The sequence below is a fragment of the Diadema antillarum genome, unplaced genomic scaffold (assembly GCF_040938485.1).
Source record: "Diadema antillarum isolate AM-2024a unplaced genomic scaffold, OU_Dant_1.0 scf00000066, whole genome shotgun sequence".
In the NCBI taxonomy this organism is placed as follows: Eukaryota; Metazoa; Echinodermata; class Echinoidea; order Diadematoida; family Diadematidae; genus Diadema; species Diadema antillarum.
In genome coordinates, this window is record NW_027270955.1 from 1,621,546 (window position 1) to 1,693,634 (window position 72,089).

At 38.7% G+C, this 72,089-nt stretch overlaps 3 protein-coding genes across 3 annotated transcripts in view; 2 read left to right on the top strand and 1 right to left on the bottom strand.

Moving 5' to 3' along the window:
- Positions 1-9,326, top strand: part of LOC139716545 (ubiquitin carboxyl-terminal hydrolase 25-like) — a 49,851-nt gene extending 40,525 nt beyond the window's left edge. The window contains exons 17-23 of the mRNA XM_071628082.1: positions 57-237; positions 1,637-1,746; positions 2,740-2,921; positions 3,634-3,795; positions 4,941-5,064; positions 6,466-6,655; positions 7,943-9,326. Coding sequence (XP_071484183.1) covers positions 57-237; positions 1,637-1,746; positions 2,740-2,921; positions 3,634-3,795; positions 4,941-5,064; positions 6,466-6,655; positions 7,943-8,133 — 1,140 coding nt within the window. The 3' untranslated portion in view covers positions 8,134-9,326. The remainder of the gene's footprint in view (positions 1-56; positions 238-1,636; positions 1,747-2,739; positions 2,922-3,633; positions 3,796-4,940; positions 5,065-6,465; positions 6,656-7,942) is intronic.
- Positions 9,327-21,358: 12,032 nt separating this feature from the next.
- Positions 21,359-37,324, bottom strand: LOC139716563 (coatomer subunit delta-like). Its single transcript, XM_071628097.1, has 10 exons — positions 37,098-37,324; positions 33,262-33,525; positions 31,977-32,156; positions 31,018-31,223; positions 30,203-30,370; positions 25,677-25,842; positions 24,898-25,045; positions 24,261-24,372; positions 23,113-23,317; positions 21,359-21,973 (listed from the first exon to the last, which is right to left on the bottom strand). The coding sequence occupies exons 1-10, from the start codon at positions 37,098-37,100 to the stop codon at positions 21,884-21,886; spliced, it is 1,542 nt and encodes a 513-aa protein (XP_071484198.1). The 5' UTR covers positions 37,101-37,324; the 3' UTR covers positions 21,359-21,883.
- A 145-nt stretch (positions 37,325-37,469) lies between these two features.
- On the top strand, positions 37,470-49,010 carry LOC139716546 (porphobilinogen deaminase-like). Its single transcript, XM_071628083.1, has 9 exons — positions 37,470-37,673; positions 39,339-39,411; positions 40,280-40,463; positions 41,638-41,715; positions 44,051-44,126; positions 44,606-44,719; positions 46,285-46,497; positions 47,007-47,099; positions 48,799-49,010. Exons 1-9 carry the CDS (start codon positions 37,626-37,628, stop codon positions 48,985-48,987), a joined length of 1,068 nt encoding a protein of 355 aa, XP_071484184.1. The 5' UTR covers positions 37,470-37,625; the 3' UTR covers positions 48,988-49,010.
- The last annotated feature ends 23,079 nt before the right edge of the window (positions 49,011-72,089 follow it).

The window sequence follows — 72,089 nt, forward strand, 5'->3', positions numbered from 1 at the left end:
CTCTCATTAATACATTCAGGTACTGAAAAATGCTCCCTGTCAATCTCCTTTTCTAGCAGGGAGAAAGGGGGCAGGCTGATGGTGGGACAAGGGAGAAAGTGGTATCCAGGGGGGCCAGCACCACGCCCAGCGAGAGGGATGGGGATGTGGTCGCCCTCGACGACGTGCCCATGAAGGAGGAGGCCATGTCGCCACGGAGGGGGCCCCCACCGGGGCCAATACGCATGGAGACGGCGCGTGAGTTAACAGTGCAAGCACTGAGAGATGCTAAAAGGGATGGAATAGTGTTGGTTGAGATAGGGTGTCAGGTTCCAACTGTTTTTTATGAGAAAGTGAGAAGCCTTTTATGAAATGTTAAAGAGCATACAATTCTAAGAGGAATTAAAAGTTTATTTGATGAAAATTGGTTTTGAAATGGCTGAGATATCCAAAAACAAAGAGCTCCTAATAAAAGGTGGGACCCAACTTCTATGAGAACCCATTTGTTTCACATTCGCAACTTTAAGACTGTGAATGTCGTGGACATCTGTGAAGTAATCATTGTTGGGTGATTGACCCTCCTATGAGTCGTACATATACAAACTTCACACATGTATCCAAAAGGATAGAGTTAAAAAATCTGCTCCATACATGGAAAGCAGTACATTCTTCAGCTCCAAAATATTTGCAAAATAACCTTGTTTCAGAGTACATCCCTGGCAGAAATCTCCGTTCTATGTATTCAGTAAACAGTTAATACCGGTAGTTAAAAGAATGATCTCGATTCTCGGAGAAAAAGCCTTTGTTTCTGCAGCCCCATCTCTCTGGAACGCTCTTCCACTGAGGATCCGATCCGCAGAAACCATTGAAACATTTAAAAAGCTTCTGAAGTCATATATGTACACATCTTGTTTTGGTTGAATATTCATTGAATTGCTCACCGGGTATATATACATGGTATTTCTATCTCTTTCTTGTTCTTCAACCTTCTTATGTACAGCTATACAATGTATGTTATTCTCTTTATATGTCCCTCTGTGCCTCAGAATTGGCCACGAGATTGATGGCGCATTACAAATGCTGTACTTATTATCATCATATTACCTACGGACAGAAGATTAATGTGGCAGGCCTCTGAGTGGGCACATTTCGCCCATCGTAAAGAACTTTTAAAAACTTATAAACTTTACCTTTCGTACATTGTAATTTGCACTGTTGTGGCAACAGCTTGTCAGCTTGTGTCTAGGTGCCATGTAGAGCAAAATATTGCCCATGAGGGACAAATAAGATGTCTGCTGACCAGGTTAGACAGGTGGCCACCTGAGTGAAAGGTTTCTGGACTCTTACTCATGACTCTTTTTTGGTGTAGTTTGTAGTGGCTGCACTTTAGGCCTGTGGATAGCAGCTAAGATGGATTTGAGGTAACAACATGTATTCAGTAGGGTTCATGTGTCATGAATAATAATGTGCGAAGAAGATCTCAAAAGGTCCTCTCGCTGTCGCGCTCAGTTGGGCTCTCTTCACTCGCCTGTTATACATGTACAATGTAGCTATCGTACAGTGTACAGCAAGAGGGCCTTGACGAAAGGCTAATGTTTGCATGCTCATCTTCGTTAAGGTTTTCAAATTTTGTTTTCCTTTTTCTTGATCCGTGCAGCTCCGGAGCAGCCTAAAACCAAGACCCCAAAGAGTCCCAAGACACCCAAGAGCCCAGTCTCCGCCGCTCCTTTCTTTGGGGAAGGGGGGCCAGAGGCAGCCATGAGAAAGGTAATGGAGGAAGGCGTGGTCTTCTGGAGGGTCCCTTTTTGTTAAGTAAAAAGGGCTGGTCCTTGGTTCCATGATGGGCGGGGATGGTTAATTTGAGCGGTGGATAATTGATTGGTATTACAGGTGGCTACCATTGTAACAAAATTCTCGGGACTGGCAGTTTTCCCTCGTATCGAAATTGCATTACAGCCGAACAGTATAAAGACATAGAAATTATGATTTTTGGACCTGAATTTTTACTTTGTTACAGTAGTATAACAAGAATTTCATTATGACTGTGTTTGTTATCATTTGTTTAAGGGAGTACACTGTAATTTGTTTGACAAGCAGATGGATCAGAACAAACTTTCCACATTTTTTTTAAACCTGCAAATTCACCACTTGAGAAATTATGTGGCCGATCAAAAAAATATTTGTATTTGTATTGATGCTGTGGTAGAGCATTACTACAAAGGATTACTACTGTTATGCAAGAGTTTCAGGAAATGGGCAAAAGTGAGATATACATTCTTGTATTATCCCAAAGAAATCAGACTCACAGAGTTTGATATTGTGGCAACCGCTGTTAATGTTCTCTTTGAGGTTGATTATCACCACAATGAATTTGAATTGGTATTCTGCCATATATTGAACCGCAGTGTATTTTTCCATGGACATGTCCAACATCTGCTATGGGAAACACCAGGAGAAAAAAAAAAGAGAGAAACAGTTGATTGCATTCATTTCCAACCAATTTGGATAGCTACTACAGCAATAAGAGCAGCATGCAGTATACGTGCCATATGGTCAATCATCATCATCATATCAGAAGTGTTAATGCGGGTCTCTCCTCGATATCTAAGGTGGCCGGATTTACCGCACAGCTCTCACAGCAACAACTCTCTTATTTTCTCGCCATCTCTCCCAATTTCGGGCATCCTCCTTTCTCGGGTAATTATGGAATTATACTAAAACTTTTGTCACGTCTCTCATATTCGATATCGTTGCACCCAGCTGTATGGCCAGATGCTGGAACAGTGCCACCAGATCGCCCAAACCGAGGACCCGCCTTTCGAGGACCGGCGGCTGGAGGGGCTGCCCATCTACCTCCTGAGGAACGGAGCCAGCGAGGCACTGATGCAGCAGAGCATCCTGCTCCACATCAAGAAGCGAGGCATGAGGACCAATGACCTGGGGTAAGGCTTAGGGGGAGTTTACGTAGCTTTGCCTGCACACATGAATTCCTATGCGTGGGACTGAATCAAGAGGTGATTATTTCAAACAGGCACGATATGGTGTGTATGGATAGAATGGGGGGAATGGGACAAAGTACAACATAAATCAGAGAAAAAATTTGAAAAAAACAAAACAAAGGCAACCTATTTTATCAGCAGCTTTATTCAAATGCTTGAGAAGGCATCTCTGTAGTTTTTATATTTTGATGACTGCTCCTAGATGTGAATTGGTGGATTTCATGAGTGCGCATGAATTGCTGTGTGTGGGACTGCAGTAAAGGACTGCTTTGCGTGTTGTTGTACACTCTTTGAGTGTGTCACCTTTGATGATACCAAAGGGACTTCCAAAGAAGGCTGTTATGTCAAAAGCCATTCTGGGTCAACTGTGCAAAAAAAAAAAAAAGAGAACAGAAATAAATAAAACAAAACAAAGCAAAAAACAATTCGAAAGAAGTGCTGTAAATAAACCTTTAATTCCTTTTAGAATTGTATGCTTTTTGATATTTCATCAGTGGTTTGTAATTATCTCTCAAAAAGTTAAAAGATGTGAATCCCCATCTCAACAAAAACAATACAATATGTTTTCCCTTCTCTCTCAATTTCTCCCTCTCTATCTCTCTCCCCCTACACCTGTCTCCAACTCACTCTTATCCCCTTTGTGGTTCTCCCAAAGCTCTCAAGCTATCGGGAAGATAGCCCAGCGCAAGCTGGAGGGCGACCCCAAGTACCGCAATCAGCAGGGCGCCCTCGACGCCTGGGTCAGGGAGTACGACGCCTTCTGCCTGATGACGGCGCATTTCTGCCAGGGGGTCGGCCACTGCCTGAAGAACGACATGTGAGTAGCGGATGGCGTTCCAAGCGGTGGCACGACATTTGCTCCGGTCTTATTTTCTGCAGGGACTTAAGAATCCTTGGATATGTCCATTGATGTGCATCTTACATTTATTAAAGGTCCTGTTTACCTTTGGGAGCAGTGATTTGAAAAATGTTCTAGATATCACTTTTGATGCATATACGTGAAGATCAGTTGTATCACAAAACATTCTACCATATAAAATTTTTGCAATAGAGCCCAAGATATAAAGAGATATCACTATTTTTCTCATTAAACCATACCTGTAGACGGTTTATAGTCTGGAAACAATTTTATTACAACTATTGTTCACATTTTGTATATTTAAAGGACAAGTTCACCTTCATAAACATAAGGACTGAGAGAATGTAGCAATATTAGTAGAACACATCATTGAAAGTTTGAGGAAAATCAGACAATCCGTTCAAAAGTTATGAATTTTTGAAGTTTTTGTGCAGTACCCGCTGGATGAGAAGACTACTGCAGTGTATGAATAACTTAGATGTCACATGCGTACAACAATATAAGGAAAATATAAAGAGAATTTCACAAAATTCCATCTTTTGAAAAAAGTACACATTCCCCTGACTCGTTACCGACAAATGTTATGGGTAATATTATTCCCCCTGCCTTTAGAAAGAGGCAAGTCAAGTGCTCTTTTATTATGCGAAAAAAGTGAAAATATGTTGAATTTTCTTTTACATTTTCTTTATACTGTTGTACGCATATGACTCACAAGCTGTAGTAGTCTCCTCATCCAGCGGTTCCAAAACAAAAATTTAAAAAATTCATAACTTTTGCATCGATTGTCCAATTTTCCTCAAACTTTCACTGATGTGTTCTACTAATATTGTTGCATTTTCTCAATCCTTATGTTTATGAAGGTGAACTTGTCCTTTAAGAATGCTTAACATCGATTATACAGGTTCAAATTTTTACATTGCTTGTTTCTATCCCTAACTCACATTTTAGAACTATTTTGAAGCACTAATGCTGGGTTTTTGTCTCATCTGCAAATGGTAAATTATGCCTTTAAGCAAATATCTCCCTGATTGCCCTATGGAGTCTCTCCGTAATTTCGTTGAGTAATTGTTGGCAGCCCTGTGGATGTTTCTCCTTCCCTCCAGGTACATAGAGGCCCTGCCGCACTTGATACACGCCTGCGCTTTGAACGACAAGTTTGGGGAGAGCGAACCCAACAAGAGACTGGACGAAGACCTCCTGGCCAGATATCGACGCTTCTGTCTGCTGGTGAGTGAAGAATGAAGGCGAGAGGGAGGACCTCTCTGGGTCCAGCTTGCTAGCAGCTGGAACAGAGCGCAGTGCCATTAAGCTCTCATAAACACCTTTTTATGAGATGGGCAAAATTCCTCCCAATATACTTTGCCATTGTGTATTGTAAAAATGGAAATTTTCTCATGAGTAATTTTTGGTAGACAGCTGAATAAAATGAATATTGCATGTGTTTAGTTCTGTGGAATCGAAGCGATAAAATATTATTAAAGATTTGCAGGTTTTTATTTTTGCCTCAGTTTCATGTTGTGTGAAATGCATGAAAATTTCCACTTTTACTTTAAGTGTTGGTCAAAATGTACAGTAGAGTTACTAAGTACATACTCTCCTGTAAATGATAATGCTACGAAACGTACTTCATACAGCATGTGTGTGATACTTGATAGAGTGCTGAAGCTTAAAATTCCTCCCCACCCCTTAGACATATGCACACGCAGAAATATTTATTTCATTAAATTTATCCTTGCACATATTTGTCATTTTTCGTTGTGTTGTAATAATCTTAGCAATTTTATGGCTAAGTTTAATATGAAAAAAATGGTCATCATTACTTAAATAGAAATCAAAAGTACCATAATTTTTATGGGTGTTTTTTTTTTGTGTATGGTATATACAAATGTCGTATGAGTTGATAATTTTATCACCTCAGCTGAAATGCATGATGCTCCCAGTGATATCAAGATGAGATGAAAACATTTGAAACGTAGATTGGTTACACACGAGAGAAAATTCGTAACTTGAATCATCACTGTAATGATGATTGCAATTCGTCTTTAGAATTATCGGACCTTACACACGCTCGCTCGAAAACTGATTAGAATTCGAATTCTCGAGCTAAGGTGCTACGTAATCCTTGGTGACTTGTCAATCAAAACGTATGATCGAGTGCATGCATGCGGCGCGCGTATTATCTACGAAAGTGCTTGAAAGGTCACGTAAGCTCCGCCCCTCAAAAGATGTTTTGGAGGTCAAGCATTACACACGCAAATTTCGCACCGTAATTTGAGTGAAACTTCACTGGAATTCACCTCCAGACTAGAATTTGAATTCGTGATTGTGATTAGCATTCGTGATTCTAATTGCTTCCACACGTGCTAAAAATTCGTCATTAGAATTATTTTTCACTGAAATCATCATTCAAATGACGAATTTTTGACCGTGTGTAACCGCTCTAAGAATCATAACTGTTCTTGTCTCAGATCTGATTTTGATGAAGTTTACATCATTTTGTGCCATCTGACTTTACTTGATTGCCATGAAGTCAAGTAGAATACGGTGCGGATTCAGTTGATTGCATACATGCAGGGCAGAAGTACAAAGTACATGCTATAGTCTGTACTTCTCCCTATTTCCCCACAGCAATTAAGCGAGCAGTGCATGTCATCGTTTGAGTCTGGCGACGACGCTGAGGCGAGTCAGAGTCTGCAGGTGATGAGCGAGCTGGTGGTGCCGTGCATCAGTCATCTGACGGCCAGCCAGGGGCCGGACGCCGACGCCGTGCAGGATATTCGGGGGAAGTGGTGCACGTATCTTGGTCAGGACATCAGCGGTGAGTGGGTGTGGAGGGGGATGAGGTGGTGTTAAAAGGGATCGTATAGTTTTGGTTGAGACCTAATTTCAGGTTTCTAACATTTTTTGGTGAGATAATGAGAAACTTTATGAAATATGAAAGAGCATGTTATTCTATGAGGAATTCAACGTTAATTTGATGAAAATTGGTTTTGAAATTGCTGAGATGTCCAAAAAAGCGATGCTAATAAAGTGTGGGACTCACACTTTATTACGATTGCTTTGTTTTACTTTGGTTTTGGATGTTTCAGTCATTCCAAACCCGATTTTCATCAAATAAACTTTGAATTCCTCTTAAAATGGTATGCTCTGTGCTATATCACATGTTTTCTTGATATCTCGTAAAAAGTTAGAAGCCCAATTCTCACCTCCACCAATACTGTACCATCCCTTTAACCCTTTTGGTGCCACATGGATCTGTGGATGATGTATGCACCTTTATGGCTCATGAAAAGGCTTGGCAGGTTAAGCTAAGTGCCTGAGCACTTACAGAGTTAAAGGGTAGGTACAGTTCTGGTCGAGGTGAGGATTTAGCTTTTAACGTTTTGCGAGATATTTAGAAACCACTCTATGAGATGTCAAGGAGCATGCAATTCTAAGGGGTATCAAAAGTTTATTTGATGAAAATTGGTTTTGAAATGGCTGAGATATCCAAAAACAAGGTGAAACAAAGAGATCCTAATAAAGTTGTGGCCTGTCGGCTTTTATTATTATCACTTTTTTGGATATCTCGGCCATTTGAAAACCAATTTTCATCAAATTAACGTTGAATCCTTCTTAAAATTACATGCTCTTTCATATTTCATAAGAGGTTTCTCATTATCTCACTTAAGAATGTTCAAAACATGAATCCCCACCTCAACCAGTACTGTACAATCCCTTTAATGTGTGTGTTTTTGTTTGTTTGTTTTTTCGGGGGGGGGGGGGGGGAGGAGGGGAGGAGACATACATGTAGTAGAGGGCTAAAATTGAAGAGTTTGTTGGCAAAATGGGTTAAGTGCTAATTTTAGACATTTTAAAGTAAGTCCATCATCAGATAGAGTGAAGTAAATCCTTTCCTTTGATACCTAACCTGTAACACAAAGATTATTTTTGAAGTTATGATTTAAATCATCACATCTTTTCTTATTATTTTTCTTGTTGTTGTTGTTGTTGTTTTTTAAGCAGCTTTAATTTCAAATATCTCAACTTTATGAGAATGTAGTTCGTTCGTGTTATAGGATCAAACTGTTTAATTGTTTTCGGCGCCATCATCGTCTCTCCCCAGGCAAGCTGCAGGACAAACTGGAGGACTTTCTGGAGAGACTGCTGGACGGCTCGTCGGAGCTGAAAGTTCGGACCCCGCCCCTCGTAAGCTCCTCACAGACAATAGACCTGAGTGATCAGTATATAGAGACGATGAAACTCATTTATCATTTGGAACAGGAGCAGAAGCAACAAGCGGCGGGGCCATCATAACCCCCCCCCCCACCCCTCGCCTATCAGTGATGCCAGTGATGCCTGAGTGACTACACTGCCCTTTTAGAGATGACCACACCTTTACAAAGAGAGTATCGACTGTATAGGATGCAGCACTGACCACTTCATTTGTGGGACTCGATGCTTTGAGCAGGCGGCAGGTCGATCGAGAGTGGTGACCCTGCCAGTGATGGTCAAGCGATGTGTGGGTTCGACACCATCATAGCCAGGCAGATAAACTGACCACACGTCTCCTGGTCAAGCTGTGTATTAAACTACAGGCCTTGATGGTTCCACTCTCTGAAGGGATGAGATGTCTTCTGACTAGTCATGCTTAGAATCGGGAAACATCTTTCATGAGTTGCGTCAAAGTGACCCGCTAGCCACGCCCGCATGAATATTTAGCTTTGTTGAAGACTAGTCCCGAATATACTCGGGTAGCTCTCTGCGGGAAACGTGTGTTACAGCAAAATCAGCCCGTCCTCGACGAGTTCAGAAACATGAAACGTGTGACCTCGTTCATTCCACAGAACAGGATAGATGGGAGAAAATGCAGGAGAAGAAGAAAAAATGCTGGGCACCACCAACAAAGTTGAGATGCCTTATACAGCGTGGGTGACGTCGACAATATACACCAGTGCCTGTGGAGGTCATCAACTTTGTAAACCTGTAACTTGGAAGCATCAGTGCCACCGAAAAACGATACCAGACCACTCACACTGGCATTGCTGATGAACGAAATGTTTGAATAGAAACCGTCATCCAACGTTTGCCTATTTATATTCTGTCGGTTTTTATATTATTTTGTAGGAAAGCAACTAAAAACGGTGTAGAGGTATTTGTCACGCTTTGAATGACTGGGCAGTATGCAACGAAAGCAACTAGTGTAACACAAAGATTTTGCTTGGATGCATTTTGGTGATGTGGTTCTCACTACATGTTACTGAGGTTAATTAATTTCAAACCCTGTTTTGATATCTTGTGATTATAAGTAAAGCCACACTTTCAATTCTGATTTTTCAACCGTGTCCCTGTTGTCACTGCCTCACATTGCCAGGTACAACTGAAGAGTTTGTTTGCAAAAACCGATAAGTCCATTTTTGAAGATTTTGAAGTACGGTCTCTGTCATAAAGTACAAAATAATACCTTTTAAATGATATATTGGTCACTACATATAAAGGTATATTTTTGAAGTTATGGTCAAAAGAAGCAAAAATTTTCTTATTATTCTCCTTATTTTTCTTGACCTTTAATCGCAAATATCTCTATTTGACAAATATGGACTTATCGGTTTTTGCAAACAAACTCTTCAACTATTTCATTACTATTGTGAATCACAATTATGCACTATGAGGGAAATATATGCTGTAGATTTTTTCTTTTCATTTCTTTTTCCTTTTTCTTTCTGTCTGTCTGTCTGTCCGTCTGTCTTTCTGTCTGTATCTGTCTCTTTCGCTCTCTCTGTCTTTGACATCTGGCGAAAATCTTTCAAATTAAGACTCCTTTGTCTTGCAAGCAATGGCCGGATTGACATTCTCCGTCATACGTACATGGAACATAAAACAGGACTAAAGGGAACTTAAAAAAAAAAACATTGTTCAGGATTACACAGGGTCACTCTTTTGTGAAAGGTCGGAAGTGTCAATAGATTCACCCAATCAAACTTGTGGTTTATACTTGTTGTGCAGTAACATACATGTTCACAGCTGTTCCAATACTATAAAAGTGGAAATTTTCGCGGTGTTAAATTTTCGCGCTTTTCACGCAACCACAAACAAGCACGAAAATAAAAGCATGCAAATGTTTTTGCTTGCCATATGTTCCAGTAGTTTATATCTTAATTCCATGGAATTAAAGACACGCGAAACTCATCTTACCTGGCCGAGTGCAAAAAATTAGTTGTGCGAAAATATCCACTTTCACAATATTACTACAGGAATGATAGCATTGGCATTTGATAGTTCTTCATTTGAATGTGAGAGAGTCCATTGTGGGTGAGAGCTTCATTACAATCCCTGTAAGAAAAGAGAGAAGGATTATGTTTACCATCCCAATTTGATTTTGGAATGGTATTGGTAGCACTTTTAACACACCCATGAGAGTTTAAGCAGTTGAGGACGAGTTGCGAGTATACTCGGGCAAGTGTCTATGGGAAATGCGTGTTATAGCAAAATCAGCCCCTCCTCACTGGTTAAGGTACAACTGTATTGAAAAACCAAGACAAAATCAACAAAGATGATTGTCATCAAATAAATCTAACAATGTTTCTCCGAATTGTTAGCAGATCAAATTCTTATTCTAGTGTCCCAGGCCCACAGTTATGCATTGGAAGCTCACACAATTGAAAAGCAAGTTCAGGTGGGTACATCCCTTTCCTTTTTTTTTTATTCCCAGCTGAGGCTACAGTGTATTTGAGGATTTTTGCAGTGAGGTGACGTATGACCTGTGATGTGACTACCCACAATGCAAGAGTTGGAATTTCTCTTTGCTAAACACAATGAGCCATTCTATTCAAAACTAGGGTCCATACTTTGAAATAGATGTGATGGCTGTTTTGTACCTGTGCAGAATTCAAGGCATGCCGTGGCTTAGCCAATAAGTTCGTAAAATTTTGAGAAAAAGCTACTGCCAAAGGTTGTGAGAGCTGTCAAATACTTTGTGATTCAATTCTATTCTCTCCCTTGTTTTTTATTGTATTACATTGTATACTCCTGAGCAGGTCTTGCCTTTGTTGTTCAATGGTAAAAAGGGATCATCTGACTTTTTTGTTTTTTTCTGTTGAGCTTCTGCACTTACATACTGTGAGTTACTTTTTTTTTTTCATTAATGGCATTTGCTACTCACTGGTGCTCTGTTCTCAGAATTTTTTTTTTTTAAGGAGTAAGTGTGAAACACAAGTGTCAATAGTAGCCAACATTCTATGTTTACCCAATGTCTCAGATGCTATTAACACATCATTATTCTTTTGCTAACCATGATTTTGTTGCGTTGAGATGCCATGGAGGGTGTGATTTTGTTTGCTAACTTTATAAGAGATGCACAAACTTTAACTCGGGTGATGACACCGTCCTTCAAAGGGCACTTTTCCTGCCTGATGAATCCATCACTGAGAGGCAAAACAACTTTCACATGGATTATATTTCTTGTTTTTATGCCTCCGCAACGAAGTGGCCGGAGGCATTATGTTTTCGGGTCGTCCGTCCGTCCGTACGTCCGTACGTCCGTACGTCCGTACCTCCGTCCGTACGTCCGTCCGTACGTCCGTCCGTCCCGTTTTGTTTTTGTCGATATCTCAAGAACCGTGTGGTGGTTTTACATCAAACTTGGTATGAGGGTATATCCTTGGGGGATAATACTTGGTGTGGATTTTAGGGTCACAGGGTCAAAGGTCAAAGGTCACAGGTTATTTTGTGAAAAAAAATTGAAATTTCATGTTTTTCTCCATATCTCGCAAATGGTTCAAGGTATCTTCATGGAACTTAGTATATATGCTTGTACCGATGGGCAGTGATTATCTAGGGAAGTTGGGGTCGTGGGTCAAAGGTCAGGGGGTCAAAGGTCAAGGTCAACTCCTCAAAATATCACTACTTTCCTTAGAATGCAATATGCCTGAAGGTTTTTTTTTTTTTAAACTTGATGTATGGCATGTATTACCCAATATATATTTTTGGGGAAGTTTCTTGCCAAAAGGTCAAAGGTCAAAGGTCAAAGGTCAAGTGAAAGTGCTAAATTGCACTTTTTCCTCCATATCTCGAAAGTAACTCCAGGTATCATCATGAAACTTACATATTTATGCATGTTCAACAGTGATTCTCTTTGGAACTGTGAGGTCAAAGGTCAAAGGCCAGGTTTAGATAATGCTATTTTCCCATTTGATACTGAAATTATACTTTTCCTCAATACCTTGAAAATTACTCAATGCATAAACTTATAAAAGGGTCAAAAGTCAAGTAAAAATCATCAGTTCCCCAAATACCTGCACTCTGACATTTTAATCATTCATCCAATTGAACCTAGTTCTAGGAAAGTGAACATTCAGCACATTTGTGTCAAACCTGTCCTTTTAATATTTTGCCAGTTGTGTGAAACTGTCATCACACATTGTCAAGACATTGTACTATAGACCTATTAGGAGAACCATGCATTATGGCGGAGGCATATCAGTAGCCGTAGCGATATGTCTAGTTTAATATTTAACCCTATCTGGGACAGGGACTTTGAACAGGGCATTATATTGCTATAGGGTTTTCTGTACCGATCTGCTCTTTACACACACACAGGTTTATTAAAGAATTTCTAGTGTATTCATAAAGACTTTCAGGAAAGTGTTAAGCACTGAACACGAGGACATTAAAGCTACGCATGAGTTTTTAAAATTATTTACTTGTATGAATCTATGTATACGGTCTTGAAAGCTTATTGTTTCAAAATGTGATGCACCACTCTTTGACGATGACATAGAATAATTTCATTTTTGCTGGAAATACAAACTGGACCTGCCACCATCACCTGCATAGCATTTGTCATAGTTGATCTTTTATAGTGACATACAATATAATGACATTGTTTGTTTGATTCTTCAAATATGTGGAGGAAGGAAAATTGCTTAACGCTGCATAGAGGTCATGCAAAGAGTGGCAAATAAAGTTCTCGGCTACTCCACAACTTCACACCCCATAGCCCCTTTTGTCCATAAAGAGAATTCAGCGTAAGTTTGCGATTGATCTTTCAGATAAGACCACACCAGCTTGTGGACACATTTGTACGTGCTTTGGTTGTGAAATGTTAGCTTGTTATCATGTACTAATGACCCTCTCCTATTTTTAGCAAAAAGTAAGTAAGTTACAACGTGTAATTTATATATAAATGGGCAAAATGTATTTGTAATTGACATTGGTGTCAGGGCAGTGTTTGTAACATCTTAACCCACTCTAGATACAATGTACTTTATCCCTTGGTGAGATGAGTATTATACTCCAAATTTAGCATGCTGGTTAGTGGTAGGATATTGTAAGTCGAGGCTCAAAGAATATCAACTCATATTTATGATTTGTCATTTATTTCATTTTGCCATAGAAGGGCAGAAATTCCTATCCATGGTGTGCAGAAAACTCAGATTAGGGCTTAGAACTGCTGGTCTCTTGATTGCTCACTTGATCAAACTTCTAAATGTTCCTGCATTCAAATGTTTGTTTGTTTGTTTTTAAACCTGTTTTTATTTTATTTCGTTATTTTACTTAGCTTTTTGGATTTCTCTTTATTTGATTTCAAACTATTAATTCAAGTGAAACACCACAACAGACCTGATTTTTTTACCCACTTTCACCAACACTTGTGACGCTTGCAACCATACAACATCTGAATGTCGGGACATCAGAGATGGGAAACTGTAATCATGTCACTTGACAGGAGATGCAAATTAGATGGCCATTCTAGACCTCTAGAATTCAGTGATACAAATTTCGTATACCAGCTAACATTCTCTAGGATATTACATGTATGTGTTTGCAATTCTGCCAAAACACTTTGTAAGGATAAGCTTGTGTAGACATGGATCAGACTATTTTTTTGTGAGCACAAAATTTGCCCTAACCCAAACCCCTTTTGCTTCCTGTGGATATTCTCATTGGAAGAGGAAAAGAGTGATTATAATTCTGGTTGATATAGCATAAGTACTTGTTCATGTTTTTGTGGAAAACTCATTCGAGTCTGCCACCAAGGAATTGTTATGTGACAAAGGTAACAATGTTTTTCATTATTTTAAGAGATCCAGGTATTGGTGTTTCAAAATTATGATGAAGTAGGTATGCGGAAGAGCAGGGATGCCACTGGTGGAAAATGATGTGTTCAAATCGTATTTTGCATCATTTTCACTGGTATTTATGTCATCTTTGACTTACAGCCAGTTTTCAGCATTATTGTTTTGCTTATTTTTTTTTTACTTTTTTATTCCACCAGTTTGTTCAAATTGCCAATTTTGCCCTCATTCTCATTGTAATAGAGTGTCTAAATGCAACTTTGAAGAATTACAAATGTACAGTAGATGGAGGGGACATTTGTTCCTAATTAATTATTCAGAAGAATGGAAGAATGTGGTGACCAAGTAGATTTTGTTTGATCCTGGTGCAATTTGTTTCCTTGTCATTGGTTTCCCAACATTAATTCATAGCCGGCAGAACCGTGGGGGCTGTGGGGGCTCAGGCCCCCACACTTTTTGTGCATCATACAAAGGAATACATAAGGTGTTATCAATTTGGGCCCCCCCCCCCACTTTTTTTAACCCGGAAGTACGTAAGTGGCACTAAATAGAAATAGATGGAAATCTTGAGGTGTGAGCGCAGAAGACTTTGTCAGCTGAAAAAACAAACAAACTGGAAATGGTAGGGGAAAGATGAGCTGGAAACCTTTTTTCTTTTTTTTCTTTTGCTTGTCAGCTCATGAAACCTGGAAGTGGGCCCCCACACTTTTGAAAACGCTCTGCCCGGCCCTGTAGTTACGATCAAATACCACCCTAATAACTTGGGATCCACTTGATTTGGTAAATTTTATTTTGCTGCCGATACAGTGTAATAATTATCAGATGGTGTATTTGAAGGATAAATGCAAAATGAGTATCATATCTGTGTGTTTGAAGCAGTCATGCTGGAAGTTGACATTAGCTAGGAAGGAAATGTACCTGTGCAGAGGGAATACACTATATTATAAAAACCAGACTACTATATATCACCCACCCTATGCCATTATCATGATTTCAGCATTAAGCAAACCACCTTAGGAAGCAGATTTTGTACATGAGATCACAAGATGTTGTGCAGTGAGAAAGTGAGAATAAGCCATCAGATCTCACAAAAGTTAAACAAAAGGACAAACAAAAACTGAAGACCAATTTTGTGAATTACATACAAGTACATCTGGTCACAGCAACATCATGTCCTCATACGGGACAACTAATTTCTCAGCACACACACACACACACACACACACACACAAGAAGCAAAAGAAAAGAAAGTAAACTTTCACATAGTGTCACTTGCACGATGCTAGTAAAAGCCGGTTCCATGACATTACGTCGCTGGGGTGACAAAGACCTTTTACAATTGTATCTCAAACTTTGGTGAAAATTACTTTTTGGGATTAATGGTCAGATAATCAAGTCAAGTGATGTCCTGTCCAAATCCTAACTGTCTCACCCCAAAAGTGAAGCCACCGCGGCATGTCAAAGGAAAGGCTATCACATTTGATACAGTGCTTTGGTCGCCATGTTTTATTGGCTCTCCTGAACATTTGACATTTTGTAGATACGAGGTCTTGTCGCCCCAGCGACAAACTTTTGCTCCTGCCACAATTGCGCCAGTGAAATATCTGCATGCTATTAAAGCCAAACATAAATTCTGCCTATAAACACAAGCCTAACCCTAAGTCAATGGAGAAAATAAGACTAGAGAAATTGTCACAGGAGCATGTCGTGTCACAGTCTCCAGACTCACAGACTTCTAACTGCCGTTGTAATGATGAACTAGTGCACCATTCACAAATAGAAACTTCATCAAGGAACAAGTTGCAAGTTTTGAAACTCTGGCTCATCTAGTAATGCATTGTACATCTCCATGGAGTCCATAGACCAATACAGTGTAGGATCCTATGGTCCCTCAACCATCACATGGAAAGCAGAGACTCCAACTCTCCCGTTTTCGACGGGAGATCTCCCGCCGAAAACCCATTTTTGCAAAATCTCCCGTTCTCCCGCTGGAGATTTGATTTCCCCCGCCCTGGCTCTGTGTCTCCCGGTGGAAAGGATTTCTTACTTATTGCTATTGTATGTTGAAAAATAAGCCCTAGATAGCACCAGAGAACATCTAGAACCCTAGGAACTTCGCGCTTCGCACACATCAACTTGGAGTCTCCCGTTTGCTAGGGGTTTCTGGCGGGAGAATCTCCAGATCAGAAGGTGCTTGGGGTTGGAGTCTCTGGGAAAGTAAGATAGAATATTGAATTCTTTTCTTGATGGTTTCTTTCTCTGGAGATTATGGATCTGAAATGACAGTTTCCCTGTGATTTTGAAACTTTTTTTTTTTTGTTACTGTGATTTGAGAGTTAGATGTCTTTTCAGCGAGAGAAAAGACGTATTGCATTGTTTATGATGTACAATGTATTTTGACAACTGTGTTTTTGTATGCTATGGAACCTTATGTGCTAACATAACTCATAAAATTTGAAAATTATGAATAAAGGATATTCTTTTCGAAGAAAACTTCTCATTTCAAGAGAGTGGTCATAATGTTGGCTTTGAGATACAGCATAAATTCATGTGTATGTGTCCATACATGTATGTCTGTGTTTGTGTATGTAGGCCAATGTACGTAGGAACCTTGTCATAAAAAGGTCGGATATGACAAAATACAACTTCAGGCAATTTACAGACTGTCCCAACTCTCTATATATCCTTTTTGTTTTGTTTTTGTACCCTAACATATCAGTACTGTAAAACGAGGAATGCTCGCATGCATTTTAATTTCGCAAATTTTGCGAGAGCCATGATTCGCGAAATTAAAATGCACAAGAAAGTTCTTGTCTACACTATAGGCATTGAATGTAAGAGGCAACTCGCGAAAATTTCATGCCGCAAAAATACTGTGTTTTACAGTAGTGAGACACCTGATAAAAAGGTAATTGTCATGGCTGATAGATCCTTGCTATAACGAGGCTCCCCTGTAGTATTGGTGGTGGTGGTTGTAGTACATTAGTAGTGGTTGTGGTAGTGGTAAGACAATCAACCTTGCCTAAGTCGAATCTATTTGGACTGAAGAAATAGCTTCGACTTAGAGAAAATTTGACTTTTATGAGGGATGAAAATCAAAAGAATTTAAAGAGACAAGGATGTGGAAAGACCTTGGACTTGGGTGATTATTCGACTTATGCGAGGTCAACTGCAGCACGGTTGACTGTAGTATCTTGATAGTTTTTGTCGAACAAGATACACTACACTTCCCGAAGTATCTGACACAGGACAAGGGTTGTAAAATGTGTTGTGGACTCATTGGCCCGAATTCACGAAGGTGGTACAAATGAAACCATGGTTTAAACCATGGACAAAGACCATGGAGCGCAAAGTGTCGCATGGGATATTTCGTTACGAAATTAGTCATTTCCTCGATGAAATAATCATTTTGTAACAAAATGACATTTTGTAACTAAATGAACATTTCGTCCACGAAATGATAATTTCGTTAACGAAACGGTCATTTTGTCGACAAAATGACTGATTTCGTAACGAAATATTCCGTGCGACACTTGGCGCTCCATGGTTTTTGTCCATGGTTTAAACCATAGTTTCACTTGTACCACCTTCGTGAATTCGAGCCATTAAGTCTTGAAAGGTTAGAGGCCTCCAACTTATATACAGGTACAAGTGTATATATTTTTCTTTTCACTTTCATGTGCTACAGTAAAACTGAATTCGTTTTTAACACAAATACTAGGGACTTTGCAGTAAGACAGAACACACAGATACAACAATTCAAGTATTTCTTTCGTAATATATTTGGATTTCTATTCAAAGGAACAGAATGAAAAAAAAAATTACTCGTCATGGTACAGTACAGCTAAGTATAGTCCATTCTACAATTATCATTTTATACATCATATTACACACATGTGTCATGATAACACACAAAAAAGTTTTGCCTCCAACTTTGTGTCAATTCATCTACCACATTAAAACTTCACCTTTTACTATAAATGTGAATAATATTAATAATAATCAAATGCAAAAGGGTAGTGAGTTCTGTTTTGTGTTTTTGCAAAAAAAAAAGGGGGGGCCACTGCCAGAAAATAGATCAGCAGACATTTGATTTTATACAATAGCCATGTCTGATTGGAGCCACTACAATAAAACTTTTTGGAATATGAAAATACAAAACGGAATTTGACAAGGAGAAAAAAAAAAAACACTGTCTACATGTGCATCGCTACAGCAGTAGTATAGCAGACATCTCGGTTTTAACAAACCACAAATTATACCTTCTACGCAAGTATCAGTCTGATGCACAATTTTGATATCAAGTAAGTCTTGAATGTTGAAATGGAGCCTCTGGGAGATACACAGACATTTGTGCCGTACACGTATCGCTACAAAATTGAGAAAAAGAAAAGCCGTAAGGTAATGCTGTTGAAATGGATAGTTTAGTTTTAGTTGAGATGGGGCATCACGTTTCCAACTTTTTTTGTGACATAATTTCAAACCACTTTTGAAATACGAATGAACACACCATTCCAAGAGGAATTAAGTTTTTATTTGATGAAAATAGGTTTTCAAATGGCCAAGATATACAGAAACAAAGAGATCTTTGTTTTACTTTGTTTTTGGACATCTCAACCATTTCAAAACCGATTTTCATCAAATAAGCGTTGAATTCCTTTTTTGAATTGTATGGTATGCTCTTTCATATTTCATAAGTGATTCATCTTGCAAAACGTTAAAATCTGAATTCCCATCTGAATGAAAACAATACCATCACTGTAATACTAGATCACTTTTCTGCATCAAAGGAAGAATAGAAACAAAAAGAAACTCAGTGAGACTCGAAATGACATAAAGATCTCCCCCAGAGTAAATGACCATACGGCTATCTCTCTCTACTTAACTCGGCTCCCATAGACTTGTGGCATCCTTGGCCACATCTTTTCAGTGATATCATTATCAAATAATTCCATCACTGATACACAATTAATCCCGACCTTATGATCCAAAGGTTCGTGAGAAGCCGCCACCTCACAAGTCTAATCAGTAGTTAATTTAAATCAATTAACACGGATTATCTCTGAATCAAAATGAAAATATAACAATCCCAAAATAGCTAGGGCATTCCCTTATAAATCAATTAACACATATTATCTCTTAATCACAATCGAAAGATAACTGACAATCATGAAGAGCCTAGGGCATTTCCTTGTTATGATTTCAACACATCATCAAGAATTCTCTGACAAAAGAAAAGAAGTCAAGAACTCGAGTACACTTTGACCTCTGACCTCAAGCTGGCATTTGACCTCTGACACGAAAACATATAATCACTGTCTTCCAATACCATGCAAGAAAGTGTATCAGTCAATGACTACCCTTACATCATGCATGACTGTGGTCAATCAGATCTCTCTCTCAACATAGCATGCAATATGAAAAACAAAAGTAATCACATTGAATCTTGACCATTATCTTTTACCCATCAACCCGATCCCCCCCCCCCCCCCTGCATTAGAAAAAAAAAATATCAGATACCACTTCATTTCTCATGATCATACATATTTGAACTTTCAATAGATCGGCGACCGTCGATACAACGGTATAAGGCAGCAACTGAATTCAAATATTAGGACACACAGGAAATGGATACAATTCAAAGAACTAGCCTCCCGCACCATTATGAGGAACACATACAAAAGTCAGGGAGCTCATTTTGCTGCTATTTTCTGAAATCTAATGAACTTTGGGAATGTCCTCAAAATCTTGCTATCAGCATTTCAAAAGCAGAGAAACAATGCTACAGAGGAGACTGACATGGCAAATGAATGCCTATCTACAGAATAAATAGAGGCACAAACATAATCCGTTTTGTAAAATGAGCTTTTGAATCTCTGCAATCTGATTGGTCAATTATCATGCATTGATTTTTACTGATCCACACTGAGCCATACGTCCGGTAAAATCTGAATGCATTGCTCAAGCCTTGTGTATAGTGTTGTAGGTGTACCAGACAAATGATGGGGAAAAAAGGTTGAATTTCAAGAATTTATGGGCCCATTTTATAAAACAAATGATACACAGGCCTAATTTGTGGATCGGTGAGAATTGGATGCTCTCTTTTAACTTTGGAATTAGTCTAAAACCCACTTCCTGCACTCCTGGGCTTAAACAGTTCCAAAGTTAAACTTGTGCATCCAGTTCTCACCAATTCACTGCCTTTGCATCATTTGTATACTGTCATATAGGGAGTGACAGAGGGGGGATGGCACTGACATGAAGTACAATTGTAATGCTAAAATTATGCTTAAATGTAATTCTTTTCAAGCAATTCAGCTTTCCCTGTAATTCTTACCTCGTTCATTCCACATACAACTCTGTCTTACCGTTACTCATAAAATCTATAGACATCTATCCAATTTCTAGCCCACGGACCAATGCCAAACTCAGACAAAAACTGCAAGAAACTGTCGCTCAAATTCCTGTTTGAAATCTGCCCTATCAAAATTCCAGCCCAAGGTCTAATGTCATATGGGAAGTCAGGCGGCAGTTTCATGCAATTTTTTGTCTTCAATGGCTAAGGATGAAGACAAGAGGAAATTGGATACATGAAGGGCGCCCTCAACCCTCGCAAGGAACACTTCATGGCACATCAAGTGTCACAGAGTTATGTGGATATTGGATGGACGTGACCAGCATGAGCTTCTTCATCAGTGTTTCCTTTCCAGGGTTAAAACACTTTGCCTTTATTTTGCCAAGCTCATGTCACCCTATCGACGATAAAAATAAATCAATAAATAAACAAAACTTTAAGAAATCAATAGAGAATAGGAGGTAATAGAAGGTGCCCCTCCCCTATCATCCCCTCCCCTAAGCCCCACCCTGACACGAGTTTGCCCTTACAAGCCAACTAGACAACAACGAAGTAGTTACACAAACATTTACTTGGCATGGCTCATAGGCGGACAATGTACAAGAGTTTTCAACACCCCCAGTCAAGTACAGGACAATCTGCAGTGCGCAGGGAACAAAATCGAAGCAGTACTTTTACTCAACGACAAAATTATATACCGCTGATAAATAAAGGGGAGAAAAAATGTATCAGACCACTTACAGCCAGTAAACAATAGCATCTCCTTTTTCTTTTACATTTTTATTTGTTTTTAGGTTTTTTTGTTCTTTTTTGGAATGGACAATAAGGGGAGTGCTACAATAAGTATGCTTGATATGTATTTACAAAAACAAAAACAAAAAAATTAAAAAAAATTCCAGCACCATCCAACAGAAAGCAATGGGAACAGAGGAATACCATGATAAATAAACTCCTTTGGTTCTACATCTAACTCGGTTTTCCTATACGAGAGAATACCCTGGTAAATGCTGAATTCCATCAGATATTCTGAATTGGCTTTCCCGGGAATCATTGGTAAAGGAAGCATCACCTCTTGCAAACAATTACGAAGACACGTTCACATCGACTTCAAAAAGTTATCTGTGGAGGCATCTCGGTATGCCAAACTAATATTTATACTAGTACCAAGCATGGAAAGAATGCAACTATTTCTTTAAGATATTTCTAATACTATTCACATATTGCTATGACAAGAAAGGTCTGGCAGGAACAAAAAAAAAAAAAAAAAAATCATCCAAATATGGAGTTACCTCTACAGTATGAATACTGAGCAGTGTCAAGACTGCATAATTTTTCTCACGAAATTTCGCAGACATTTTTTTTTTTTCAAGGTTCTGCAATTGTTCTTGTTGCTTTGAATCTAATTGCACTACAGCAAAGAAATTCACAAAGTCTTTAGAGAAGGAGAAGGTGAGAGATGGTATCTGACTTAACAAGATTTTCTTTCTCCTTTCTAAACATGACGGTACTCAGCGTCGGTCCCACATACTGCATTTTATGTTGGATGGTGCTGGGCGACAAGTTACTTTTTATTTCTGTACATTTTGCAACCGGGCTGCAATGCTTAGAGTGACCTTCTTCCCGTCTGAACGTTGTCCTATACAACTTCGTATTTCTCAACCAAGAGGGCGACATCTGTTGAAAACTTCACTGGCTGCTCACTGTCCACAGATACAACGTCCTCAACCTGCAGACAAAGAGAAATAGAGAACATGGCACAGAGACAAAGAAGGTAATGAGTTACTTCTTGTAAACTTGAATCGACTCATCCTCTAAACAACTACCGTATTCTCCGGCGATAAGGCCGCACTAATTTTCACAGAAAAGAAACAAAAAACTGGGGATGCGGCCTATACGCCAGCACAACCAAATCCATGGCCTGTTCAACCTAGCGAATAAGCTGCTGAACAGACACACGTAATCATGTAAGGGACTATGCAGTGTGCCAATGAGCAACTCAGAGTCATACAATGAATCAATCAATCTTATAGACAACGCTATGTTCTGCAATCAATAGACAACTTGTTTTGTTTTGTTTTTTTGTTGTCATCACCTGCTAACTGCTTTTGTTTCCTTGCCAATTTCAGGGAGATTTTTTTTTTTTTTTTTGGGGGGGGGGGGGGGGGGAGGGCTTCTTTTTATTGCCATTATTGCAAAATCCGGGTGTGGCCTATGCAGAGGTGCGGCCTTATCGCCGGAGAATACAGTAAAAAAAACCTCTGTAAAAACAAAGAAAGTACGGTCAAACCTGTCTATAGCTGCCATCCAAGGGAGACGAGAAAAAGTGGCCGTTGTAGACAGGTGGCCGCTTCAGACAGGTTCTTCAACATGCATTTTTCTCTCAGAGGGAATTGTTTTTGGTGGCGGTATGTGGAAGGAGGCATCTACAGATACATGTAGGTGGCTCCGAAGACAGGTTTGACTGTATTTCAGAAATGGCTACCATTTTGTTTTGCTTCTTTTGCTATTTTTGTTACTTCTAGGTTGTTGTTGTTTCTTTTTCCTGCAACTATTACCATGCAAAGTCCATCATCAAACTGCAATCACTGACATATATGTAACAGCACCTATCACACACATAATGTATGGTCAAAAATTATGATGGGGAAGTCAAATTTGAACGGCTGGTAGCACTGATAAAAGGAGTCACACTTATGAGGACGACAACGTAAAGCCCGACTGTGGCACAAGGAAAGTATATACAGAATGTGAGGAAAATGTGGCGTTTCCCGCTGTTTAAAAAAAAAAAAAAGAAATGCACAAAATGATTAGATTGGCACTAAGGAGGGGGCCAAAGGACAGGACGCAAAAAAAAAAAAGACCAACCTGAATATTACAGTACGACTTTCTGGAAATGAAGCTGACGGTGACAGGGAAAAAGTCATCTGGCTGACCGGCGATGCTGAACTCCATGCTGCCCGTTGTGTTGCTGGAATCGATGACCGGTAGTGACCACTCCAGGAAGTTGTGTCGGGCGTCGTGGCGGTAGTTGCCGTCCACCTCGCTGACCTTTGGTGCTCCGACTCCCGACCTGAGAGGTTGCAGTTGAATATTGGCACAGTGATGTCAAACTTTGCCTCAGTACTACCGGACATTTACGACATTTATTTAGCCAATGATTTGGGGGCACCTCCATCAAAGTACTCCCACTCCTTTTACAGTACTAATTGTCTTTCAAAGTGAACATGCAGGGTTGTATGAAATCGATTATTGGGACTATCTTAACATCCTCTGCCCAAAATGCCAACATCTGCCTTGCAACTGTGAAAATGATCAGTGTTAAAAAAAAGGCAACCACTGGAAGAAGGCTAGCCACCACACAAACACAAGCCTTCTGTGGAATACTGATAGCACCTTTTCGTAATATACTCTCAGCAACAATGATTTTGGTGGTGATTTGGCTCAGTGGGGAGTGCATTTCCTCCAAATCCAAAGGATCCGGGTTCGCATTCCCCGAGTCTAAATGAGCAATGTTGCGTGTAATCATACCATCCCCTCTAATAAGAGGCAAAACACTCTGTCCCTCCGACAGGACAAAAACTGGAGGTCCAGTATATGAAAGAGTCATAACTCATGCACATAAGAGATCCCGCTTCATCCATTCATTGCAAAGAGCAGGGTACTAACCCGCTAAAGTGGTCCCACCTCAAATCCAAGTGGACCCAATGGAAGACAAACTAGTGCAGCCGATTATGGGCTACTAAGACATCTTCTCAGAAAGAAAAATTAAACAAACTCACTAAACCACCTTGAAAGAACCACATTATCAAGCTACTTTTTGATTTGGGTTGGTAGAAGGTGGAAACTTTTATTTTTATTTTCTTATCATTTTTTATTTTTTTTGTGTTTTTGCTTGCTTGCTTGACGGCCGAAGAGGTATATGTATCAATCAATATGTATGAAATACATATCATAATACACGCAAAATGGAAGAAAATGCAAGAGAGCTCCTGAAACTAGGCTACTCAACTCACGGGACGGGGATGTTGATGGCGACATCTTGCAGTTCCATGTCCTCCTGTAGTAGTTCATACTCAATGTTCACGTCGCAGCCGCCGGAGTTGTTCGGCGAGGGCCAGCAGTTGACTGCGAAACGGAAACCAGTGAGAAACGAATTTAGACACCAAAGCTCAGTTTGATAAAGCGAAACACAACAATGACTGCAATCTCCATGCTAGCAAAAAAAAAAAAATTGTGTACATAATGTTTTTAACATATTCTTCAGTGGAAAAATGAGCAAAGAAAATTGGATTCCATCGGGATTCCAACCTGAGACCTCTGGATTGCTAGCCAGGTGCTCTACCAACTGAACAATAGAAAGCCCTAATTCAGTCCGTGTTCATCCCAGAAACCCCAATTCTCAATGCTCGACTGGTCAGAAGCTATGTACTTTTTAAAATAAGCACATCTGAGCTAATAATCTCATTCATTCATTGAATCAAAATTGTTTTCTAAATATCACAGAAAGAAAATCATGTACTTCCTAAAAAAGAAAAAAAGTGTTGTATCTAGTTCATCTTTAATGTGATGACATAAATATGACTTTATATGTTTACATAATGGAAGAAAACAAAAAATATTTGAAGAAAACATATTCCGAGTCAATCTTACTTAGCAGAGGAATCAAGGTCTCATCCGTAGACTGGAATCTCCACTTTAGCACACCGACGTCGTTGTTGAGTGGGAATGGCCTGTCTGGATTCTTCATGCCGATGTGTGACTGAGTTGAAAATAACTTCTTGTCGACGTTGGGATGTGTCTAATAAAAGTGAGGATGGACGGTTGATAGATTTAGTCACGGAGCAAGTCTTTCCAAATGCACCCATCCTAGCAAGGGACAGACAAGGTCAAACACCACTGACCCAGCAAACCCAGTTAAAACTCTCCTAACTCTCAATTCATGATGTGCAGAAATATCCTTATGTCCATGCAGGTGTAGACATTTTTTCTTCTTTTTCAATATTCAAGCAAACATACCATCTGATGGCCAATTAAAAAAAAAAAAACAAACAAAAAAACAATCAAGAAATCCCAGTGATTCACAACATACATCAATTAAACATAACCGAGAGATACCAACCTTGTAAACAGCAGTGTAGTATTCTGAGGGCTAGAAATGGTTTGTTTTGTTTTGTTTTGTTTTTTTGGTGGGAAAACAGTACCTTGACTTTTCCTCCAATTGTAATTATATAATTTGGGAGAACATTATCTTCCATGAAACCTGCAGTATTTGAGGCAAACAGTAAAAAGAAAATATAATAATAATTAAAAAAAATACTGTAAAAAAGTAACAGTTGGCATCTTTGTTATTCTCGACTAGATAAAATCTTGTCCACTAGTCCAGGACATGTCGAAATGCAGAGGACAGATGTACATTTCAACACACGAACCTGCAACTGCGCTCCCTTCTCGTCATTATTGGCTACGGCGATCCTGATCTTGCCAAACTTTTGGTCGCTGATGCGGAGTGTGATCATGCCGTGGACGTCAAGGGCCTGGAGACCGCCATCGCGCCCCGTAGACACCGTCATCTTCTCCTCCACGCGCAGGTGGACACTGCACAAAGAGATCATTCAAAAACCATCAGCATACTGTACATGCCAAGCATTTCACACCTGGGGTGTTTATCTACGTGAAATTCATGCGTCAAGTGCTAATTTGCAAAATTTATAACGCATTAAACTATCTGTAAGTCTAATCCTGACATGACCGCAGCATGCATGTGTAGGTTTCTCTATACATTACGGTACTCCAAGATGGCAAACATTAACCACCCTCGAAATTGTCAGGAAATCCAGATTCCCCCAAAACTGGACTTGCTAAATATATGTTGTGCACAGTAACTTCTTCCCATCTCTCAAAACAAAGCCTGTCCTGCAAATCCAGTTCGGGCATCGCAGCAAATATTCATGAGGGTGTGCATAACGGTCCATCAGTCTCAGACCAGTAAAAACCGCTTTCGGACCAGCAACTTTTCAGGGATTGCTAAATTTACTGGTCCGGCATGACAAGTAAAATAACAAAAATAACATTGTCTGGGCCAGTTGAAAAAAGCAACAGAGCTAGTAAATGGAAAAGTTTGGACCAGTAGGGAAAAGGCATTAGTAGTCGGACACCTAAGGGGGGGGGGGGTCACCGTGCACCCCCCGAAGACTCCTCGAAACTTACATTTTCAGGATCCTCATGACATACCAAAACATAATCAAGATGTTAACAGGAATGAAAAGTAGCTGTTCTAGGTGAAATTTAATGTATTCTATTGTTTTTCATAATTTCTTATGTATTTCGTTGTTTTTCAACTTTTTCAACTTTTGTTTTTTCTTTGTTTTTCTATTGGAAATTGTCACTGACCACTTTTCTACCATATTTAGCACAAAACTAATCAATGAAAGTGATTAATTGTAAAAATTTTCAGGTTTTCATGACCTTCATGAAAGAGCACCTGTTTTCCATAGGAAATGTACACAAAATCACAAAATTGTGCCCGTTTTGGGGGGACATTCCGTTACAATAATGGGTGTGACTTCGCAAATCAATGTCCCCCTTGTATTACCCACATTAATATAGTTCAAAATGTGACCAGGATCTTACATGATATGGTCCCTTTATTGATTGCAAGAGTTTTGTGTGTAAGGTAGCGGATCAATTAGTGGTGGGTTGGTGTGTGGGTGGATGTGTCTATGCCATTGAATTCATTATTAGGTGATACGCTATCAGCGTATCACCTATTGTGATTGTCAAAATTTCTCTTTTTTTTTATTCTTCTTTCTTTCTGCCACATTTTGTGTCGTCAATATCTCAACAATGACATTACAGAATAACATGACATTTTCAGTCAACATGTCTCATAACAATATCTAGCCACAATAAGGTTTTCATGACAGTAACATATCTATGACGTCATCTAGGCGCCATTTTGTGATTTTCGGACCCTGTCACATGATCGATCATAACTTCATAACTAGATATCATTTCTGTATCATTTTCGGTGGACATAAAGTTCAGGTCACGCTCTATCTTACATTTTAACACTAGTTACCCAGGTCATCATTACGCGCGCGTTTGCACGCGTCAAAATTTTAAAAGGCTCAAAACGACTTCCCAATGGGAAATCTCGAAGTTTCAGACAATTTTAAGCGTTTCAAACATTTTCTCGCGTGCGCGTCCGTCCGCGCAATTTCGCGCGCAGAGGGCGTAGCTAACATGAAAATGCAATTTTTTTGACTGATTTGGATTTCTGATACTTTGAGTAACAATATTCATTGATTTCCGATCGATTTTGACCTATAACAAAGGAATGCACTGGCGTCAAAGTTGAAATTCCGAGCGCGCGTCTTTCTGCAAATATAGTGAAAAAACATGTCTTTGTTTATTTCGCCATAGCTCTTTAAATCGTCCATTGACCCTATATTTCTCTTGCATATTACAAAAGCATATGAATTGGAAATAACGTTTCAAGTACCGATATTGCCAGGAAAACTCATGACGTCATCATATCATCATCTGAAATCAAAAAAGTGGAATTAATTTTTTTGAGGTACTGTTTCTGACATTCATTTACTCGTATCTCTGTTGTTTAAGCTCAATATTATCCCAAATTCAGATATGTTGTACTTTGAACATTTGCCTTTTAAGTCCATGTCATGCTTTTGATATTTGATGACGTCATCATACCTTAAATTGTGATTAAATGTAAAGACGCAAAATCGGACAAGTTTATGTGTATTGTCTATGGGAGGTGACTTTTTTTAAAACCATGCATTGACTTAACAACGTTTAAGCACCTTTATCTCAGCTGATTTTGTTTCATTTCCTCTGAAACTTTAGTATGTTGTAGCTGAGACAATAAGCTGCAGTAATCATGCATTTTATTCTTTGAAATCTCCTCATCAGGTTGACAATTTTGCAATTTAAAACTGAAAATGAGAATGGAATGTGGACGAAACGATTCCTGATTCATCTTTCACGTACATAAATCTACGTTCCCCATATTTTCTCGTCGAGACGTATGGCCGAGTGGATAAAGGCGACGTCTCAGAGACGTAAGGTTGCGGGTTCGAACCCCACAAGAGCACGAAAGAAAATAATAATTTTTTTAATTTGTTTTTTCTTCAATGGAGTACTACACCTTCGTCCATGTAGAAATCACGTTCGCATGTAAACACAACTATACGCACACACTCACATAGTATCCCTTTGTTTTGCGTTGGAGACTGCATTACTTCGACTGCTGCAAAATTTTGCAGACTGGGCTTTTTAAACTGATTTAAAATATTGTAATAAAATGAAATTTGTTCATATCAATTCAGTAACACAATGTAGTCGTGGTTACTTTGTGCTGATTTATACATGGAACAAGCTATACATTGTAAAAAAGGTATTTGAATTGTTCCTTTAAGTCAGTCTTCTGTATTGATGATTATTTGTCAATTAGTGGTTTTTAAGGAGTTTCAGATAGTGATAAAAAGTATAGATGATAAGTACAGCGATAATTCCTACAGTTAGTTCAAAGTTGTGTTACAGAGGTTTGATACATACATTTAGCATTGTGTGTGTGTGTACGTGTGTATACAGGTTGGCCATATGACACATTCTAGACAATTAATCTTAATTAATTAGCAAACGTGATCAGCTATGGAACTGAATATGGTACTAATGTATGATGTTAATGATTCTAATTAAACTGTGACGAGTTTAAAGGGATAGCTTAACTGTGTGTAAAAATAAAGTAATTATAAGGAAATTTTAGGGGAATTTGATAACCATGCCTATAATAATTTCATACAGGTACTAATAGCTGCCTCATTTTCATGTAAATATGAAAGGCGTAAATATTCAATATTGAATGACGCGCCTTTAAGCACCAACAACAACAACATGTGATCGATCGTCATGTCATTAGCAAACTGACAACGTACGATGAATATGTTATACATTGAACAACTTTCAAGTCCATATCGTTATTTTCTAATTTGATGATGTCATCATGCTAGAAGGTATGGTTAAAGGCGAGATATCGAAATCAGCGAAGATTGTACGTTATGTCTATGAAAGGGGATTTTTGTTTTTTATCCATGCATTGACTCGATAACGCTCGAGCACCTTTACCTCACTTGATTTTGATTTCCTCTGAAACTTAAGTATGTTGTAGCTGAGACAATAAGCTGCAGTAATCATACATTTTATTATTTTTTTTTATCTTCTCACCAGGTTGAGTATTTTGCAGCATAAAACTGAAAATGAGAATGGAAGATGGACGAAACGAGTCTCAGAGACGTAAGGTTGCACACGTGCGTGATTAAAGGCAAGGTATCAAAAACCAGCCGATTATAGGTTTTATGTCTGCGGGACGTATTTTTCCCAAGTTGCCAGAAATGGCATAGCGACCTCAGTCGTTACAAGGCCGCTTTTCCGTCTAGCAATGCAATAGATGTTCACACGGCCACGTTTAATAGTTGAGTGGGCATTGACTTTCCCCCTGTTATATCTATACATTGTTGTGTGTATTTTTTTTTGTCTTACCATTTCCGTGGATGACCCGTGGCCGAGTGGTTACAGAAACGGTTTGGCATGCACGCTCAATATATTTTCAAGGTGCCTATATCACATTCTTTTCTTTGTCGATCACAGATGACTGTCATCTGATGACCACAAGCGTATCACCTAACTCGTCCTCAATGTGACGAGTTTTCATGTCTCGTTATGTTGGGGACTACTTGCATACATGCAATGATAAATGCATCCTCTGCTGTAGAGATGCAGCAACTTGACCATGATAACTTCTAGTCAAACAACCCACTTCCCACCACATATGAACTAAAACAACTCACTTCCCAATACATATAAATCAAATTAAATCAATGGCATATCAACTACAGCAGTTCTTCGTGATGCGAGAACCCCCCAAAGAGAGTACCTTTCCGTTTTGCTCGCCGGTGTGACGGTCTTGGCCGCGCTCGACGACTGTCTCGTTTTTGGGGCGTCGGACGTGACCTCCTCCCCTTCTAACCTCAGCTTGTCCACGAAGATGTCGGTGCTCTTGCTGGACTTGCCCAGCTTCATGGCCTTGCCCGTAGCCGACGGTCTGTGGGGGGGGGGGGGAACAGACAGGATACTGATGTAGCCACAGCCATCTCACTTTTCCATTTCATTACACAAAGACGGCCCAAATCCATTTGGCGGTGCTCAACTTCAGTTTTCCTCACCACTTATCTGTTTAGCACCTGCACATTTCAGGACTTTCATTTGTACACCTTGCTCTTCTAATTTCAGTCATATGACCAAGGCGCCTGTGTTGCCGTCCCTCTAAGAAATAGCTAGAGCTCTAGAACATGTCCGTGGATGCATTTGAAAATATAATCAATGTAATGCAAATACAATGGCTCACTTTCTGCTATCTGGAACAAACTACGACACACCATCATATTCACAGCCAGTCATTACAACCAAATGCATACAAAAAAATGTGTCCTGTTCAGGGATAAACAAGATGTCACATCCGTATTTGACAGGCCAGGAAACGATAAGTAATACTCTGTAACACGCAACATGAGATATGTTGCACATTGCACTGTAGGCCATCCATAGTCGCAGAATCTCAACATGTCAGAATGTACAGATATCTTCACACTATGTCACAGGCAAATCACATGGTGACCCTCACACAATACTTGTGTAACACTGCCACTGACAATGCTTCTTGAACGACTGACAAATCACTCGAGTTCTCACCTGCTTGGCTTTGACGACTCGACGGGCTTCTCCGGCGTGATGACCGACATCGAACTGGACATCGACGACATCCCCGAGCTGGAGGAGCCGTAGCCCCCGCTGCCGTATCCCATCATTCTCTTGCCCTGCCGCATGGCTTCCTGTCGCTGCTTGGATAGCTCCTTGGCTCGCTGCTGCATCTTCTGCTTTGCTTCTTTCTCTTGTGACTGCGAGAAAAAATGGAAAAATACAGAGCATCAAGATTAAACACATGTCAGACATAATCCACATCATTCTACATAAAAAAGTGAGAGAAAAAATATGGAAGAGAAAAATGGCTACACTGTACATTCATAGGAGCACTAGTATACAGTTTATACTTTTGTCAGAGAAATGCTTGTCATGACCTCAGAACTAGCTGACAATATACTTTCCACTGCATGAAAAAATAATAATTCTGACGCTGTAAACAACACTCTGTCAATAAACTCAGAAAAGCAGAATGCTACAATATTTATCGAAATCAGGCATAAAACATGACACTTTTTAACCTTTTTAAAAGTTTCATACCTTTATTAATTGATAGAGTATCATGAGGTAGAGAAAAAAAAATCTCTTTCACTTAAGCCCCCTGTACTATTTTTCAGATTGAAATTGTTCGACTGCAGAAATTTCAAAAGCCTCGTGGTTGCTTAATCAATATCAGTAACTGATCCTTATATTGGCAAAGCAGGTTTAGAGGACTGAAGTTCCTGTTTCTCTTATACTGGCAAAATGATTTTTTTTTTTTTTTGCAGACTAAATAAATATAATCATTTCTGTTCTATTTTCCTCCACTAATATGCAGTGAAAATCAGAGGTGAAAATTTAATGACAGCATGATAAATTCTGCCAAAAAAAAATCCTCCCGAGATTAGACAGTTTTTAACAACGACACTCCCACAGGTGATAGAGTGTCACATCCTCCTTTTCCAGCTCACCTCTCTGACAGCCTGGAACACTTTCTCCTCGTGCGAGTCCATTTCAGTGAAGGTGCGGATCTGGGCAAGGTTGACGCTCTCCCTGTAGCCGAGGGCGACGATCTCGTCGAAGGCGAAGATGAGCTCGAAGGAGTGGTCTAGGATCTCCGATTCCTCCATGGCGCGGCAGTACTCTGGTATCTGTGCGAGAAAGAAAACATTTCAACTTTGTTGTTGCAACAAACACGAGATTTAAGATGGCATAATTTGTTTTATGTGTACTGGTCCCTGGTGCATAAAGAGTTGGAATCAAACATAAGTCAAAAAATCACACATAAGTCTCTGAATACTCAATTCTGATTGGTGGATACCAGACTTATGTTTGATTGCATCTTTCTATGCAACAGAGCCCAGTTCTAATTTGTGCTGTAAAAGACACAGGTCTGAGAGTTAAAAGAACTAGCTCTTTAGCATCATAACATTGCACATAATAGTAATGACAGTTATAGCAGCAAAATAATAATTCAGATAAATAATTTAAGTGCTTACGAATGCTCAATCTCAAAATTTATTCTTTCATCTACATAACATAGAAAGGCCATGTTTTATTGTAACTTACATTAACTACTTAATAGTTTAAAAGGAATCTAGTGTTATAACTTGGTTAGAAAGGCAGAACTTCTATATAGCATATAATCAATAAACTTTTCTAGATGTGCAAATTTTGATCGTTTATTCAGAAGACAAAAAAAAAAAGGCAGTCTCCATGAATACGTGGTCTTCAAACAGACTGGTTCACAGACATTTTAAATGCTCTGAAGGGACATAATCATACGGAGTGGCATTAAAGGCATAATTTACCATTTGCAGATGAAACAAAAACCCAGCAATTAGTGCTTTAAAATAGTTCTAAAATGTGAGTTACGGATAGAAACAACCACTGTAAAATTTTGAATCCGCATAATCGATATTAAGTGTTGTTAACTACAAAAAATGTTAACAATAGTTATAATGAAAATGTTTCAAGACTAAACCGTCTACAGTTATGGTTTATTGAGAAAAATCCTGATATCTCTTTAGATTTTACGTTTTATTGCGAAAATTTGTATGGTAGGATGTTTTGTGATACAACAGACCTACACATATGCATCAAATGTGATATCTTGAACATTTTTGAAATTACTGCTCCCAAAGGTAAACTGGACCTTTAATGGAAAGATGGAAAGGTTATCACAAGTGCAGGTTTGGATGTGTGTTTCCAATGAAAACATTGTGATATCAAGTAAAAACCCATCTGCCAACTTACTACTCTGGAGAAGAGCCTCAGCGTCTCCAAATCTTCCAGGATGTTACTTGTCTTTGTGGTGATGAGGAGCATGTAGAGCTTCTCCAGGGGCTGGTACACGTAGCGCACGCTCTCCGTCTCCACGAACGTGTGCTGCTTGCCCGTGTTCATCAGCTTGGGGAACGCCGCCAGGAGGCCCTCGATGCGCGACCGCGTCATCTCGACGAACTGGCGCGAAATCAGGGCCTTCCCACTCTTGGTGCATATGGCCGCTGCTAACAGCACCTGGTGGGAGAAAATGGAAAAAGGTTTTCACTTACAAAGCACTCTACACTACAAAAGGTTTCGTGCAGGGAGCACACTGCAAACTACATGTAGCAAAGCACTTCGCGAGTGCAGACCTCAACTATTATAGCACCTCATTTCCACCCATACTAGTACACACATGCTGAATATTGCCCAATTTTCCAATGCAGTTTGCTTTTTGCTCATCAGACTCCTGCTGCGCAGCGCCTGGCCCGAGCAGAGCACGCAGCAAAGCTTTAGAGCGTGTAGTGTATTCAAACCCCAAATATGCGTAGCTTGAACTCCCAAGTTTATTTTGACCCTATCTGCCAACAGATTAAAAAAAATCCATCAATAATCCTTGAAAATTCCTGGATCACTTCCAAAATATTACCATATGTTCCTTTTGTAATTATCAAGTTTTCTTGCAAGTTTTATTCAAATCCATTCCAAACTGTTATAGCTATTTTGCACACAGACAAACTAACAATCCAAATAAACCAACACTGATGAAAACATAACTTCCTTCCTTGGTGGAGGTTCAAAGTGTAATTATGGTAAGTCTAAACTTGATGATTGTGTCTGATTTACCAAGCTATAAACTGAATGTTAATCAGCACAGTGAAATTATTCTACCATTTTGCATAATCACGGACAAGGTGCTCTAGTAATCACAATTACAAGACACTGACAGCTTTCTTTCTTACATGCAACGCCATGAACAAGATCAACACTCAGTAACGCTTGGAATTGCCTCCTCATCACATTCAATTGTAATTGGGCATTTAGCAGATCCAAAAAGTAATGTTATACACATCTAGGCCTATTGAATGCACACATTTATTAGTATTTAAATCTAGTTGGTCTTTGAACAATGTTGTGTTGGGTTCTTTTTTTTTGGGGGGGGGGGGCTGTCACTGCTGGATAAGAAGATTACTACAGTTCCTGGTGTGATGTATGCACAACAATATAACAAAAATATGAGTAAAATTCAAAATATGTTCAATTTTCTAACATAATGAAAGAGTACATGTACTTGACTAATATACATGTAACTACAATTTGTAATCAGAAAACAGGGCGAATAACCAACCGTAACATTGTTGTCTATACCGTATGTCCCAAAACAAATTACAACGGGGCCCTCCGCAATGATATCTTTAAAAATAGTGAATCAATCTAAATACAAATTCAGGGTATGAAACTATAAGTCATTGCCCACATTTTACAGAAAACCCCGTTCGATTTGCTTCAGTGGTCAAAGAGAAATGAGGAACTTTGTAGAGGATGTTGAGAATCTCTTCAGTCCAAATTCTGTCTATTATTCACACACAAGAGCATTGAATTGCTAAAATTGGAAGAATCAGACTCATGACAAGCTTTACAACAATCCACATTTCTCTGTGACCGCTTAACCAAATTGAACGGGGTTTTCTGCAAAATAGAGCAAAGAAGTTATATTTCAAGATCTTGAAGTAGCACTTAGAAAGGTCGATCATATTGGGTGTTATCAATTCGAAAATCTAATTGTAATTTTGGGGGCGACTTACTGCAGTATGTCCCAAAAAAATTATAATCAGATTTTCGCATTGATAACACCCAATATGATTAATTCTTTTAAATGCTACTTCAGGGTCTTAAAATATAACATTTTAGCTCTATTTTGCTGAAAACCCCATTCAATTTGGTTTACCGATCACAGAGAAATGTGGATCGTTGTAAAGCTTGTCATGAGTCTGATTCTTCCAATTTTAGCAATTCAATGCTCTTGTGTGTGAATAATAGACAGAATTTGGATGGAAGAGATTCCCTACATCCTCTACAAAATGCCTCATTTCTCTTTGACCAATGAAGCAAATCGAATGGGGTTTTCTGTAAGATGTGGGCAATGAGTTATAGTTTCATACCCTGAATTTTTATTTAGATTGATTCACTATTTTTAAAGATCGAACTCATGGCGGAGGGCCCCGTGTAATTTTTTTGGGACATACTGTACATGATGTTGTTTAAAGTATATTTTTTGTTGTCATGATTAATTTACAGTAGTACACATTATTTGTAGAACTATTTTTGATAATAATCATATCGAGGGGTATGTGCAAAATAATAAGCCTATTCTGGCTTTCTACACACATACCATTTTCTGATCAACTACACACACAATGATAATGAGCTTGTGTTCTTTTTGAACCTATAGATCTGTTTTCCCCATGTCATTTTTTTTTTCTTTTTCATAATCTTGCCTTGTTTTGTCAATGTTTTCATCTTTTTATATCTTCACTTTTGTACAATTTGCTGATATTCACATACATTTTTTTCCACTATAATCTTTGGATCAGAAGTAAAGATTGACTTGATTTGAATTGAACTGAATACATGATGTCATGAACTGTAGCAGTCTTCCTATCCAGCAATAACTGCACAGAAACTTTTGAATCCAGTGTCCGATTTCCCTCAAACTTCGCTGACCTATTACACTAATATTGCTGCTTTCAATCAATCCAATATTTACATCTGGGTTTAGGCTTCCTTCATGGGAGTTTACTGTAAGTTACATAACCATGGCAACCACATGACCAATCACCTCATTCATAGAAAAAGGAGGGAATTCAAGCAAGCCATACACATACACACACAAAACCCCAACAGACAGACATACTCCTGACCATACATCTTACCACACTGCTCTCTATACTGAGCTAACAGTAACAGGAACACAACTTTCCCTGTGATCCAAACATGATGGACTTTGCTGATAGTGATATCAGTAAATCAGGTAAAAGGAAGCCACTTTATAACCTCACAAACGCAGGAGGCGGAGGTTGCAGTGTATTTTTTAATTGATGTTGGGTTGTTTGTTTGTCTGCTTGCATAATGGACTCCAAACTAACTCTAAAAGTTGTGATGGGATTACACAGGCGAATGTGTGCACACGCCAATGATGCTAAGCCGGTAAGCGATCGACGAGTGAGTCTTCGTAATATATGTATTATGGCTGCGGTATTGTTGAGTGCATCTGGCAATATATGGCTGTAAACATTTTGCGACTGCTCAGATAAAAGTGCGGAAAGACGGCACTGAGAAACTGAAACATATAAAAATATTTCACTGTCATCATGGTCATGTCATTTGACTTGTTGAATTATCACAAGGCAGTGTAGGCACCCTAAAACTTTAACATTAGATAGCCTTCTGGGGTCATCACTTGAATAACCACCTTCTAACTACCCCTAGACTCCAGGATTACCAACTAAATCCTAGATCTAATCTAATTCAGCTTTTGAGATGGAGAGGAGAGGCAGGCGCTAGGCGGACTAGACAACTACCCACTGCCCTTACCCTCCCTACCACAACCACTGCTGCATGTAAAATTTACCAGTTCAGTTTTACTGCCCGTGCCCCGTACCCGGGTACACTATAGCTACACTTGTACACAGTCTACAAACTGGACGGAGCGGAGACACAAGTTGCTCGGTTTTTTTACTTTACACAAAAGAGTTTGTCCGCATTACATGCATAACATGACTAGGTAAAATTACAAGAAAAGGTAAGGAACACGAAATATACTTTACCATTTTGAAAAGTCAGATATTCAGGTTATTGTTGTGTCAGGTCAGTGTGGTCCGATGCAATAATCATTGGTCGCCCACCGCGAGCTCCACGTACATACACGTCTAGGCATATGAGGCCACGTACATCCACGGGACGTGTCACGAATTTGGCGGATTAATATTAGAAAATGTTGAGAGACTGTTGCAGCTTTTTTGAGCCCCTGTAAAGAGATAGCTAGTTACAGAAGATCTGTTGTATCCTTCAATATTTATTTAAACTAAGAATTGGAATTAGATCTTATATATCAAGTTGCGGGGTTTTCTACGTAGAAAAAATCACGAACTATATGTTTTCGATGTACAAACTATATTATGTAAATACTTCCGGGTTGAAGGTCACTGCACGTGTGTTTTGCCTTTTACTTATGCTTCGACTTTTTTTTGGTGGCTGCCAGAAAACAAAAACCTCTGCGCGCTTGTTTGTAATTTGATGTATCATGCAGTAGACATCATATTTTCCTTCTTACAGTAACTTGCCATCATATTATCATGGAAGAAGACCAGAAAGTCGTTCGGATTGGATCGAGGAAGAGTGAGGTAAAAGTAGGAAGTCTCTCAATACTATCAGTCCCATACGTTTATTCTGGCGGTTGTTAAAGTTTGTACTCGCAGCTCGTACATGTATCAGACGCTCGGCGACAAAAAAGAAAAAAAGTAAACACTCTTTAAAGGACTGTACAGTATTGGTTGAAGTGAAGATTCAGGTTTATAACTTTTTTTTTTTTTTTGGTGAGATAATGAGAAACCTCTCACGAAATATAAAAGAGCATGTAATTTCAAGAAGGATCAATGTTTGATTTAATTTTATTTTTGATTGATGAAACTGCTTGAAAATTAAACAAAAAGATCCCAATAAAAGTCGTGGCCTGTCAATTTAATTCTTAGACTTAGGATCGCTTTTTTTTGATAAGCGTTCCTAAGTCTTAAGAATTAAATTGACACTGACATTCCACGCGACTTTTATTAGATATTTAGGCTCTTTTTGTTTTACCTTGTATTTAGATATCTCAGTCATTTCAACACCGAATTTCAACAAACTTTGATTCCCCTTTGAACTGCTGTAGACCGTTCTATACTTTTTCAGATTTCATACTCATAGACTCGGGGATAGAGTGGTTTCTACATATCTCACAAACGTCACAAGGCTGAATCCTCACCTCAGGGTCAACCAGTAAATTTAATTTTACTGTACAGTCCCTTTGAGTTCTTATTTCTCATGAGTCATATGATATTTAGATAAAAAAAACCAATGTACCATATACCATAAGGTCCATACCATAATATTTAAGTTTATTTAATTGGCTACCAAACTACATTTTGTAGTGGTAGGTTTAATACAAATGGAAACTTTACGTAGTAGACTAGCTAGACTGTACACATTCATTCGTTTTTGTTTTTTATTCCTCTCTCTCTCCACATAGATCTAGTAATAGTAGATTACTACCAAGGCAAAAGAGTAAAAATTGCAGGAATTGACATTTTGTCATTCATTTGAAAATATCCTGCAGGGTAGCAATGATGGCAAAAGACCAATTTAACACAATGAGAGACATGAATGAAATAGCAAAAATAAGTTTTTGTTCTCATAATATTATCTCCTCATGTCCCCTAACAAACAACAAAGTGGGAAGCTGAAATTAAAGGGGGAAAATGAGATTTTTTTTTTTTGTCAACTCGGAATTTTAAATGATATGCGGGGGGGGGGGGGGAAATCGCAAAGGTCATAAAATGGACAGAAATATTCCTTTGATAAAAGACTTCTAGAAGTTGTGATCTTACAAATTTCATTTCTACGTAAGGAGACAAATTGAAGAAAAATCTACCACGTCGTTGCCACTCTGATTAATGATCTAGCTTGCTTTCAAGGTAGAATAAAAAAAAAAAAACCAAACAGAATTCAGGCCCCAGTTTTGACTCTATCATCATTCAAAAAAAAAAAAAAAAAAGAATGTTACTCTCTTTTAAACTATAACTAGTATTGATGGTGAATACATGTAAGTCTGATTTGTTTGAGGGTACATACATGTATGGTACTCTTTAAGTTTGCAAAAATCTGAAAATGATGTCTATCTGAATGACCAAGAGCACTTAAAAAACAAACAAACAAACATACTAATGTGCATTGTGAGGTAGGACAAAAGTACAGAGTCTTCACAGCAGTGGTTATTGAATTGCTTGTTTCTTTTCCCCTTCTTGCCATAGCTGGCCATGATCCAGACCAATCTTGTAGTGGAGTCTTTGCAGAAGATCCATCCAGACATCGAGTTCAAGATTGGTGAGCTTCCCACAGCTTGCAAGGCTGTCATTACTCCACAACTCTCTTTAAGACACAAAATTGAAAGCAACTAATTTACATTTAAATGTAAAACTGAAATTCAGCCAAGATTCAGTAGTGTAAATAGATTCTATTTATCTGTAGGCGTGCACAAGTGAATTATCTGTAGGTGTGCACAAGTGAATTATAGTCTGAGATGTGCTAGCAATGCTACTAAGTAGTGCTGACAGGCACATTACCAAAGTGAACACTCACCTTGCCAAAGTAGAATTATACAAAATTAACATGTTACACGTATCAACAGCAAAATACGGGACATTTATGCTAAATTTCATGTTAACTTTGTTGTCACAAGCAAAAGTAAAGCTTCCTCCACTGAACTATAATTTTGCAGAAGGAATATTCTTCATGTCGGTCCTCATGAAGTAAAGGGATGGCATATACCGGTAGTATTGGTTGAGGTGAGGATTCAGCTTTTATCTTTTTGCGAGATTCTTAGTAACCACGTTATGAAATAGTAAAGAGCATGCAATTCTAAGAGGAATTCAAAATTTATTTGATGAACATGTGTTGTGAAATGACTGAGATATCCAAAAGTGAAGTAAGACAAAGTGATCCTAATAAAAGGTGGGTTCTACCTTTCATTGGGATTACTTTGTTTGGGATATCTCGGCCATTGCAGAACCAATATTCATCAAATAAACTTCAAATTCCTCTTAGAATTATATGCTTTTTCATATTTGATAAGAGGTTTCTCATCTCAAAGAATCATAAAAAAAAGAAAAACATTGGAAACCTCAAGCCCCATCTCAACCAAAAATGTACCATCCCTTTAAGCCTTGCAAATACATAAAATCCACCTCAACAGTTACCATGGAGACCATTGGTGATCGGATTCAGGACAAGCCGCTGTCCTCCATCGGAGAGTCCAATCTCTTTACCAAGGAGCTGGAAAAGGCCCTCGCTCTCAACGAGGTGGACATGATCGTTCACTCACTGAAGGACATGCCTACCCGCTTACCCACAGACATGGCTATCGGTGCCATTTCTGAGTGAGTGCAAAACGTGATTTCAAGGCCTTCATTGTATGTCTGTGTAGCCATTAGAATGATAGTGATGCATGTTTGTTTGTTTCATTTTTCTATTTGAGAAGATGGCTGGATGGCCCAACTGCATAGCTGGTCTTCCATGGGGTCCAGTTTGATGTGAGGCGAGACCACTTCACCAGGTTATTTGCCCTCTTCTTTTTGATGAGTGAATGAAGCAGGATCTTTCACGTGCATGAGTTGTGACTCTCTCACACACTGGACCTCCATTTTATGTCCTATCTGTGGAACAGAGCACATGTTTTGCCTCTTACTAGAGACGATGGTATGATTACACACAACATTGCTCAGATAGACTCGGGAATCGAACCCGGGTCCTTTGGATCCGAAGGCAGACGTGCTAGCGACTGAGCCAAATCACCATCATTGCATGTCCATATGTTGCCACAAACATTTGTTGGGATGTATTGGCTGACCACTGAAATACCTGACCTCACTAAGGAATTCTGTGCACACTACATACTAAGTAAGAACAAGAATTGTATCCTATAAAGTAAACACTTTCACTCCGTGATAGCTGTGCATGAGGTTTACTTTATTGATGCAGATATTGGACACATACTCTGTTACCAAATGACTTGAATTCTCAAGCTGTAGTACAGTTTAACTCAGAGGGGTCATTGTGAAGTTGTGCATACTGTAAAGGATGTTTTCACAAAAAAAAAAAAAAAATTGCAGTAAAACTGTTTTGATGATGGAAGTAAAATTTGAGCCAAGGATGTGTTTTTCTGAAGCTGATCATAAGTAGAGCAAAGATTTTCCTGGCCATGGAAAGAGTTTTTGGTAAAACCACAGATACTCAATCCCAAGGTCCCTGTCTACTGTAAGCTGCAGCTTTTAAAGCCCCTAGACCAGGCATTTTATTCTCTTTATCTACATGTAGTCCTTTGAAGAGGATATAACACCACTGGTCCTGTGGTAGATTGCTCATGCAATTAAGCAATAATAATAAAGCAATTATAGCTTCTTCAGTGGCCCCAAACACTCACATAGTCTTATTAATTTGTCTTACTCCCATTAGCACATGGTTTGTAGACAATGTCAGTGACATTTTCATGAGATCGTTTTAAGAGGGTTAAACTGTTGTCATTAACTCAGTGTTACTTCTTCTTGAATCCAGGAGGGAGGATCCCCATGATGCATTGGTACTACACAAGAAGCACACGGGTGTTTCCATAGAAACGCTGCCTGAAGGAAGGTGAGTGAAGACAGACAATGATGTGATCTCCACAAAAGCCCCTGGCATCATCTCCAGAATTTACCTTGATATAATACTTCAAATGCAAGAAGGCATTCTGTTTTATGGGTGAAGGTAAGGGTTGATGAAAGAAAGCCACTTAACCCGTTGAGGACGGTCTGATTTTGCTACAACATGCATTTTAGACACTTGCCCGAGTATACTCGGGACTTGTCCTCAATGGGTTAAAGGGCAGAATTTGGTATGATAGTTCAGTTCATGAATCTATATCTATCCATCAAGCCAGCTATCTATCTATCTATCTATCTTATCTATCTATCTATCTATCTATCTATCTATCTTTGTATCTTTGTGTTTATGTGTTTATGTATGTATGTAGACTCAATATTTTTGTCCCCGCCGAACGAGTTCGAGCAGGGGACTATGAAACGGGCTCCGTACGTGTGTGTGTCCGTGTGTCCGTCCGTCCGTCCGTCCGTCCGTGTGTCCGTCCGTCCGTGTGTCCGTGTGTGCGTCCGTGTGTGATCAAAATCTTCAATTTGCTACTTCTCTGTCATTTATGAGCCAATTTTGATTCTGTTTGCTTTATATGATAGCACTACATGGGAGCTTTGAAACTTCTACACAGAATTTCAGTCGTGACCTTTGACCTTGACCTTTGACCTATATTGTACATTTTGCTACAAAATGCTACTCCTTCGCAATTTCTAACCCGATTTCGATTCCGTTTGCTTTATGTGATGGCACTAGGTGAGGGCTTCAAAACTTCTACACAGAATTTTGACCTTTGACTTCTTTGACCTTTGACCTTGATTTTTGACCTGTATTGTACATTTTGCTACAAAATGCTACTCCTTCGCCATTTCTAACCCGATTTCGATTCCGTTTGCTTTATGTGATGGCACTAGGTGAGGGCTTCAAAACTTCTACACAGAATTTTGACCTTTGACTTCTTTGACCTTTGACCTTGATTTTTTGACCTATATTGTACATTTTGCTACAAAATGCTACTCCTTCGCCATTTTTAACCCGATTTCGATTCCGTTTGCTTTAAGTGATGGCACTAGGTGAGGGCTTCAAAACTTCTACACAGAATTTTGACCTTTGACTTCTTTGACCTTTGACCTTGATTTTTGACCTATATTGTACATTTTGCTACGAAATGCTACTCCTTCGCCATTTTTAACCCGATTTTGATTCCGTTTGCTTTATATGATGGCACTAGTTGAGGGCTTCAAAACTTCTACACAGAATTTTGACCTTTGACTTCTTTGACCTTTGACCTTGATTTTTGACCTATATTGTGCATTTTGCTACAGAATGCTACTCCTTTGCCATTTCTAACCCGATTTCGATTCCGTTTGCTTTATGTGATAGCACTAGGTGAGGGCTTCAAAACTTCTACACAGAATTTTGACCTTTGTCTTCTTTGACCTTTGACCTTGATTTTTGACCTATATTGTACATTGGCTACAAAATGCTACTCCTTCGCCATTTCTAACCCAATTTCGATTCCATTTGCTTTATGTGATGGCACTAGGTGAGGGCTTCAAAACTTCTACACAGAATTTTGACCTTCGACTTCTTTGACCTTTGACCTTGATTTTTTACCTATATTGCACATTTTGTTACAAAATGCTACTTCCGGCGGGGACATATGTTACGCACCGCGTAATTTCTACTTTTCCTTGTTTATTTCTGTGTTTATGTATGTATATGGTATCTATCTATAGATGGTTCTGGAGATATTATTTTTTAGGTTATTTTCAGGGTTCGAAATTGGCGATGGTCCGCTGGCCATTGGCCACCCGAAATCACATCGGACTAGCTAAAAATCGTAAAATTCAGAAGTTACTAGTCCGTCTGGCTAGCCAACATATTGCTTCAGTGTCAAAATTGATTCTAAGTAGTCCTCCTGGCTAGTTAAAAAAAAAGTTAAGTGCAACCCCTGAATTTACATGTATGCGGCCCTCCATCTGTCCATCTGCCCCAGTTTCTCAGGATTCAAGTTTTTTGCAGGGTTTGTTTTTTGTCTTTATGTTTGTTAATATTTTATGTTAATACTTGTATATCCGGCATTTTTATGTGGGGCATTACCTAATCTGACATTCTTGCCTGGCACTTATGTTGCATCAGCATTACAGCTACTATGCAGTTACAAGAAGCAGACATCTTTCTCCACTACATTTTGATCTTGGACCAAAAAAGGTCATTTTTCTATGTCCCTCCTACCTTGTGCTCACCACCAACTTTTACCCCCCAACTCCTCCCCCCCCCCCCCCACCCAATCATGTACACCTCTGTAGATACCTCTTTTAATTTGTTTTGTCTGCAGTGTCATCGGGACGAGTTCGGTGCGGAGAGTGGCCCAGCTGAAAAGGAAGTTTCCCCACCTGGTCTTCAAAGATGTTGTATCCTTTCTCTCCATCGACTGTTGAGGGCGGTAGAGGCGATCAAGATACAGTATGCCAAGGACAGTCAGATCTTGTGCCAAGTTGGAAAGCACAAACACCTATCTACATGGCTGTGGTTTGCTGAGGAATCACTTTCTTGATATTCATGTACATAACATAAAGATATGAATTACATATGTTCGAGTGTATGAATCATTTCTATTACTTATCTTAGATTTCATTGATATTGCCTGCTTTACTTGTCACTGTATGCTACCTCTATTACGCTTTTGATCCAATTCTTTGGTGTTTGTAGTATAAGTTTACTCTCAAAAGGGCACAATAATCATGCAATTTCCATCAACCAGAAGTGTTCTTGAAAAAAGAATCAAGTAATTTTCTTCTTTAAAAAGAAAACTAAATGCCTATTGGTACCTTTAAATCCAACCTCACACCTAGCAGCATTTTCCTTGACTGTGCTGACTTTCTGTGTGTAGAGAGGCAACCTCAACACCAGGCTGAGGAAGTTGGACGAGGACAAGGTGTATGACGGGTTGATCCTGGCTGTAGCAGGCCTTTTGCGCATGGGATGGGAACACAGGATCAGTCAGGTAAAACCTCAATTTCCTTCCGACTTTGTGTTTGTGTCATGAAGAAGACCAGAGATAGGGTCACAGTCTAATTAAAGGGAAATGCCACCCGACTTCCCTGAACATTCAGAAAAGGCAGAGATGTCAGGTAAATACTGCACTGTACATCATTAGAAGTTTTGAAATATTTATTCTAAATTGCATTCAGCAATTATTGCCTGAACTTATAACAACTATGGTGTAAGCAAGTCTGTCATGTCATGTTTGTTATGTGAACTGTACTGTACTTTGATTTGTATTCAAATATTTCCTACTGTTTCTATGTCTTCTGTCTGATATTATTTGCCTGAATTGTAGTCAGTCGTAAGAACTTTGCACATAGGATAGACTATATTCCCTGTGATATGCCTAACAAAAAATTGATGAAATTGAAGCCAATTCTTTCTTTCTTTTTCTGTGTCATATCCCCACATTTACAACTGGTGACATACGCTTAATCTTAAATTTTGGTTGTGTTTTCTCCTGTGAGGGTCTTAGTGCCTTTTTCCATTGATTTCTCTTTCTTTCTTTTGTAAATTTGTCCCCCTGTGATACTTGCTATCGCATTTCCACAAGAAAGTGAAATGTAAGGAATTATATTTCCGTCTTCAAATTAACATATTTAGTACAATGTTACAATGGTGGTCCATAGATGGCTAACCCATTGAAGAGGGACTGATTTTCCTGTCACACACATTTCCCATTTACCCCTGCCGGAGTATACTTGGGACTAGTCTTCAACGGATTAAGCCTATTCTAGCTGGGGGGGGGGGGGGGGGGGGGGGGGGGGGGGGGGGGGGTCAATTTGACCCCCCCCCCCCCCCCCCTCGACATTGCGCGGAGCGATTCCGCATCGCACAAAGATTTTGCCGCGTCGTTTCATGACTGTTTTCTTTGAAGTCTCCCACATACTTTGAGACCAAATTTGCATTGTCTGGGTACACCGTTCTGAAGTTACATAATGTTTTGCGTATGCATGTCAACCCGAAAACGGCTCAAATTCATGATATCGTGTGCAAATCCAATGCAAATTGTGTTTTTTGGTTAAATTGATAACCATTGAAATTAATCAATTTTAATGTAGATAAGCTTGAAAAAGTGCCTGCAACAAATTTTGGCAAAAAACAATAGAAACAAAAGGTCAAAAAACAATGAAATACATAAGAAATTAAAACAATAAAAAACAAAAGAAACTGATTTGGATTGTGCTATTTTTTACAAGAAAATTGTTCAATGTGTCTTGAGGAACTCTTACACAAAAATGTAGCAATCATTCAGTCTTTTAATGGAGTTATAGGTGAAAATATGATTTCATGCGTAAATTTGCATATTTAATTTACTTAAAATAGAAAATCAAAATTTTTCTTTTGTATGACCATGTAATCTTGTAATTGACATCCAGCTCTATGTTCAGGCAAAATTTTGCGGCGATCGCTTGATCGGCGGCCGAGATCTTCGGGGGGCCAGTTAGAATAGGGTTAACATGAATTTTCTTTCTTTCTATTTGTCTCCTGCCTATTGGCTGATGATGCAACGTCATCAAACAGATTCTTTCACCAGAGATCTGCAAGTATTCCGTGAGTCAAGGAGCACTCGGCGTTGAAATCAAGACCAGTAACCGCCACATGCAGCAAGTACTGAGCAGCCTCAACCACCCGCAGACTCTCCTGCGGTGCGTTGCAGAGAGGGCGCTGTTGAAGACGCTGGAGGGAGGGTGCAGCGCCCCCGTCGCCGTCCACACAGATGTCAACGACGGGGAGGTGAGAGCAGATTCGAAATTGCATTTGTGGTAGACTGTTGAGTGTTGAAATCGTCTGTGTCCCCAAAACAACAAATTAAATAATTTTTAATCTTTAGAGATATCACTATTTATCTCAACAAACATGAGCTGTAGATGGTTTATTCTAGAAACAATTTTATCATAACTATTATTCACATTTTGTATATTTAACAATACTCACCATTGATTATACTGATTAACATTTTTACATTTGGTTGTTTCTATCCCTAACTCACATTTTAGAACTATTTTGAAGTGCTAAAGCTGGGTTTTTGTTTCATCAGCAAATGGTAAATAGTGCCTTTAAACATCAAAGAGTGCAGTGATTGACAAGAGCCCAGATAATGATCATGTATGTGCATGACAATCCATTGCCTTCAAAGGAAGTCATTGTGTCTCACTGGATATAGCCACAGGCTCTTAGTCCAAACAAAGGAGTTACATGGTGATGCTTTTGTTTGTTCTTTTTTTGCCCTTGTCTTCGATAAGCTCATGCTCACGGCCGCCGTGCTCAGTTTAGATGGATCCGAATTACGAGAAGAGAAGATGACCGTGAAGTTGCCACAAGACCTCACGCAAGAAGTAAGAGTCATTTCAATCGCTTTGTTTTCCTTTGTTTTTGGATGTCTCAGCCATTCCAAAATCGATTTTCATATAATAAACTTGAATTCCTCTTAGATTGATATGCTCTGTGTCACTTCATACATAATGTAAGTGGTTTCTTGGTATCTCCAAAAAAAAATGAAAAGCCCAACCCTCATCTCCACCAATACTATACCATCCCTTTAAGGGTGTGTTCGAGCACTCTACTAAAGTGAACTGTACCATATCATACCCGCGCCAGAGGAGCGCTTGAATGCTCTTAAAGTGTACCTTACCATACTGTACCAAGCCAAAAGTGGACCACTTCCCGATGTGCTCCAAAAGGGTACAAAAAGTGTACCTAAAGTTTGCATGTGAGAATGTGCGTAAAATGCACATACTCCATAAAGCAAAGAGTTCATTCTCTTTGTTCGGGACATCTATAAGTAGTTCAAGCACACCAGATGAATGACCCTTTTGCTACAAAATACGTGACCCCCTCTAAAAATCACTCACGAGGTACACTTTCCCAGCACAATGCTCAAACGCTCCAAATCTGGCACAGTTCAGTACGGTACGCTTTAATTCAGTTCGCTTTGGTTTGCATTAGAGCGCTCAAATGCACCCTTACATTTGTAAATTGATCCACTTGTGGAAAAAAATAGGCTAAAAACAAGATGATGAACTGGAAACCAAAACAACAGGAATGAATGGATGGAGAGTTCACTGTTGCTTTTTATTGTGCATAAACCAAGACTCGTAGATCTACACACTATTAACCCATCGAAAATGAATCCCGAGTATACCCAGGCTGGTGTCCATTGGAAATGCGTGTTGTAGCAAAATCAGCCCATCCTCAGCGGGATTAGCTTCCTCAAAATTGACTCGATTGAAATAAAGAACGATATATTAATGTTTGCTACAGCTGTCCTTTGCACAAAGTGAATCAAGATGCTTGCTTTCACATACGTTTATTGTAGGAATCGTGAATGCTTTGTGTGAAGTGCTACCTTAGATAGATGTTCAACTTACCAGAGGCTGACTCAGTCAAGTTTGATGTTAGCTTTTGAAACCTTTTGTGGCTGTCTGGACACATTGGCCCGAATTCACGAAGGTGGTACAAATGAAACCATGGTTTAAACCATGGACAAAAACCACGGAGCGCCAAGTGTTGCACAGAATATTTCGTTACGAAATCAGTCATTTCGTTGACGAAATGGCCATTTTGTTAGATTTCATTGACGAAATGTTCATTTCGTTACAAAATAATCATTTCGTCTACGAAGTGACTGATTTCGTAACGAAATATTCCGTGCGACACTTGGCGCTCCATGGTTTTTGTCCATGGTTTAAACCATGGTTTCATTTGTACCACCTTCTTGAATTTGGGCCATTGAGTTTAATTATGAGAATGGATCATTAGTAATTGCATTGACCATCACACCTTACACAGACATCTTAAAAATGACTCTGATTCTGACATTGTGAGAACAAACTGACACACGAGAAGGCAAAACAAAAAGACTTTCTAGTCACGCAATAACACAGATGGAGGAAGAACTATTAACACACGTACTTGTATTTATGTAATGCCAATGAGCTGGCCTTGGGCCCATTTGATCTTTGTTTTGTTTCTGTTTTGTTTCTTTTACTTGCGCACGTTATTCGCAAATTTTGTTTGTGTCTGTTTCCACATCAGCACTCCTTTGACTCAGAATCCAACGCCGAATCTCAACTCTACTCCTCGGTTGTGGCACCTCGGATATCCCAGCATGCAATGCAGGAGGCGGAGGCTCTAGGGATACGACTGGCCAAGGCACTCTTCGACAAGGGTGCAGGACCGATACTCCAGGCTGCCAAAGACGAAATCGCCGAGAGGAGAAAATGAGAAGAATTAGATACTGTGAGCACCGCAGAATATCATTCATCCTGCTTCTACCAAATAGAAACTTTAGATAGATTTTGTATAATATGTATGGATACAGTGCAAACTCAGTATGACAAGATCCCTGGGAGCACGACAATTTGTTCTTCATTTCAGATAATCGGATATTTTGTTTTATAAAATGGGTTCAAGAATGTAGCCAATAGGAAGCGCTGAAATCAGTCACGTGTGCTTCCTTTATTCTAGTCCCATTGCACTAGTACTGCGTGTTAAATCCTATTGCCAATCGTCTGTGCGCGCGGCGGCTCCTTTGAATTGCATGCATATGCGCTGTCAATCCTGTAAACAACTTCTAGTTCGGGCTGCCGGCCGGCCGGCCTTTCTTCCCTTGGTTGTGCACAATGTGGCATACGTATACTCTACTATACATACACTTTGTACAGTACAGTAGACCAAGCGTTGTGGGACCGGATGCGTACATGGAGTCACTTTGAAGGGCAAATCCAACGATTTAGCAGGTTAATTCTCACGCCGTTTTCAGAGTATGTTGTCTAGTAGGCCTATATGAGGAGTCTATATCAAGTCTTTAAGGTAAAGGGTGCATATTCTATGTAAAATAAGTAAGTTTTCATGCGGGAACTTAAGTGTCCGGAAACCCAACCCCCCATTATAGTACTGTATGTGCGGGATTTCCGAGTGCGACGTGCGTAAATGTTTGGGACGAACATCTTCGGACGTCTTGACCCACAAAGGTACGTGAAAAACGCTGAAAAATGCTGTTAGTTTTCGAATTTTCGACCCATTTTATAAGACAAATGATGCACAGGATTATTTCGTGGCGTTAGTGGAGGCGTAGCTCACTCTCGGGTATTTACAATGTAGTGCAACATGCACTCGGCTTCGCCTCATGCATGTTTCACAATTGTAAATACCCTCGAGTGCACTATACGCCTACACTAATGCACTCTATCCTGTGCATCATTTGTATAATATCAGTTGTCAATAAACAATACAAAACAAAGGAAATAGATTCATTGGGACCAGAGAAATTAGTTTGTTATACATCAGGTATTTTGTTATATCAAATCTCGCTATATTTAGTTTCCGCTGTCGTTGGTATGCCCAGGGATATTGAACATCCATCTTGATAGGACAACAGCAAGATGTCTTTGTCGATATGTATGTTGGAATCTCATGACCTTTTTAGGCAGGCCCTACAAGGTTCAAAACTTGGCTTTCGCAGCAGTATGTCACATATTAATTCGTTCGTTCATGTTTATTTTGCTTCTCAAATCAAACCAAATAAAAAATGAATAACATTCTATGTTATGTTATGTTATGTTATGTTATGTTCAATGAATTCTATGTGACATTTAGATTTCAATGTAGGAACTTCAAGGTAAAAACATGATTCTCATACACCTGCAGAAACTCAGTTTTTGCTTTAAAAGGGACACGTATGCATAAGAAATGGATGAGATAACACTGTGATAATACAATTTCTGTTGGTAACCAAAATGTGAGATTTTAGCCAAAAAGGTTTACTGACAGGATCAGTATTCCCAAACAACTAGTGTAAAGCAAGAAATATTCGCAGCATGAAATAGTAGCGAATTGAAGCTGATGATCCTTTTCGCAGCATGAAATTTTCACAAATTGCCATTGGCATCTAGTGCATTATAATATAGGTAAAATATTTCAGGAATCTTGGCTCACACGAAATTAAAATACTCGCAAACATTTCTGGTCTTACAGTAATTTTCCAGGCAACATACAGTATGTCAGTGATTCATGTGTGTGTTTCTTAGTAGACCCTTTCCATGTTAATTCCAAACGATGCGAGATGCTTTTCTAGCCATTTTGAGAATCACGTTTTACCTTAATTAAGATAAACACTCATCCACAGTAATTCTTTGAACTCAGGTGTATAATAGGAATGTGATGTTGTGTGAAGTATTGTAACTGTACCCTGTCAGGTAAGGAATATTGCCCAGGCACTGAAGATGGTGTTCATCAGAGTGCTTTTCTTTTGTCATACTTGTTAAGGCTATTAAAAAAGAAAAACAAAGACTTCACTTGTTAAATGAGGAGAGTGAAATCAAGCCAATAAGAGTGGAAGAGGTTTTATTGGACCAAAGAACTCAGAAAATCGTGAGAAGTTTTCATAGCTTGACAAGTTCTCACAAAACAGTAATTTTTATCCCAATGACACATTATGTAAGTTAGATGAGATTAAGATGTGATTACTGTAAAACATGATATATTCGCAGCATGAAATTTTCGCGAATTGGAGCCGACAGCCTTTTTCGTGGCATGAAATTTTCGCGAATTGCTACTGGCATTCAGTGCATGTAGTGTAGACAAAAGCTTTCGCGTGCATTTTAATTTCGCGAATTTTGGCGCTCGCGAAATTCGCAAAATTAAAATGCACGCGAAAATTCCTCGTTTTACAGTACCAATTTTTGTTAGTTGTTTTTTTTTTCTTGGCTTACCCACATCTCTGCACTAAAGGTCCTTGTTGCAAATTAAATTGTGAAGGAGAATGTAAAGCCTTAGTCATTAACATTAAATGATTTTATCTTGTTATGTACTCACAAGACAGTAGGACCAGACATAGTGTATACGCTATATATTTCGTGGGGGTTCTATTTTCGCGAATTTCGCGAGTCGGGAGCTATTCGCGAAATTAACAACACGCGAAAATATCACCTTCCAAAATGAATCCCTTGCCTTGATGATACGAACATTTCAGTACTAGTATGCCATGTCACGGCTTACCGAACAGACCATGCTGGCTAAGCTTGTTTACGTACATGTACATATAGCACGTCCACGTTTACTTACGAATACTGTAGAGAGCCAATCCATTATCGCAAGGGGACCACTCATCAGAAATCTAGCGCGATGGACTTAACCACTTCAAAAATGTTGAATTCTAACTTACTAGTTCGCAGAGTTTGGTAAGTTTTTTTTTTTCATGCAGTGTATAACTAGTATCATTCTTATTTGCTAGTAAGTTGAAATTCACACTTTCTTTGCCACTTTGTATTTTTTCCGGTCCCCCAATCGCAAATTTAACCACTCGCGAAAATGTGTGACAGCGGCAATTCGCAAAAATGTATGTACGCGAAAAATATAATGTATGTATATGTACAAGTTGAGAGCATGCCTACTTGATTGTCACATTATGATTCTAATAATTTAGGAATAAGTAAACTGAGCGCATCCTTTTTTAATCCAAGTTTTAGATATTAGTGGCAATACTTAAATTCACAAATTGTGTTGTAGAATTACAGGGCAGGTATTGGGTGTATACAATACGTACTGCATTTTGGATAGTACCTAACGCATACCAGTATTTCTCAGTGGTGAGATTTCTTGTCAAAATTGATCATACAGTGCACTCCCGTTATAATGAACACTGTTATAACGAAATTCTGGTTTACAAGGTTACAACGGAGTAAAAATTCAGATTAAAATTCAAATTAAGATTATCTAATGTTTTATTGTTTATTCATTCAGTGATAATGAAATTTCGATATAACAAAAGAAAACTGCCCGTCCCAAAGACTTCATTATAACGGGAGTAGACTGTATACATTATTGTCATGATCTTCTCGTTTTTGTTTTGTTTTTTTATTTGAGTTTCAGAACAAAGGAGAATAACCTGTTTATTCAGGAATATACGTATGCTGTAGAATTCCAAACAAAGTGTTCATTATGTGTTTTATGAAATTGACATGTGAACATAGTGGAATGTCAGAACTAGATCTATTTTCCCCAGGAATTTATGCTTCCCATTCAAAAATTATATGATATAATTTTGCTTGCAAATTATTTGAACAGGTAATCAACAGCATACATTTCTATGTGGAAATTGGCCAGTCAGATTGCAAATAATGGTAGACCAATTTTTGTGTATGTTTTCATTGTTGCCTTTCTTTTTTTTTTTCCCTTCATCCAGTACCAACACATACATGTACATGCGACAGCAATCAAGCTATGGTAGTTGTGCATGGGACTGAAGCTCATTCAATAAAAATATTGTCCACATATTGTGGATATATAGTAATGAAACCTAGAGAAGATTCAGAGGATTAGTGTATACTTGATCTCTGTGTGTGTACAAAATATGTTTGTTTGTGTGTGTGTGTGTGTGTGTGTGTGTCGTGTTCATCTTGTGTATAACAGAACTGTTGTACCACACTAATTCTGCAGGACGTATCAGAACAATTACTCTCCGAGGACAGCCACCCCTGGCCAAATGCCGATTAGTGATAGGGTTAGAGTAAAGATTAGAGTTAGGGTTAGGTTTACGGTTAGAGTTTGGGTTGGGGTTAGGATCAGGATTATGGTAAGCGTCAGGGGAAGGGTCTGGGGCAATTGCCCAGGAGGTAATTGTCCTAGAACTGTACAGGATATGTCCTGAAATTTCAAGACCCGTTGCTAGCGTGAGAAGAAATGGTTGGCCAGATTGAACGGCTCTTCACCATTCACTGCCCAACGGGGTACATTCGAAAACCACGACTGGCGCAAGCATGCTAGAATAGAATTGCCCATATTGCATCAGCGAATACAGTGGACTCCCGTTATAACGAAGTCCTCGGGACTGGTAATTTTCTTTCGTTATATCGAAATTTCGTTATAACCGAATGTTAACCAATAAAACACATAGAACAGAAAATGCTGCCGTCCGAATCACTACTTCGTTATAACTGGAATTTCGTTATAACCGTGTTCGTTATAACGGGAGTGCACTGTATGTGCATCGAAGTGTACTCCCGTTGGTAATGTTTGATATCAGTCGAGATTCTTCGACTGTGCTTACTTTCCATAGAGATCAGTGATAAAACGATACACCATTCGTTACAGGGATTCTAGACTAGGGTTTATCTGAGTCAGGCCGGCCTTCCCACTGCTGTAGGGGGTCAGCTTCATGAAAGTCCGATGAGAGGCTTTTTGCTCATTAGACACACTTATGAGAGACTTCATGAAATGGATTTTACATCTACACATAGCTGCAAATGGGCGATTTTTGCCATTCTAAGATTTATGTAAAGACTTTAATGTGATAACTTCATAAAACGGACCCCACATCTCTAAATTTCTTTTCACACACACACACCAGTGGCGGATCCAGAGAGGGGCGCATCGGGCGTGCGCGCCCCTCTTTATTATTATTTTTTTTGTTAAAACAAAAGAAATAAAAAAAAATGGGGAGGGGCGCGTGTGCCCCCCTTTAATTTTGTGAAGGCGCCTTCCCTTTACGGAATTTCTGGATCCGCCCCTGCACACACAAAAGTGTTCAACACAGTTCGCTCTATGGTTCTAGACTGGTATTCAGATGACCATGGGGTAAGATCCCTAATCAGTTCTCCACAAAGGTGCAGGGGTACATTATTCTTTTCGAAGTTTTAGGGGAAAATCTCCAGTGAAGGGAGAAAGTCTGTAATTTTTTTTTTCATTTCTTCTCCAACAATGAAGTCTTTGAAATCGCGATGTTTTTCTCTTTCTTTTTTCCCCTTCTTCTGCGTGTATGCCGGCGTTACCATCATCAAATAAAGTATTTTAGAAGCGAAGAAATCACCGTGTTTTTCTGTTTGCTATATAGCTAGTTTGTTAATCTTTTTGACCTCCGTCATTAAACTGCCATTACTGAAACGCACCTATTGTGAAAATAGAATTGCTGAGCCTATTTGTCAGTGTGCAAGAGTCAAAAAACTTCTAAAATCCTGGATTACTATTGATACTTTGCCTTCAGACTCGGTGGGTGTTCTTCTTATAAAACGTCTCAATCGCCCGGGGCCTGTATTGAAGCTCTGATCTCATTAAAGAAGAAATCTCCTTTAGGAACGCACTACATGTGAAATGAGAAACCGGTATTACGCTTGTGCTGTTTGATTCACATAATTCCGACCTTCGCCATATAATATTATTCTTTTTTTTTCTTTCTTTTTTTTTTGATGAAGGAAGAACGTTGATTTCAATCCAGTCATCTGCTTAAATATTACGTGATTGTGTTGCTTCTCTTCGACGTTATGTTCGATAAAAACTACACTTCAAGTAAGAGTCCTCTTCCAAATTGTGTCATTGAAAATATTGACGTGTAGCCTATTATTGTATGGAAGCGAAGATGCGCAAGTCCATGATAGCAGCAGTTACCGACACGTACCAAGTACTCAAGAATACTGCCATATCCAAAATTTGATATTGCATTTGACTAGTAGAAGGCCTCCGTAATGACCCTGCAGACTCCACGAAAAAAACGAGTTTATGAGCGTGAAATATTGGACACTAAATAAAGCAAGCGTCGCAGCTAGTGAGTGTACATGAGTTTTCGATATGTTTCCAGGCGACATGATAAACGAAAAAAAAAAAAAAACCAACAACAACAACATTCGCTGTCATTTTGTCGAGTCTGGTTCTTGAAGTAAATGTAAGTAAAATTGATATACACTGTAGTTGGTATATTTAAAATCTTTCGATGGCTTTCTCCTTCTTCCCATACGCACGAGCATGGAATTGAATGCACTCAAGGAAGATCCAGCTGACTTCCCATCACTTGATGCCTTCCAAAAGGCATTACGGGAAGTCAAACTGTAGCAATTATTCCTACAATGAATTTTTAACTGCACCTCACTGTAAATATGTGCACCTAGAGCCCATCTGTGCTCACACTTTGATCGATATGCGCGCACCACTGCTGTGTGATTAATCTTCAGACCCCGAAGGATACCCTAAATATACAATTATATGGAAGAAGAAGACGAGCAAATTCGAGATGATGACATCTCTTTTTAGTTCTTTGCGTTGTTTTCTTAGTTCCTTTATAGAATTAAAAAAAAATGATTAAAAAGAACGGGGAAAAAATCAAAATGCAAACTCTACTGATTAATGCAGACGGATATTCGTATTCATCCTTTGATAACATTTAGTACGAGTAGTTCATATCCGGCCACCTCGGCATGTAGAAATTGACAAAGGGGATGACACATTTTCATTCGCTGCCCGGTTACCATGGCATGGGGGGAAGCCAGTGCTGAGTGATGGAGATATGTTTGCCCCCACTTGCTCAGACAAATTACCTCACGAATTTTTGATGCACTGTGCTCAGTCGCTTTATATCTTTTACATGTGCGTCAAAAAACACAAGTCCACCTGTGCGCAGGACGGAAAGTTGGATCTTTTATCTCTTTTTTATTACGCGATGACAGTAGGCCTTTGTAATATATTATGTATACATTTAAATGTATTGTACGGGTGTATTTGTGTCTATATACATATTATTTGCTAATCTATTCATGCATTCATTCATTTACTATAGAAGGTGGGTGTTTGCGTTCGTGTTAAAAGAAGATACAAATAACAAATGAAGAGTTTGTTCGCAAAAACCGATAAGTCCATATTTGCCAAATGGAGATATTTGCGATTAAAAGTCAAGAAAGCTAAAGAGAATGATAAGAAAATTTTTGCTTCTTTTGACCATAACTTCAAACATGTACCTTTATATGTAGTAACCAATATAGGTATAAAAGGTATTATTTTGTACTTTATGACATAGACCGTAAATCATCAAAAATTGACTTATCGGTTTTTGCGAACAAACTCTTCAAATGTTGCACCTATGGGATTTGTTTATAATAAGACGTGATTTATTCATTAAGAATAAAAGCCGATGTATACGTGGCAGGACAATTCATCACTGTACGTGTGTATTTATGATATATATCTATGAGTGCGTTTTTTTCTGTCTGTTTGTCTGTTTGTCTTTTTTTATGTCTGTTCGCTATTATAGTCTCTATTGTCTCTGTTGCATGGATGTGGGAGTTTCCTCGAAAGTCGAAGGCTTTCATATGAATTGCCCACACTTCGCCAGGAGTCACATTAGATGCATGTGCATTAGATGCATATAAGTACAGACTTTAATGATCGTTTTTGTTGGTTTAAGCTGGGATGGAGTAGAAATAACAGCAGATCGTCTTGAGAGGGCGGTATTTTAAAACTGAAGAGATTGTCCTTATTGTAGCACATCGCAAGTTTGATTGATCTTTCTTATCACATTCTACATTTATCGGATCCACTTCACAGTGGGTTTACGTTTGGCCATGTTCCATGTTACAAAAGTCAAATAAGACCGAGTAGACTCAAGTAATATCAGTTGTTATCCAGAAGATATAGATAGTACCTCCGGGGAAGTGGAAGGGGTTTTCCCCTCTTATACCTAGATCCCTAATAAGAGAAAAGGGAAGCTTGAAGAACAGTATTATACTCTCTCTCTCTCTCTCTCTCCCTTCCTTCTCTCAACATAGTCTCATCTCTCGTCGACTTACCTTTCCTCCACGGGATTATTCATCCTTTCTCCATTGATTCCGCATTTCATAATCTTCATTGGCGCCGACTTCATTCTTCTGTTTAGTTTCATGACTCTTCACTTCTCTCTCTCATCTCCATGATTTTCCAACCTTCAACTTCTCCCTCTTCCTCTTCCCTTCCATTTCATCTTTCTCCTCGTAAAGATGTCCGAACATCTTACTTGATTCTCACTCTATTCTTCCTTACCACTCTCTCTGTTCCCTTCTCTACCGTCTCCACTATAGTGCAACTTCAACTTCCAGCCCATTACTGTCCCCCATTCTTCACTTTTTGCCGTCCTTACAACCCCCATATGTCGCTTCCCTCTTCAATTCTCCTCTTTCTATGCTCTTCTTCTGCCAAGCAACGATGCGGTTAAGGACTATACATACACATGGTGTCACCGCAAACCTTTCTCCCTCATTATTATACTCCTCTGTTTCGAAGTCAACTCACGATTCCTTCCCAGCCCAATTCTTTGCTGCGAGAAGGCGACCTTGTGAAGGGCTTGGTAAGGTCTTAGTTCTGTTGTTAGTGTTCGATCTGTTTAACTCCCTTCATATTTGTGAGAGTTTTATTGCAAAATGAGCTAAGCGCCATTTTTAAACATTTCAAAGTACATAAGTCATAAGTCCATCATCAGATATAGAGCAAAACTAAACCTTTCCAGTCAAACCTCACTTGTGACATAACAAGGAATATTCTACAAGTTATGGTTAAAGATATCCTGTATTTTCTTATCATTTTCTTTGCTTTTTTTTTTGTAGCAGCTTTAATCACAAATACCTCAACTTAACAAGAACGGAGTTAGCTCGTTTTGCGATAAAACTCTTCATTAGTACTTCTGTCTACCCATACATTATAGTTACATTTTCGTACTTTATACTGGTTTTGAGGGGAAATCACATTACGAGCTCTGCTTTTTAGCTCCCCCCCCCTCCATTTTCAACGGTACGCAGTAAATAACTTATTTATTCCTTCCTTAATTCATGGTGTTTATATAAATCGACGTATTGAGAATACGTACTTTTATTTTCATATTATTGTACATTTCTCGTTATATGCTTGCACATTGTCACTCTTTGCTGAAAATGAAATAAACGAAACGAAAACAAAAACAAAAGCTTGGTATTGGAAATATCTCTGTCATCATCAAAAATTAAATATTAGTGAACTGAGCTAACAGGAAGGGGATAGTTATGTTTGTGTTTTTGTTTTTCTTTCACCGTTATTGCTTGCCCAAGAAACAATCAAGCGACGTTCTCCTACTTGGAATTCAATTGCACGCCACACTCTAAAAATCATGTTGATAGATAATCAAAAGCGTAATATCACGTGACTCCGACTGATATAATTGTCACTGCAATTGGACGTACGGTACAAAGAAGACGAAGACGAAGAAGAAGAAGAAGAAGAAGAAGAAGAAGAAGAAGAAGACGAAGACGAAGAAGAAAATATGGAACTGAAATAGCGATATTAGTCGCGAAAACACACACGCACATCATCATAACTGTCCAAGCAATTTTACTTAAAATAGAAATGATATTCATATTCTGTTTTGATACATCTTGTATCGGTGGCCAAGAATAATGCATATCACAGCCGGGAGGAAAAGATGATATCTCGATTCATACCGTCAAAGGAGAAGAAGAATCTGACATATCACGTCCCAGAGTGTACACACCTTTTCCGGTCTCTGGTGCGGCCGTCAGCGCATGGGATGCACGCCCTAGATTTACATGACCCGTCTCTCCGAGCTCCGTAATCACTCCTCGGGGAAACCGCGTGGGATGACCGTAAAAAGGGATCGACATATATGATAGCCTTTTGTCAAGGCCCTCTCGCTGTAATGGGCGAGCGAAGCGAGCCCAGCCGAGCGCGCCAGCGCGAGGGCCTTTTGAGATCTGCTTCACACATTATTATTCATGACACGTGAACCCTTCTGAATACTCATTTTATCGGGTTCCGGTCAACCAATGGAATGGCGCGCTCCCCGAATCCTCAGTCTTGGACGTGTTGTCATGTCTGTTCGCATGCATCACTGACCACCCGCAGAGGTCTGCCACAGAACTCTACACACTCTGTGTGTATAGAGTTCTGTGTGGTCTGCGGCGTGCATCCGCTCCGAAATCGGGGAGCAAAACTCGGTAATTCAAAGGGCTAACAAAAGGATGCGAAGCAGATCTCAAAAGGCCCTCGCGCAACCCCACTCAGCTGGGCTCTCTCACCATACAGCGAGAGGGCCTTGACAAAAGGCTACATATATGACAGAACGCTGGCGGAATATTGACCACTTTTCTCCATGGTTATCTAGTCTTCGCGTCTGCGAGCAGTGAACATCTATGACAAGAGGAGTTTTGACGGACAATCTATGGCATTATATTTTACCTATCTTGATAAGGCATTCATTACACCGAGCACTACTCTATCACATGCTTTGCGACCAGCGAATCCATCGGCTAAAATCAGTGCAGGACCGTAGTGAATACTCTCGGAGAACTCTCCGTAACCTCTGGCGGAGCGGTTCAGGGGCTGGCAACGTCGGGGGAACTAATGTCTGCGCTGGCTGCGTGATGCCAGCTGGGCCAGGTCAGCCAGTGAAACCCAGATTTTAGCAGAAAAGCGAGATTTTTTGTTGACGTGGATGTTATCTTGCCGAGAACGGTGCACGGTGAGTGGAGTGGATCAACTTTTACTGTTCTTTCGATCGACGTCTTATTCTCTAATTTTGATTGCTTCATCACAGATTGTGGAGCTGCTCGCAGTCTGTGGTCAGCCGTGATTTATTTGAAACATCTCATGCAGTCTGTATCTATGTTTAGTTCCGTCTGTTTGTCTGTCTGTATTACATCCTACCAGGGGTTAAACCAACTTTTCAATATAGCTCCCTGAACAGGCAAACAAAATACAGCGTTTTCATGCAGGCGAATACGCTTGTACACTATATAGTGCATGATGCGTTTGCGAATTTGTTTGTGTCATCGTAAATGTGATTCAGATTGTGTTAGTTTATTTCTTTCTCTCTTTCGTTATCTGCTTTCACGTACGTCAGACTGTTCATGTGTGTGCATGCGAGTGTGTGATGTGTGTTTGTCTGCCAGAGTAAGGAATGTAGGGCAGAGAGGACACGGAGGTCATTAGGGGTCATTATACCAGTAGCCTCTACCCTGCCCTGTCCAGAGGGAATAATCTGCGGTCTCTCACAAATTCGGAAGGAGAGGCTCAATACCTCCCCCCCCCCCCCCCCACTCCCCAATCGTAAGCTGTTAAAGAACACAGAGAAATATTCCTCTCTTATTGCACCCATTTGAGTCGTATCTAATAATGATAGACTTGTCTTCGCGATGGATACCTGAGGTGAAAGATCGTCATCATTCTTTTTTTTTTTGTCATCGAGTCATTTTGACCCCAAAAGAGGAATCTTTTGAGTCAAATTTCTGATGTTTTCAAAGCCATGAAACCGAAAGATGAGACTTGATGGTGTGAATTCATCCCGTACAGAGGAAGCCACATTTACTACGCGATAAAACCTATCAAGGCACAGAAAGAGGAAGAAGATTTAGAAAGAGATAAAATCATTTTAATATTCGTCATGTAATGAAATTTATACACACACGCACAAAGAATGGAGACAATGGAAAACAATTCAAATTAAACCATGGTGTACAACAGAAACACACCAAGTATAACGCTACTAATATAATCGTATAATATATACATATATATATATATATATATATATATATATATATATATATATATATATATACAATATACATAATAGTCATACCCCCAAATCATTACAATCCAGTTAGAACGTTATATATTAATAGAAAGCGACATCAATACTCGAAGTGTGAAGAGGAGTAAACAGTGTCTACAACTACAACAATACGTCTAATACAACTTGTCAAGCATGAAAGTATCAATTTCATTCCTATAGAAAAAGTCTAATTCATGGCTGTGTCGTGTATATAGAATTATTTCTCCCTCACTCTCTCCCTCTCTCTCTCTCATATATATATATATATATATATGTATACAGAGGGAGAAAAAAAAAGAGAGACAAGGATAATTATATATATGTATATGTCAAGCCTTTGATCCATGAAGGTAATTTCTATTATATGGCCAGTTTGATCAGGCATGTCTGGCAGTCAGGTGTAGAGGAAATGCCCTTGAACTCCACGTAGAGAGGAATAACGAGTAATTTAATGCTCAAACGCCATGTATCCATTACAGAATGCATTTGGTTCGACGTAGATGGTGCAGGAAAAATGCAACAACAAAGTTTTATGTACAGCGTAATTAAAGTGTCGATCACTACCGTTCGGAAGGGTTATTTATATGCCCCGTTACCTCTTATTCAACATTCGTGAAAGTGTCCCTCAATCAATCAGGTGGATTTCCCATAAAAAAAAAGATAATAATAATGTGTATATATATATATACATGTGTATATGTATATATATATATATATATATATATATATATATATATAATATATGATGACAACAGGAAATCGCTTATTGCACTGCAGTGTTAAAAGCATTTATAGCAAGCATCTTCAGAATCAATGATTTGTTTTGTGTTTTTGTTTTGAGCATGAGCTATGCACGCACGTACGCGTGTGAGTTTAAGTATGTATCTTGAATGTAGTGCTACTTTTGTTATTGTCATATAACAAAAAGGGGCTGCTGTTGCATAGTGGATAAGACTCCCGACTCCCAATCAGAGGACCCGAGTTCGATTCCGGCCCAGTGCTTACGCCCTTGGACAAGATGTTTTTACCCTCACGACCCAGGTGTACAAATGGGTACCTGGCAGTGCTGGGGTAATAATAATGGCAGGGCCCTCTGGTAGAGCAGTGGCAACACTTAAAAGGCTATCCTGGATAAATAATACCTTATTATTATTATTATTATTATTATGATTATTATTGTTCTTATCATTATTGTTATTATTATTATTATCATTATTATTATTATTATATCTATTAATATTATTAATATTATTATTATCATCATTATTATTTTTTTCATTACTATCATCATTATTAGTATCGTACAATAATCATCATTGTGATCTATCATTATTATTGATAGCAGTTGTAGTGGTAGTAGAAGTTGTTGTAGCAGTGGTAGTAGTAGTAGTAGTAGTAGTAGTAGTAGTAGTAGTAGTATACAATGTATTAGTATTATTACTCACGTACCATCAGCAACATTTTTACATTTTCGATGGCATCTATTCTAAAAAAAATGAAATTAATCATCAATAGGTATAGTGTACACGTAAGTGTGATCCTTTATGACATCCAAAAATGTCTTAATTCACTGTGCATAAAGAATCTCCTATAAATGCTGAGAAAAATTGTGTGCCCCTGTCGTTTTCGGCAAATATGTTGATGTTGCAAAATTGTACGTTCGGCGCACAAAGGCTCGTTACAAGTTCACACCTGCACTAGGCTTATTTGAACACCCTTATCTCTGTGTGATATTGCGTTTGACCCGACCACGCATTATAATCCTGTAAATTATTGATGGACTCATTAAAGAGAGGGCATCGCGATTATATGGTATATGGTATATAGGGTATTATAGTATTGGTATATGGTATAGTGTAGGGTATGTGGTATAAAGGGTATAATAGTATGCGGTATAAGTACAGGGTATATGGTATAAAGGGTATATTAATAGTATGTGGTATAATATAGGGTATACTAATATAGGGTATATGATATGATTATGGTATATAGGGTTCTTTCTGAACTGTAAAATGGAGTCTTTCAGAGCTCGATTTTCTTTGAAGCTTGTTTGTGGTGAAACTACCCCAATTAGGGAGAAGTTGCATCAAATATCCTCGAAATTCTTCTGGATGACATCTTGAAATTGAATCTTGAAAATCCTGTTAATTAATGAGTGACTGCATGAAATATATGTCTGACAACAACAATTTTGATTGCAACTGATTGACAAATTGCCCTACATCGACGTAAATAAGCACTGAATTTATCACTGAATCAGGGGCGGATCCAGGAATTCCGTAAAGAGGGGGCGCGTTTACAAAATTAAATGGGGGCGCACGCACCCCTCCCCCCATTTTTTTCTTTTTATTTCTTTTGTTTCAACAAAAAATAAAGGGGGGGGGGGGGCGTGCGCCGGTTGCGGTCCTCCCTGGATCCGCCCCTGTGAATTGATCGCCTGTCCGGAGATCAGGAGGTCGTAGGTTCGAATCCTGCTCGAGTATGTACGCACATGATTTTCTATCATGGCTACTACTAAAACACTGATCAATTCAGTGCTTATTTACGTCGATGTAGGGCAATCTGTCAATCAGTTGCAATAAAAACATCTCGGCGGAAGAATTTCATGAATTTGAATAATTACGCAGTACCCGACGCATGCTATAAGGATTAGAACCAACACTTGCTGTCGGGCGAAAGCTCGGTGGTCTATTGGAGATGACGCCTGTCCGGTGATCAGGAGGTCGTAGGTTCGAATTCTGCTCGAGTATGTACGCACATGATTTTTTATCGTGGCTACTTCTAAAACACTCATCAATTCAATGCTTATTTACGTCGATGTAGGGCAATTTGTCAATCAGTTGCAATAAAAACATCTCGACGGAAGAATTTCATGAATTTGAACAATTTTGATGACTGAAAGATTAACCGAGCAATCCTGAACAAGCTGAAGAGAAATGGGTTTACTCACAAGTGACTTCGCGTTGTCCCACGTAAATGAAAATTATGCTTGGGGGTTTGACGAATTGCCTATAGGTGCAGTACATGAAGAGATTCATGTGAATGAACTGTTAACCTGCCTGTTGTACAGCTGGTAAAATGTATTTGTAATAAAGTTGTTTGCTATGCAAATTCAGTAATCTTGTGAGAGGGTAAACTTACAGGATAATCAAACCACTGAAATTTCAGATACATTTTTTTTTTCGTCATGGAACATATCTGTGAGTGTTTGTTTGTTTCTTTGTTGACATTGTTATTTGTTTGTGTGTGTATTCGTTTATGTTTTCCAAAACTGCATGGACTTTGACTTTAAACATTGAACAGAAAAGGAATTTTTCAGGTTGTATATCACGTGACGGCATAGATTTGGAAGCTGCAAAAGGCAGTAACCGAAGAGACAGTCATCTAACCGTGCATGCATCTCAGGTTATGCATAAGAGAAATACACCTGTAAATATCACGTGTGTTTATGTGTGTGATCTCTCAAAGACCTATGTGCAAACACACATAGGTTAAGATTATGTAACATGCATTGTGTATTTACACTGAATAGAATTATATATTTAAACGTATATGCAGTAAGACCCATATTGGTTTGTATGTTTTACTACATGTACATATGAGGTATTGTATTGTTTACATCTTACTATACGTGTACACCGATAGTATGTAATAATTCAGCCTCTGAGCTGCTATGTATACCATTTTGTTGGCTACAGCAAACCAATATTATTCATTTATTTATCAGTCTATCTATCCTTATGTAGTATCATTCTAGATGAATTACATATTTTTTCTGTTTATGTATGTAATTACAGTTGTATACACCTTCACACACACACACACACACTGTATATATATATATATATATATATATATATATATATATAAACATACATGCAGTCTTAGTGTTATCCATTGGAATGGGTGGGAATTTTAATTTCTAATTTAATCTTTTTCCATATTTCTCAATGATATAATACATTAAATATAGCAAAATAAAATGCTTTTGTATCCAGCTAGGAAATGAGAGAAGGAACCCGTTATTTTAAAGCCACGCCATTTTTATGCTTTGTGGTCTATCCTTGTCTTTCTCCTGGCGAGATGTCGTAATATTTGATTGCTTGGCGCCTCCCATTTAAACCCACCTGGGCGGAGTCTTTATAGTGGGATAGGTTTTTGATAGAATCAGATTACGAAACTTCGACCGTGACTCATTAGATTACATACTAGTAGATTATTTACGTTATATTTCACCTTTCAATACGGGTTTGAGTTCCTGTGAAAAAAAAAAGCTAATTGTGTATGTGTGCATGAGTGTGTGTGTGTGTGTGTGTGTGTGTGTGTGTGTGTGTGTGTGTGTGTGTGTGTGTGTGTTTATTCCGTGCGAATGGAATGCCCAATGAACACACAGATTGTGTTAAGGGGTGAATATTAGGTAACAATCCATTGATTGATAATTGATTGTCTGTGCTGTTTCTATATGCCGCGCTTGACCACAAATCCAAGGTGATGTAGTCAAAGAGGTAGACTAGGAGGGAAGTTTTATTACTTCTTTTTCTCTTTGCCCAAGAGACTACAGAATATATATGCCTAATGGTAGATTATCTTCTTGGTATGTATAAAGCAAACAGCATCCTACGCCTGCAAGATCTTTAGTATCAACAATACGGCAGTCGTACCACGTGTATACTGTTCATCTTCCCAACCATTGCAGGAAAAAAAAAAGTAATTAGACTTTGGAAGATCGAACACGAGTCTCTCATATCTTCTCGTTCCCACTCCTTAATCATCTTCTCTCCTTCCTCCTGTAATTATTGCGATTTCCTTATTCAGAGCAACTTCTGTACGTTGCCATGGCAACAGAGCGAAGTTCCCCAGATAGGGGACACACACACTCACACATACTTTAATATTCACACAGACACGTGCTTGTATGCAAATATGCAAGCGCGCATACATATTTGGCTCTCCCGATTTCCTTTTCAAGACGCCAGTAAAGACTAGACATCATTAATAGGCATGCATAATTAAGCAGGAACATCAGGCAAAATTTACGACAAAATGCGGGGGATCTGGTCGTGGAGAATAAAGCGGGGTAAATAATTTAATCAGTTTCGTTGTCTTTCAAATTTAGACCCAGCCGTTATTTTCTTTTGTGAGTCATTCTTTTTTCTTGTAGTATTGTTTTTGCCATAGTTTTGTTGGATGTATACTAGTAACGATAGTGCGCGAAATCCTGTTGTACAGCATGATCAAGATTCACGTAAAGTTCTGGGTTTAGTTTTGTTGCATTTGTCAACAAATCAGAACAGCAAATAGATATTCAAACTGATATACCACATGCCTTCATCTTTTTGCTAACATCACAACACACACACACACACACACACACACACACAAAACAAAAACAAACAAACCCAAAACATCTGATTTTGAAACTTAACAAACATTACTCCGTAAATCCTTTAAATGCTTTAATAAACCCGGGCCTCCGATAATATGCAACTCGTACAGTGTCGTACGGAAAAATGATTTCGGGGTGCAGCGCGTAATGAAATTAGGATAGACAAATCTGGGTCCGCACTGCGCGTATGAGTCACCCTACTCCATACAGCTTGCGGAGTGTTGGTCTTTGTACCATCGATACTACTGCGAAAATAGCTACCACTGCAAATTCAAGTTCAAGGTATGCGTTACTCTCCCAGAATTTTAAGTGATATATGACAAATTAAGATCTCTTTGTAGGGAATATATACATAATGCATAATGATCTATGAACCATAGAGTTTGAAAAGCTATTTGATCGCCATTCGACTTAAGCTCAGGAATAAGACAGTTCGGAGTTCCTCTTTGGGTATGAGCAGAAAAAAAAGAAGATCATTCGGACCAACAGGCATGTTGGTTTTTAAATTCACTGGAATAAGCACCTGTGATGGAATGATACATGTAATCCTTATAAATGCTGCTTGCCAGCACACCCGCCTGACAGCAAAAGTGGTATTTGGCAATATCAATAGAAAGAGATTGTGAATACATTCTATGCAAAATAATGAAATTGATGTTTCCCAAGTGTTAATTGACTGATCATTTTGGTTATTTGGTTTACGCAAGTTCATTCTTTGTTTGAACAGGATTGATGAATCCATAAACTGTTACGTAAATCTACGCATTATGTCGCTCTAAAAATGAGTGAGATGCCCGTAACCGGCTGAGAAAAAAAAAAAAAACAAAACAAAACAAAACAGAAAAAACGTCATTTGTACCAATGTGCCATGAGTTAACTCCAATCTGGCTTATTAGAGGGATGGTACAGTACAGTATTGGTGGAGATGAGAATTGGGCTTTTAATTTTTGCGAGATACCAAGAAAACACTTATGATATTAGAGCATACCATTTTAGGAGGAATTCAAAGTTTATTTGATGAAAATCGGGTTTGGAATGAATGAAACATCCAAAAACAAAGTAAAACAAAGCGATCATGATAAAGTGTGGGTCCCACACTTTATTAGAATCGCTATTTTTTTTTGATATCTCAGCCATTTCAAAAGCAATTTTCATCAAATAAACGTTCAATTTCTCATAGAATTACATGCTCATCATACGATGTTTCTCATTATTTCACCAAAAAATGTTAAAAACCTGAAATTAGGTCTCAACCAAAACTGTACGATCCCTTTAAAACCTCCCTCAATGACATTCAAACCTTTCGGACAGAACAGTCAGAGCATCCCACACGCCCACATGAGTTTCATTTTGTATGACAAAATAATGGCCTCCATGGCTTGATTAATCAAATACTACTCAAAGACGGATTCATTTGCGTTCGAATTATGTTATTCGCATATTAGGCTGCTCCCGTGTATCTAGTGATTTACCCTTGCACATCTCCGCAATTAGGGAGTATACTTTATGCCTTTAGCATAATTTTATACGCATTCACGCATGTATATTCAGATCGTGTATCACTGAATTTGCCATATGATTATATTGACATGTAGAAAAATGATTATAACCGCATTCCGTATATACACTGTGTGAAGTTCTGCTGATTTTGTCTGATTTGCAGGGTATGAGAGTCACATAATGTACGGCAATGTCACAGATTTTAAGTTCATGATAATCAAACATCAAGGTTAAGACCAGGCATACTAGTATGTAATTTATCTAGGACCAAGATTAAAGGAGACACCAACATAGATCCGACGGTCATAGGAGACTCTGACTTGCATATAATTATAATGATTCTTAAGATGATACTTTTGTAAGAGTTGTGTTTTCTTGTATACTGTGGGTTTAGACACATAAAAATAATGTGCTTAAGCTTGTTATTATGTTTCTCATATCAAATCCAGAACGAGAATATATCCTGTGACAATTCTGATGCGTATTGATACACAATCGTCTACCTAAGACGTGAAGTTAGTGTAACATATACCGCAGGATGAAGTAGTATAATAAAAGCTTGACTTATCTTTAGGAGTCGCTGTTTGATTATCATCGTGCACCTCCCAGGGACCGCACAGGTTTTTGAATGTGTGTGTTTATGTGTGTGTGTGTGTGTGTGTGTGTGTGTGTGCGTGTATGTGCGTGTTTTTGCCTGTATATATATATATATATATATATATATTTTATATATATATATATATATATATATATATATATATTTATATATATATATATATATATATATATATATATATTTATATAGTATATATATATATATATATATATATATATATATATATATATAATATGTCTGTGCGTGTGGATGGGGATCACTCATTCTCTTCCCACCCCCCCCCCCCGAATATTTAGACTTCATCGGAAAGTTATGGGTTTTTCCTGTGATTTTTCTTTTCGATTGTTGTAGGAGATTATTACTATTATTGTTATTATCATTATTGTTATTATTATTATCATTATTATTATTATCATCATCATCATCATCATCATCATCATCATTGTTATTATTACTATTATTGTTGTCATTATTTTGTACAAGCCAAAAAAAAGTGTGTCGGGGGATGGGGCAGGTCACTCCTCCCCCTCCCCCTTCCTTCACCATACGGTTCCGCGGCCCCTGAACATGTTCGACAGCTGCAGGTATGTGATGGCCCCCGTCCCTGTTCGTGTCTAGATTGGTGTGTAGGCTGGCCTTTGTCAAAGACCCTCCCGCTGTACTGATTGAAAGAGGATCGAACAGTCAGACCGCGTCGTTAGGTGAGACTCTAGTCCAGCCGTTAATGAGAATAGCTTTGGAGATCTGACGCTACTGGACGCACTCGGCTTCGACTCTCCATACAGCAGCCCGCTCTTCGCTCGCGACTGCTAGTGAAAACCAGATCGTGCATGCCTTTAAAATATAGGCAAACGTGCATGGTTTTAAAATAAGGCAAACGTGCATGGTTTTGATCCTCATACTATTGCTTTTTATTGTATATCATGGGCTCTTCGAATCATGGTTTTATGTCTTGTAGTGTACCAATACGATAAGTGCTATGCAATTCTGTGCAATTCTGTTCAATTCAGTTCTGATGAAAAGGAGAAGAGGGGTCCAATAAAATGGTTGTATAGTGTACACAACTAACGCAAAAACTTTGATTTTTTTTTTTTTTTTTTTTTTTTTTTTTTTTTTTTTTTTTTTTTTTTTTTTTTAGTCACGAAACTGCAAAGTTTTTCATAACAGGAAAATTAGGACAGGGTTAAGGGAAAAACACAAAAATCACAAACACAGAAGCTATTGTTCACATTTTGCACATTTAACAATACCGAAGATTGATACGGATTCAATTTTTTTATATTGGTTGTTTCTATCCCTAACTCACATTTTAGAACTATTTTGAAGCACTAAAGGTGGGTTTTCGTTTCATCTGCAAATGGCAAATAATGCCTTCGTAGTGTAAATGCTTACAAGCTTCTTATGGTGAATTGAATTGAAATTCGCATTATTAAATTAAGTTTGATTCAATTCTCTCCCTGTAGAGAGCCAAATGCCATATAACCATTCAGTCTGTGAACATTTTTTTGTTTTGTTTGTGGTTGTGTTTTGTTCGTTTGTTTGTGTGTATGTGCGTGTATGTATGTGCGTGTGTGTGTGTTAATGTTCACAATCCTGTTTGTGTTTCCTATCGTAATTTCAATTCAACGCTGGCACGGCTCATTTATTTACAGAGATGGGTCACGACCTCTACAGCCCTATAGGGCTGGAGAGGTATATCTAGCCTACTAACAGATAAACATTAATAGACAGGGGACTAAGACATTTTATTGCAAACTCCTCCTTGATTTGAGTCTAACTTCTTGACCTTGTCCTTGGGCTGACTCTTGATAGTAATATCCTCGAGGTCGCTGGCTGGATTCCTGGATGTGGACGTGTCATGTTTTTCTTTTGACTTCCGTAAACTTGAATTCCACTTTCGATTCAGTTCAGTTCAATTCAGTTCAATTCTTTTACCGTCGTTTAAATGAACATCAACTTTTCTTTACTCACTTGTTGTTTTGAATAGAAATAAACCAGAAAAAGGTATCATTTCCATCAAATCGGTACATACAGTACCAATTCATGGTGTTACACAGGAATAAATAAGGAACAGCACATGCGTATTATATGCATAATTTCTGTTATACGTTGTACCTCTCTTTTTTTTCTTCAAACCAATTACTGTAACAGTTGTGAGATTACGATATTATCGTCTAATTTTACATACGCATTTGACGCATTTGCGTTCAATTCTGTTGTTTCATTGAAACATGTTTTAGTGTAAAATTTAACAGCTCTCTTATCGTATGTCTGATTTCTTGCGCTGATTCTTCAGCCATTTTTTTTTTTGTTTCTCATTGTATGTTTTGAAATCGAATTGAACATGAGTCGCATTAACTTCCTGGGCTTTTTTTGTGTGTGTTTTGTGTGTGTGTGTGTGTGTGTGTGTGTGTGTGTGTTTTTTTTTTTTTTTTTTTTGGGGGGGGGGGGGGGTCACTTGCTTCGTTTTGTCACAGTATAGCAGCACACAGTTTGTGAGGATGTGTTCTGTATGATATGGTACGGTGAGTATCCATTGTAACTATGAGCTATAGGAAGCCCATGGAGCTCCCACCCAGTTGGGTCTAATGTCACTGGTAATTGATGGTCGTTAACAGGACATATTTCCTTTTGCTCTAAGCACATCGCAGCATGGGTCTGACGACAGCAAGAAAGGCCTTAGTTGATGTGCGGGTCTATGAGCTGATCAGGCATATACGTGCCATATCACATTGTTGAATTCACGTGCTCATTGCTTAACGCTTTTCACAGGTGATATGACACAAACTGAACACATCTTTGTTTGACTTTAAATATTTATTCAGTTCATTCACTTCATTTTACATGTCATTCATTTTTTTCCAATAATATACCACTGTCACTAAGCAAGACAGCTTGCAAGAAGAGATTTGTTGTTAAAAAAAACAGGCAATTTAATGGATACAATTTAAAGGAAGATGGCATAATAGTGCGATAAACTATGACATAATGATGCAAGTTAAAGAAAGTTATTGTGTCAATGCAAGTCGATGCAAGTTACTTATATTATTCTGAGGAAATGACTGAAAGCTAATAAGTTCTCACCTTCCAACTTAACAATAATGTTTTTATTATTATTATCATTCCCACATAGATATATATTCAAGTGTTTTAGTTTTGTCAACTGTATGGATATAAATTTGGAATTAATTTTTAAAAAAATCGCCGAAAGCCAGGCAAGAAGTCCTACTTTAAAGTGTGTTTCAATATTTGGAATCTTGCTTTTGTACATCGTGCTATGTCTAAAAAGCTAAGGGCAGATTTTCCGTTACTGGTAATTCGAATCAACAGTGAACAGTAGTATTAACATATATGTAAAACAAAAAATATTAAACGGAGTATAAGGTTTAACACAATAAGTGCAATTTGTACAATATACGTTCTCTCGTAATCTTGAAAAGGAGAGGGCATTATTCGTAATTGAAAAAAAACGGAGAAAACATGCTGGA

Bases quoted from the DNA above. Each gene is read 5' to 3' on its own strand.
- LOC139716563 (XM_071628097.1), bottom strand. The intron at 32,157-33,261 runs GTAAGTTGGCAG...TTTCTCGCACAG, and splicing joins TGAGGCTCTTCTCCAGAGTA to ATACCAGAGTACTGCCGCGC. The intron at 23,318-24,260 runs GTGAGTTGAGTA...GCAACCTCTCAG, and splicing joins GCCATCAACATCCCCGTCCC to GTCGGGAGTCGGAGCACCAA.
- LOC139716546 (XM_071628083.1), top strand. From the start codon at position 37,626: ATGGAAGAAGACCAGAAAGTCGTTCGGATTGGATCGAGGAAGAGTGAG. The intron at 44,127-44,605 runs GTATCCTTTCTC...TTCTGTGTGTAG, and splicing joins ACCTGGTCTTCAAAGATGTT to AGAGGCAACCTCAACACCAG. The intron at 46,498-47,006 runs GTGAGAGCAGAT...GTCTTCGATAAG, and splicing joins CAGATGTCAACGACGGGGAG to CTCATGCTCACGGCCGCCGT.